Below are 72,089 nucleotides of genomic sequence, written 5' to 3'. Positions count from 1 at the left end.
TATGAAACTTAATCCTTTTAGACAAGTATTCTCAACCGAGAATAATTTTGACCCCATGGGACAGTTGGTGACATCTGGAGAAATTTTTGGTTATCACAGAAGGATATTGCTGACATCTAGTGGGTTCAGGCCAGAGATTCTGCCAAGCATACTGCAATACCCCCCCCCCGAAAAACCTACCACAATAAATAACTATTTAGACCATAATGTCAATAGTGCCAAGTTGAGAAAACTTGCTTTAAATAAAGACTTTTGATATCTGCGTGAAATATCAAAGTCTAGCAGTCATTTATATGGTGACAAATTCAGTCTTTCCTGGAAACTGGTTTTCATAGAAAATGGTGGGTAGAGAAGAGTGCGAGTCCCTTCAGTACTTTCAATAAATGAGAGAGAAACTGCTCAGAAATGAGAATGGAGGGATATCAAATGACAAATACACAGTCTTACAGATGTACACCTTACTTTGGAGGAAAGCATGCCCTTTAGTTCAGAACCTTCAAGAAACTATGTTGAATGCATTTCTTATAGGTTAGGGGGCTATTATTTCTTGTATAAAACTAATGCTAATTCCAAAGAATTAATTAGTTCTTTTCTGGGAAAATTAGGCAGAAAACTAAAAAAAGATTTTAAAAAATAAAAACAGGTTGTGCTTCTAGAACAGTTCTTTAAACCCTGGGCCAAACCCCAGACCTTGAAACCTCCAGAGAACACTGCTAACCCATCTTTTAGAACTTGACAGCCAGTTTAACCTAAAGCCTCAAGGATGACTGCCACAGTCCGGCTGCAGCAAAATAGCGGGGGGTGGGGGTGGGGGGGTGACGAACAACTTGTGTAGATTGATACAGCAGGAGTGTGAGCCATTTATTGTAGGACAGAAGGGGTATATATACATTCCACACAGCTTATCTTAATTAACATAAACTAGATACAGAAGTCAACCAATAAGGAATCTCTACACTTAATGGCTCGCTGGCGTTACTGCACAAACCACTCCCTCTGGCAAAATGCCAGGTGCCATCTTGACTTGTTTACAGACTCTAACAGATGACCAGTATCCTGGCAGAAACCGCTGGTACCTTCAACTGGGAAATTTGAAGAAATTTAAACAAAAGGATAATTTCCAAAAGTATGGTCATGATATAGGGAAACCACAGGAGATAATACATACCTAGGACTTGTAACAGTATGGTGCCATTACTAACCCTATTTCTGAAAGTGTGATGGGAGGGAACATTTCTTTAGTCACTGGATTCAGATTCAGGGAAATGCTTAGGGAGGACTGTGAATATTGGTCAAGAAATGCAGTCACACACATGCAAACACACACACACACACACACACACAATGCAGTCAGCCCATGAAGAGCCTATTAGAATGAATTGGGTAAATAAATATCTCCATCTAACTCTCCTTATACCTTCTGACCTCAAGTGGTCATTGGACGAATCTAATGAGCATTGAGCGGACAAGAGGATCATATGATGCCTCTGAGTCTGACTCAGGGAAAAGTGGAGAGAGGATCTAAAGGAAAAAATCCAAACTCCCCTAACACAGCCCATCCATTCTGACTCTCAGCATGCATTCACATCCTTAATGCAAGTGAAAACTTCACGTCATCAACACATATCAATCACTTTATTCTGGTTGATATCTACTCATGTATCCACTTGTAAACTAATGTTAGATAGTATCAGAATCCTCTGTATAAAGGAAAGAAGGAGAGAAAGAATAACATAACTGCTACCATCTCCACTGCAATAGCTATTCTCTGTCTTTATGCTGGCAATCATATCTCTGTTCTTCCCACACCCATTTCAAATTAACTTTACCATCTGACATGATCTCAGATGAATTCCAGTAAGAGGATCCAAAATACTTATTCCCTTGGGATATGAGGTTTTTTTTTCTGGTTTTGTCTTTATTGGACTGCTATGGTTTTATATTGAACAGGGCTATGGGTATGGGAGTGTTATGAGGTACTCTAATTATGAGGTGTGTAATCCACACTCATTGAAGAATGTAAATTCAATTTTCCACTCATTAACAGGATTAAATATCCTGGGTAGTACAATAGTGTAAGAGATGGAGAAAGTGTAAGGAGATAAGCTAGATCCCAAATAAAGAAAACCACACCTCTAATCCTCCAACTCACACAGCTACAGTTCATCCTATACAGTATAAAATGCCATTCCTAAATAAGTTCAATAGATCACATCCCTTCTTACAGTTTTTCATTGATCCAAGAAAGAGGTAGAGAGAGAGAGAGAGAGAGAACAGTCTAAACACATCTGCCATCGTCTCTAAGCCTTGCCTCTCTGTCCAACACTTTATTTTCCTGCTACCCCATTTCTGTGTGGCCCTTTATAGACACACAATCTTAAACATTTTTTTTTGTGTGTGTTGTTCTGTTTTGTTTTATTTTGCAGTACCAGAAATTAAACTCAGGGCCTTACATATGCTAGGGTAAATGCTCTACCATTGATCTACATTCCAGGTCTCTTTTTAAATTTTCATTTTGTGGTAGAGTCTCACTAAGTTTCCCAGGCTGGCCTCGAGCTTGTGATCCTCCAGCCTCAGCCTCCCAAGTCACTGGGATCCCAGGCATGTGCCAACACACTAGGCTGTTTCTGTTTTGTTTTGTTGTTTTTCAGGTGCTGTGTTTACTCTTCACTTGCAGGACTTTCATTCAGGTAAGAAAAAAATTGAATTATGATCCTAGATCCAGGATACAGTAGTCCTCCCTTATCCAAAAGGGATATGTTCCAAGACCCTCAGTGGCTGCTTAAAACGCAGATAGTACTAAATCATACACACACACACACACACACACAAACACACACGCACACAAATGTCTTCCCTAATAATATACATACTCGTGTTAAAGTTTAATTAAAAAATCAGGGCTGGGGATGTGGCTCAAGCGGTAACGTGCTCACCTGACATGCACGGGGTGCTGGGTTCGATCCTCAGAACCACATTAAAAAAAACAAACAAAAATAAAGATGTTGTGTCCACTGAAAACTAAAAAATAAATATTAAAAAATTCTCTCTCTGAATTACGGTTAATTTCTGTACATAAAAAATAAAAGAGAGAAGATAATTGTTTTAGTCAGCTTTTTCACTGTTGTGACTAAAGGACCCAATCAGCACAATTGTAAAGGAAGAAAAGTTTATTTGGGGGCTCAGAGGTCTCAGTCCAGAGACGGGAGACTTCATTCCTTGGGGCTCAAGGTAAGGCTGAACATATGGCAGAAAAGTGTGGTATGAAGAAGCACCTTAATGATGATCAGAAAGCAGAGGGAGAGGTCACCATTTGTGGGATACAAATATATGCCCCAAAGCCACTCCCCCAATGAAACACTTCCTCTAGCCACACCACAGCTGCCTCCAGTTACACTGCTTAGGTTAAGGCTACAACCCAATCATTTCTCCTCCAAACCTTCTTGCATAGTGTTACACGTGAGATTTGGAGGAACAAATCACATCCAGACTATAACATTCTGCCCCTGGACCCAAAAAGCTAACAACCATCTCACAATGCAAAATACATTTAGTCCATTCCCAAGAGTCCCTATGATCTCAATAGTTCCAAGATTGCTCAAAGTTCAAGTCCAAAGTCTTCTCTGAGGCTCCAGGCAATCTTTCATCCTGAGTTCCTGTAAAATTAAAAGCAATTTACAAGTGTCCAATATATAATGATACAGAGTAAACATTTCCATTCACAAAATTAGGGGCATAGAAAGAGGGGATAGGACAAAAGCAAGATCAGAATCCAGCTGAGTAAACAAGTCCATGTCTGGCATCTGGGGCACATGGCATCATGATATTCCCTCCAAAGGGCTTGTGTAGCTCAGATGCAAGCTTTATTCTCCTTGAACAGGTTCTTATTTTAAAAAAAAAATTATTTATTGAGCTGGGGTTGTGGCTCAGCGGCATAGCACTCGCCTCACACGTGCCAGACCCTGGGTTCTATCCTCAGCACCACATAAAAATAAATAAGTAAAATAAAGATATTGTGTCCAATTACAACTGAAAAATAAATATTTAAAAAATTTATTTATTTATTGTAGTTTGTTATACATGACAGCAGAATGCATTTAAATTCATAGTACACATATAGAGCAAAATTTTTCAAGTCTCTGGTTGTTCACAAAATATAGTCACACCGTTCATGTCTTCATACATGTACTTAGGGTAATGATGTCCATCTCATTCTACCATCCTTTCTACCCATGCCCCCTTCCTTCCCCTCCCTCCCTTTTGACCTATCTAAAGTTCCTCCATTCCTCCCATGCTCCCCACCCCTCAGCATCCATATATCAGATAAAACATTCAGCCTTTGGTTTTTTGAGATTGGCTTACTTCACTTAGTTCAATATTCTCCAGCTCCATCCATTTACCTGAAAATTCCATAATTTTATTATCTTTTATTGCTGAGTAATATTCCATTGTGTATATATACCACATTTTCTTTATCCATTCATCTTCTGAAGGGCATCTAGGTTGGTTCCACAATTTAGCTATTGTGAACTGTGCTGCTGTAAACATTGATGTGGCTGTGTCATTGTAGTATGCTGTTTTAAGTCCTTTGGGTCTTGAACTGGTTCTTGATTGCTGCTGTGATCACCTGAGGACATCAGACTCTCCTTCACTCTTCCAAAGCAGACTCTGCCAGTGATTCTCCAGGGAGTTTCTAGAAGCCTTCAGTCTTGAGCTGGTGTAGCTCTGTTGATTCCCCTTGTACTAAAGCTTCAACTTCTTGGACCATGCAGCTACTGGTTCCTCCAGCTCTCCAGCCTGCAGATGGCCATTGTGCCCAGCTTCTGGTCTTATATGCCAATCTAATAAAGTCCCTTTTATAATCATACTTCCTATTGATTCTGTTCCTCTGGAGAACCCTAAAACAATAATATATTCACTCTGAAAAATCAATCTGGAACCATTAACTAATAATTATATATAGTAAATATAAGCTATATTAAATCCTTGGCGAAGGTGCAATGATTAATAGTATGTTATATAAAACAAGGTTTCTGTCTTCAGTTAAAAATACATAGGCAAGCCGGGCACGGCGGCATACGCCTATAATCTCAGTGGCTCAGGAGGCTAAGGCAGGATGATTACAAGTTCAAAGCCAGCCTCAGCAAAAGTGAAGCAGTGAGCAACTCAGTGAGACCCTGTCTCTAAACAAAATACAAAATAGGGCTGGGGATGTAACTCAGTGACCAAGTGCCCCTGACTTCAATCTCTGTCACCTCCCCCCACAAAAAAATACATAGGTAATATTTTTAAACACATAAAGAATTAAAATCAGGGCTGGGGCTGTAGCTCAGTGGTAGAACACTTGTCTAGCATGTGTGAGGCACAGGGTTTGATCCTCAGCACAACATAAAAATAAATAAAATAAAGGTATTGTGTTCATCTACAACTAAAAATGTTTTTAAAAGAATTTTAGGACATATTATTAAGGACACATATTATTATGGTCAAAATAACAATAGGAGTGCCTTCATATAATAGTTTGATTGCTAGAAAACAACCTCATGTTGAATAACACGGTTTGGAAGAATAGAAGAAACATAAATTTCAGAGACTAAGAAACCTATGCCACATTCCACACCCTGTTTTACTAACTGCATGACTTTGGCCAAACCACTTAACCTCCTGAAATCTGTTTAGTCAACAGTGTGGTAACATGCAGAATAGTTATGAGGACTAAATTAGTGGTTCAAAAGTTATAATTGTCATTAAGAAAAAATTTCCACCTACAATGCTGGGTGTTTAAATGAGAGGCAGCTATTCTGGAGTTCCTTGAAGTAACAATGACCCTCACGTGCAAAGAGAATCCCCAACTAGTGAGGGACAAAAACCGTGCTTCCTGAGCACCAAGCTGAGAGATAAAGGAATAAAGCACAAAGGATCTACAATATAGGTGCAGGATGGAGACTATTAGACTATTGCAAATTCATCAAGCCTCCTCTTATTTGGAAGTCCTGTTAGTTCCATCTGCTCTCTACAAAGGCAAATTCAAATGCCTAAACTAGGAAACATCATGGACTTCATTTCAGGGACATATGGGAACAGAGTAGGTGAGAAGTCCCATCAAGGAAGGTGAAAATCTCTAGAAAGAAAGTGGCTACTTACAAGGACAGGGAAGTAGACTAAGTCCTGAAACCCTGCAGAGAAAATGAATGAGTTGAGAAACTTTGAAAATGGGGCTCTTAGGGCTGGGATTGTGGTTCAGTGGTAGAGCGCTCTCCTCCCACGAGTGGGACCTGGGTTCGATCCTCAGCACCACATAAAAAAAAGAAAATGGAGCTCTTAACTGCCATGGGACATATCTAAAGTCTCAACATTCGATTAATTTTCAAAGGAAGCATATACCTAGTATGTGCTCTAGTACAAATAATGACTTGGGATTTGCTAAGGTCTTATGCTGGCATTGAGAGACAGAAGATGAAGACGGGCCTGAAGGGTAAATATAGGGGATAACATGACCAAGTGAGCAAGGGCCGAGGGACATCTCATGGGGTAAATCTGTTTGGATGGAATTCATGAGAGAGGAGAAGAAAAAACTGAAAGTGATAAGATCTAAGCTGTGAAGGTCTTTTAAAAATTTTTTTAATATGGCAGCGGACTGCATTACAATTCATATTACACATATAGAGCAAAATTTTTCATATCTCTGGTTGTTTACAAAGTATATTCATGGGCTGGGGCTGTAGCTTAGTGGCAGAGCACTTGCCTAGTATGTGTGAGGCACTGGGTTCCATCCTCAGCATCACATAAAAAGAAATAAACAAAATAAAGGCATTCTGTCCATACACAACTACAAAAAATTTAAGTATATTCACACCAATTTGTGTCTTCATACATGTACATTGAATAATTATGTCCATTACATTCCACCATCATTTCTAACCCCATACCCTTCCTTTCCCTTCCCACCCCTCTCCCTATCTGGAGTTCATCTATTCCTCCCATGCTCCCACTCCCTACCTCACTATGAATCAGCCTCCTTATATCAGAGAAAACATTCAGCATTTTGGGGAGGGGGTTGGCTAACTTCACTTAGCATTATCTTCTCCAAATCCATACATTTACCTGCAAATGCCAGGATTTTATTTTCTTTTATTGCTGAGTAATATTCCATTATGTATATATGCCACATTTTTTTTATCCATTCATCTACTGAAGGGCATCTAAGTTGGTTCCACAGTTAAGCTATTGTGAATTGTGCTGCTCTAAACATTGATGTGGCTGTGTCCCTGTTTTTAAGTCCTTTGGGTATAGATCAAGGAGGGGGAAGGCTAGATCAAATGGTGGTTCCATTCCAAGTTTTCCAAGGAATCTCCATACTGCTTTCCATATTGGCTGCGCCAATTTGCAGTTCCACCAGCAATGCATGAGTGTGCCTTTTCCCCCACATCCTTGTCAACACTTATTGTTGTTTGTATTCATAATAGTTGTCATTCTGACCAGAGTGAGATGAAATCTTAGAGTAGTTTTGATTTGCATTTCTCTAATTGATAGAGATGATGAACACTTTTTCATGTATTTGTTGATTGATTGTATATCCTCTTCTGAGAAATGTCTGTTCAGGCATTTGGCCCATTTATTGATTGGGTTATTTGGTTTTTTTGGTGCTTAGTTTTTTGAGTTCTTTATATACCCTAGAGATTAGTGCTCTATCTGATGTGTGAGAGGTAAAAATTGGCTCCCATGATGAAGATTAGGACCTACTTTTTCTTCTATTAGACACCAGGGTCTCTGGTTTAATCCTAGGTCCTTGATCCACTTTGAGTGGCTGTGTCCCTGTAGTATCCTGTTTTTAAGTCCTTTGGGTATAGACCAAGGAGGGGGAAAGCTGGTGAGAAATAGGGCTTAATTTCATTTTGTTGCATATGGATTTCCAGTTTTCTCAGCACCATTTGTTGAAGAGGCTACCTTTTCTCCAATGTATATTTTTGGCATCTTTGTCTAATATAAGATAATTGTGGTTTTGTGGGTTAGTCTCTGTGTCCTCTATTCTGTACCATTGGTCTACCAATATGTTTTGGTGCCAATACCATGCTGTTTTTGTTACTATTGCTCGTAGTATAGTTTAAGTTCTGGTATAGTGATGTCACCTGCTTCACTCTTCCTGCTAAGGATTGCTTTAGCTTTAGGGTCTCTTATTTTTACAGATGAATTTCATGATTGCGTTTTCTATTCCTATGAGGAATGTCATTGGGATTTTGATCAGAATTGCATTAAATCTGTATAGTTTAACCGTGAAGGTTTTTAACGTTAGAATAATGTTAACCTTTGTTCTATGCAATGAAAGGCCATTGATAAGTTTTCCCCAAAGAAGAGATAAAACAAAAGTAAAGATTAATTCTGAGAGTTTATTCAGGGTGGGTCCTAATGAACTAGAGTATATTTAGAGGGGGTAACTGGCCAAAACATTAATTTCTCCAAACACAATTAACTTTATAGTTCTTTGGAGTTTGCAAAGTACTTTTTGTATATGTACTTTTGTACATACATATTCTCTCAACAATCTCCAGAAGCATGTATTGTTCTTATTCCCATTTTACAGCTGAGAAACGGGAGCATATCACACAGTGCCCCAACAGGAAGCAGATGGCACATTTCAACTAGGATAATTTAAAGAGGGTTTATTTACAGGGAGTGGTGTAGGGAGTCAGGAACCTTGGACTAGTAATAGTGGGACGTCTGTAACCACTCCTATGCTAGGAAGGGTGTGGGGTGCTTGTGTTTATTGAAACCTAGAAAGAAAGAGTTGTGTAGAGAATTGACAAAAGAAAGCAGCAACCTTTGGTTGTGAAGCATTAACAATCAAAGGCAAAGAGACACGGGAATATTCTTATTTTGTTCTCTTTCCTCCATTCTCCTGCTGAGGGTCCTACTGGTTGGGAGTAACTGTAAGCCAGTGACACAAGATTTCATGATACAGATGACAACTTTGCCCCCTCAACATTCTTTCTTGTCTTTCACCCATGTGTAAAGTTTACATCCCCGACACAAGAAACACATCAAGTCCCTTAAGACAGTGCATCATCAGCTGGCCATAGTGGCACACACCTATAATCCCAGTGACTTGGGAGGGTTAGGCAAGAAAATCACAAGTTCAAGGCCAGCCTGGGTAATTTAGTGAGACTCTGCCTCAAAATTTTTAAAAGTTAAAAAGGTTTGGGGATTTGGCTCAATGGTGAGTACCATGTGGTCCAATCCCCCAATAAAACACCCTCTCCCTCCCGCCCCATCTCCAGGAATTCTAACTGTCTGTGGAATATGAACAAGGGTTCTCAGCTGATAAGGCACAAACATATTGAGCGCTGATCTGTTCAAATCTCTATTCCTTTATACTTTCTTTCTAAAGCTACCTACCCCCTTTAACTCACCCTGAACTGAATACTTTGTTTCATTCTTCATTAATAAATTTGAGGCAATAATATAGGAATCATTTACTCCCTCATTCTTTGCTAAAGAGAAGAAATGAGATCCCTGACCGGTGGGTGATATCTATTGGGTCACATTTTTACCCTACAATGGGTTTTTTCTTTTTTTTTTTTAAGAGTTGATTAAAAATTTATTTTTTATTTTTTTTTTATCTCAACCATTTTATTTTATTTATTTATTTTTTATTATTAGTTGTTCAAAACATTACAAAGCTCTTGACATATCATATTTCATACATTTGATTCAAGCAGATTATGAACTCCCATTTTTACCCCGTATACATATTGCAGATTCACATCGGTTCCACATCAACTTTTTTACATACTGCCATACTAGTGTCTGTTGTAATGGTTTGTTAATCTAAGATTTAGACTGCGGGCCTACAGTCATATTATTCAATTGAGGATAATAAAACTAATATTTTGAATTTGCCTTGTGTCTTTTCCTCAGTTAATCAGGAAAGAAAGGGTGTTATGTATTGAAACTAAAATCCCAACATTTTTGTGCATGAGTCAGAAATCTTGGAAAATACAGATGTATTTGGGGGCTAAAATAGCATATGATGTGACTAAGCGGTAATCACCAAACACAACTCTATGTTTTAGTATTTAGCAAACTGGGTCTGCGTGGGTTTGCTTCCTTTGGAGGTTTCAGAGCTGTTTATGTTGTAACTAGCAGCTGACTTGCAAATGGCATTTAACTGGAGCAGCCCAGCACCTATCCTAGTAGGTAGACTGTGTGGGCCTGAGAGAGTGTCTGCTGCAGGTTTTCCCTGAATTGAACATTAGGCTTCAGCAATGTGTTAAGCATCATGAGAAGAAATGAGATTTTTCTCCTTTACAGTGTTTTTTAGCCAATGTATAATAAATCACTTCTACTAGGACTAATACTAGTTTTTGTACCTGGCCTGGGCAATCTAACTAGATCAGTTACCCCAAATTCCATACCCCTCTGTGTGGTTATTGAATTATAATTAAAGACCAAGGAGGAAGCCTGAAGGGACCAAACTTTTTCATTTTCATGCTTTTACCAAATATGTGGTCTTAAGTACCATCAAGATACACCAAGAAGTACCTTTTTCAGAGTCAATAAAATAGTTTTTAAAAGTCTTATTGACAACAAAAATATAGGTCTTTATTATAAAGGAAATATAATCTTTGGAGGGGGTTGAAGTAGAGACATATTGCAATTAAATTATTGCAAAGCCCAAGGTGAAGTTTATTACATTTTTAAAAAGACCTGTGTCTTAATCTATGAGAATTAAGTATTCTTAGGTGATACAAGATAAACTAGAGTTGTTTGAGAAATATGCTTCCATTTACCATTAGAAAGGAACTGTGGATGACCGAAAGCAAAAATCAAAGAAGACAGGATGCTAAAGGTAAAGAAAGAGAGATGCTCTATTTTATATATAGATGGACACAATATCTTATTTATTTTTATGAGGTGCTGAAGATCAAACCCAGTGCCTCACATGTGCAAGGCAGGCACTCTACCTCTGAGCTACAGCCTTAGCTCTAAGAGAGGCCCTCCTAAGAAAAAATATTACACTGTTAGACTAGGAAGGAAATAAAAATTATTTAAGGAAAGGATAGACAGATATAAAAGGTAATAATTCCAAGTACAGATGAATATTCTTCAAAGAGGTGGTAGAAAATGAGAAATATGTTAGATGTTATTAGTCCACTTCTCAAGGCAGAATTATTGCCACTGTCCCTAAAAAAGTATGTAGAGAAGTGAACATAAATTCTAACACTGGAAGTCATCCAACTGTGATTTTGATTGTTAGTGAACACACAAAACTTACATTAACAGCATGTTGTGCTCTGGACCTGAGATCTGAAGTTTTTCTGATCTTTGCTTAGCCCTTAATGCAGGCAGAATGAAAAAGAATCTTTCCTAACACTAGAGGGCACTATGATGATAGGGCTATTTACCTGAGGGGTTCCCACCCTAGCAAGTGCTAGTAACTGATTTTTTTTAATTAAAATTTTTTTCTATTGGTGAATTGTACATAATAGTGGGCTTCATTATTAACACGTTTGTGCATGGATATAATTGGTCAACTTAATTTCCCAGTACTTACATTTCCCTCTCCTCCTCCCTACCCCTGGACCCTTTCCTCTACTGCACTAGTCTCCCATTTTCGTGAGAATTTTTTACCTCCATTTTTTTCCCTTTTTTCTCTCTATCCCCCACTTATACAAAACATAGGACCCTTGACTTTCTAAGTTTTATGGCTTCCATATTCCTGCACCAATTCAATCTTTCAGGAAAGTCTTCTGCTTTTTCTCTTTGCTATCCTATGACCAGAACTGGTTCTGTGGTTGAAAAAGAACAAGGGATTGGAAGAAACTGCTTATAAACCATGTATAACAGAACAATCCTGTTAGCCTTCTTTGTTCTGCCTCTAACAAATTTAGTTATCTTGATCTCTCTAGTCCACATTATCCTTATTTAAAATTAAGATACAATTCTGGCAAACATGTCTAACGAGTAAAATTAAATGGTGTCACATTGGAAGGAAAGACTAGATCCTGTTGATTCTCATTCTAACTTAAATGTGAGAGGTCTGATTGGTCTACTTGAACTTATTACGATTGTATGTAACTCCTGGAACTTTCTAAAACAAACAGCCACCAGGTACTATAAATAATCTACTTTTATTATAAACTTCCCCTAGATCTATTTAGCAAATCTTCTTTCCATACAAATCAGAAGGTAATTTTTCTAGCAAGGTTTGTTTTGACATTCATTGTCAAAATTTTAACATCCGTTGTGTGCTTGACTTATATCTTCTAGGCTGTTAAAATACACAAGCTGTCTTTAGCTTTTTCAATTTAAAAAGATGATAAATATTTAAAAAAAAATTACAAAGCCAACTGACAGGTGTGACCAAGAAATCTACATGAAGCCACAGGCCGATGTAACAGGGAGGCTTGCTCTATCAGTAAGGGTGGACAAAAATAGCTGCCCTAAGAAAATGATTCTTGAGTCTGACGAAAGTGTAAAAAGGGCAAAACGCGTGGGGCATACAGGTGTAATGGTGTAATGATGGCTGAGACAATCCTAGTACTTAAAAAAAAAAAAATCCGTGGTAAAGAACCTGACAGGGGGCAGGCGGGGACCACCAAGGTTAGAATTCAGCGCTGTGGCGGGGGAATGAAGAGGGAGACCTCGATGCCATAGAGCCTGAGTAGTTTTATTCTAAGAGCAATGGAAAACCATTAAAGAGTTTTAAGCAAGAAAGTGCCATAATCATATTAATATTTGAACATGACTCTGGTGCCATGTGAAAACATGAATGCAGAAAGTCGGATTAGGAGGCTGTTATTCTTTGTGAAAGGAATGATCCTGAAGATGGCAAGTTGTGAGAACACCGACGTTTAGAACGTAAAATGAATAAAACGTGACGAGACTAACGTATGCACCTGGCGCTGCTGATTCGAAATAAGCAGCTGCTTTAAAACAGCAAGTAAAATAGGAAAAGGCACATTGGGTGGTGTCAATGTGGTTGTTTCCTTAAGTAAACGTTAGAGTGGATTCTAGCCGGTGCCCCAGTTGCCATTGCATGGGTCTCGGGAAGCCTGGGTTGCCTGGAGGAGGGTCCATTCACCGCTGCACACTGGCGGAACTTGGCAGTCTGGCAGGTCAGGCCGCCTCGGACTCAACCAAGTAATCCAGAGGATTTACAGGGCGCCCAGGACTTCCCGGATGCTGGGACCAAGTTCCGCCCCGCCGTCATTCGCTACGGTGACCGGAACGGTCCTTGACTAGTCTTCAGAAAAGCAGAGGATCCGAAGAGCGCATGTGCGTGGTGCACTTGGCGACTCTCAAGCTTCTAGCTCTGGGAGGGACGGAAGTACTATTTAGAGTTTTCAGGTCATTTTACAGCCGCGCCTTGATTTCCTAGAATTGCTCTGTCACTCAACAAGCTTTTCCATTGGTGCAAACAAGAGAGGGCCCGCCTCCCCTCGTTGTCAATTGGCTGTCCGTTCTGCCGGCAGGCTGAGGGCGGGGTTTGGGCGCCTTCAGATTGCATCAGCTGGTGCTTTCAGGGCCACGAGGTGCCAACGCTGGAGACCCCAAGGTCCCGGTCCACGTCTGCCCCGCCTGCTTTCTCCTCCAGGCCGTCGCTTTCGGGTTCTGTTGCCTCCTCGTGGTTCTTTGATGTCTGAGGAGGCCAGGGGCCCTTCAGGGAAGATGGGCAGCGAAGAGAAGCCGGTGAGTTGTCTGAAAGGGGCGGGGAGGCCGGGCTGGGGTTTTCGGTGTCCTTGCTGCCCGGTGGGCCTGGGAAGCCTAGCAGGAAGCGGCCGTCGAGCTGGCGGGGGGGCGTTAGAACCCACGAGCGAGGTCGAGTAACTTCAGCAGGAATCGTCCATACTTAAAGCAGGGTGGGACCGTGCAGTGCACCTCCAGGGCCATCCTCATTCTTGCGGATGAGGAAACAAGAATTTGAGGGAGTGACTTATTCAGAGCCACACATCGAATTAGCAGCCCAGATTTAGAATCTAGGACTCAGGACTCCCAGATTTGCGTTTTCCCCCAGCTTTAGGCGGGAAGAACATTGCACAACCTTTCTATGACCCCTTGAAGGTAAGGGGCGCTAGTTTAGGGAGGGAAAGCTGAGTCCCCGAAATTTGATCCAACTTGTCCACGTTTGGTTGATGGTTTAAAGAAAATGATGGAAACCGGATGATTCCATCTAACAAACTTGCTAGGACTTGCACCGTTCCTTTTGCCAGGGCTGATCACTTTACCTTTAAGCCCCGTTCCGCTTCAGTGTCATCCACTTCTTAGGAACATCTCCCAACTCACTTTCACACTGTCAGGTCATATTTTTATGATCATCAAGCAGGGCAATGCAGGTTATAAGATGAATTGGGCCAAATCCTTCTTTTGAAGGCCTCAAACAGCCTGTTGTGTAAACAGGAAAACAGTCAATAGTGCGGTGCAGTCAGTCCACCGTATGGGATTTCTGAGGAAGCACTTAACTTGGTTTGGCAAACTCTTGGTTTTGAGTGTGGAATAAAGTGTTCATCCGGTAAATCAGGGAGTGTTTCCAGGAAAAGGTGAAGATGGACAGAGGATGAATTGTGACTGCAGGATAGCTTGTAAGAGAAAAACCAAGAAAGAGGTACAGAAGAATATTTGTATCCTCCATACAAAGTATTTCCTGTGGGTTGCATTTGTAAAAACCTCTCAGGCGTGTGGGTAGAAGGTGCACTGGAAAGAGGTGAGGCTGTTTGAAGGAGGGTGTTGCACTAGCCCAGGTGAGAAGTGGTAAGGTCTAGTAAGAGCTTCCACTCCACTCTGACAGGACAAATCACTTAAAAGTCACAATTTTCTGTGTTGTTCCTTCAGGGAATGAAAAGGGAGAAAACGCATATGTGCATATTCTAGACTATGTAAATTTAAGATGATAAATTGTCTATACAAAATGTTTTCAATCTGTTTATTTTTTCACTTAAAAATGGCATCTTTATTGTTTATTGACTTGTTTACTGTTTTTGTTTAATAATATGTGGTCAGCAGCTTTCCATATCCATGAACATCCCCCAAACCATTCTTAATTATAAGTGATATATGACTAACAAATATAATTTTTCCCCTCACTGTACCACTGAACTGCACTCCAACCCCCTTCTAAACAATTATTACACAAGAGCTAATATTTATTGAGTACTAACTATGGTCCTGGCACTGTGTTACAGTGTGTTACCTGTGTTATCTCCTTTAGCCCTCATAACAACTCCATGACCTGGGTTCTTTTTTTTGTCCCAATCATGCAAATGAGGATACAGGAATAGAAACAGTAAATAATTTTCTCAAAAATAATATGTAGCCATTTCTTGTAAGCCTCCTTCTCATTATCTTCTTGGAAATGAGTCTTGGATAGATACTTCACCAAATTATTGAAATTCCACATACTTGTCTTAGCTGTCAGTCTCTGGGATTGAATTTACTTAAACAACACACTTTGTATACTTTTCTTTCAAGGCCTAAACATAGCTGAGGAAGGTAATTTTGTAGCTTCCTTTATTGCCAAGTTCTCTGTTCTGATTTTGGGGTTGAAATTCATTACCTTTTCTGTTTTAAACCTGCAAATACATCTGCAATTAGTTAACTAATTACATCAATTCTGTGGTATAGTGAAGACATATGGGGAGTCCTACAAATCTTTGTTACTACTACTTCATTTGATTAGATAGATTTAAATTATGTTATTTATCTATTGAATGTGAATGGACCTTAAAAGGACTGGGGCTGTAGCTCAGTGGCAGAGTGCTTGCCTACTGTGTGTGAGGGTTTGATCCTGAGCACCACATAAAAATAAACAAGTAAAATAAAGGCATGCTGTCCAACTACAAAAAAAAAAAAAAAAAAAAAAACTTAAAATAAACAAAGTATATTAAATCCATATCCCTGGAGTGGGGGAAGTTTTAGCTCAACATAAAATTAGGAGATATTTTTTAAAAATTCAGATTTTTTTCTAAATTGAATAAGCAGTGTGTTATGTAATATTAACTGAAATGTCATAGTTGATAAGTGGACAAATAAACAGTAGAGACTTGGAGTGTAGCTCAGAGGTGAAGCCCATTGCAAGAACCTGGGTTTAATCCCCAGCACCAAAAAAGAAAAAAGTGAGAGAAAAATCCAGAACAAACAAAACCCAGGAATATTATATAGTAATAACAAGGAGCAAAGTAGTAATACAGGTTCCAACATTATAATCTTAAAATGATTATGTTAATTGAAAGAAGCCAGTCACAAAAGATCCCATATTGTATAATTCCAATTATATAAAGTACCCAGAAGAGGAAAATCCACAGAGATTAAAAAAAAAAAAATGGGGACTGGACATAAACCTCAATGGAGATAGAGTATATAAGGCTTTGAGTTTGATTTCCTGCACTGCAAAGGCAACAACAAAAAATCCTTTATAAATAGTAGTTGCCAAGAGTTAGGGGAAACAAGGAGTGACTACTACTGAGTACAGTGGGGTTTTTTGTTTGTTTGTTTTGTTGTTGTTGTTTGTTTGTTTAGGAAGAAGTCATGAAAATGCTCTAAAATTGATTGTGGTGATAGTTGCACAACTGTGAATCTAGTAAAAACTGTTGAACTGTATACTTTATATGAGTGCATTGTATGGCATATGAATTATATCTCAATAACACTGTTAAAAAATCAAAAGCACAAATACATAAAAAAATAAAATTCTTCCTTCTCATCTCCCTTATAGGACTTTCTGATTTCACTTACTTCTAATTGAAGTTCACATTCCTCCTGGTAACTTTTTGACTCCTGGTCTGTCTTAACTTGAATTATGTCTGAAAGCAGTCCTTCTGCTTTAGTCGCCCTGGTTTAGTCATTTTTCTTTCTCTCATTTTTAATTTTAGCATTTTGACAAGCCTTTGTGCATACTTAGAACACATCGCTTCCATTCTCACAATCCAACCTATTGAAATTCTTCCCTCCTTTACAGCACCAGTGCCTACGGTGGTCCTAGCTTGTTAGACATCTAATCATAGTGCCGCTGCTATGGTCTTTTCTCTTCTGGGAGTTTCTCACACATGGATGGTGTAGTTTCTCAGGAGAGACTAAGTTTGCACCTGGTAGGGACTGGGTCTTATTTTTGCTTTTTCCACTGTGTAACAAAATAATATGAGCCTAAACATTAATACTTGAGGAAAGGATAAATATATAGCATATTCAGTCCCCACACCCCCCATCAATGCTTACTAAATAAAACTATTTAATGCAGGTCTGAAAAACCTGAATGAGAGTCATCGGAATAGTTAAAATAAATGAAATTTGAAAAATTGTGCATTAAGTAACTCCCCTCTACCCTTTTTTAAGACTTCCTTATTTTAAGTTGTTAACTTTTCTTTACCAGTAGTGAAATTTTTGAATCTTTCAGAATCAGGTTTCCTTTTTTTAAGCAGATGATAAAGTAACATTCTCAAAACTTCTGGGGACATCATAAGGGAAATGTGTCAAATTAGATTAAAATATAAAACCTTTTTTTTTTGTTGTTGTTGTTAGGTAGATGCTGTTGAAGAGAAGCGAAAAGAAGGAGGCAAGAAGAAGAACAAAGAAGGATCTGGAGATGGAGGTCGAGCAGAGGTAAAAGTTGTCAAAGGCTCTGCTATCAAAGGTTGGCAAGTAGCGAACACTTTCCCAGGCTTATCTTGTATGTAAGAATTCGAATAGTTTATGTGTCATTATAAAAAGACCCTTCATTGGAAAGAAGAATTAGGAAAAATTAGTCTGAGAGGAGAAAAAGATTTGCAATTATTTATTATTGCAAAAGGAAAACATTGATTGTAAGATGATCTCATTCTGGGGTTATGAGAGAGAGAGAGAGCACAAAAGTTGGAGAGAATGAGGTTATGGTAGTTTGCCAGATTGGATGCTGGCTTTCTAATCATTTCATTAAATGAGATGTTAAGAGATGGAGACTTAGTATTTGAGTTTTCACTAAATATAACAGAAACCAAAGGAAACCTAATTCCTTGATCTCTTCACTTTTTTCATGTGGACCTACTCCTGAGGCTGTTTGTTTGTTTTGGGGTCTTTTTTGTGGTACTGGGGATTGGATCCAGGGATTCATGCATGCTAGGCCACTGCTCTTCTACTGAGCTACATCTCCCAGATCTTTTTGAAACTTTAATTTGAGATAGGGTCTCTCTAGTTTGCCCAGGCTGGCTTTGGACTTCAAATCCTCCTGCTTCAACCTCCTGAATAGCCAGGATATGAGGTGTGTGTTACCCCTTCTGGCTTTAAGACAGGACAAAATCTTTTTGATTTCTCTCAGATCTAGAGAATGCACTTTCTCTTCCCTGGGCTCAAACTAATTGGCATTTCAAAAGCCACCCCAGAACCTACCTGGTTCCTGTATGTTTTATTTTAGGAGGCAGTTAAGCTTGTCTTTCTACTTTATTTTTGAACTTGAATTGCTATAAACTATGCTTTGCTTTTTGCTTTAGTCATTGCAGCTGTTTTATTGGAGACTTTAGAAAATGACCAAAATATAGAAGCACAAAGGAATAGGATTTTTTAAAGTAGCACAATAAACTGACTTTAAAGAGCTTTTTCTACTTTTATAAGTGATCAAGTGTTGTGTTATTTAGAACCCTGCCTAACCATTTCTTCAGTTAATTGTATACTGAATTTTAAGATTTGCAAGTACATAGTAAAATGAATATTTCCTAATTCTTCTTTATACTTTCAAGTATTTGGACATGCTGTCTTGTCATTGTTTAAGAATTAGCTTAGAAATAGGAAATAAAGAGTATAATTACAGGACATGTATGAATAGAGAATTTTAAGTGGACATGTGTCTTTATGTTTTAAATGGTCTTGGATAAAAATGTACAGTGATATGTCCAAGACCTTGTCTTCTCCTCTGTGCTCCCCTCATTTATGTACTTGTCTTATTTCTCTTCTGAGGGCAACATTCAGGTCTTATTATTCATCTCTGCAGCCCCAGAACCTATCACAGAATATGTCTGCTCAATGAATGTTGAGTAACTTAAGTTTGACATTAAGTTCTTTTGATTAGCAAGTGAGTGCCAAGTGTATACAGAGACAGACAGCAGTTAAGAAAGAGGGTCATATGGGTAGGGAGGACCAAGAAATGTGCATTGGATTGAGGGGTTCAGATTATGGTTGTACAATGGGTTCAGATTATGGTTGTACAATGATAGGCTCTGAACTATTAGTTAATTCATTGTTTTCATTGTTTCTTCACTATTAAGAGGTATGAATCCCTGGAATAATTAGATGAAAATCTCCCAAAGAACAACTAAATGACTCAAGAATGGAACTGCAGTAGGAGGGAATTATAAAGATGCTAGGGCTTTGTCTGTTGGAGGAGCACTAGGGATTAATCCCAGGGGTGTTTTACCACTAAGCTACATCTAGGTCCTTTTATTTTGAGCCAGGGTCTTGCTTAGTTGCTGAGGGTCTCACTAAATTACGGAGGCTGCCTTGAACTTAGGATCCTCCTGCCTTAGCCTCCCAAATTGCTGAGATTGTAGGTATGGACCACCATGCCTGGCTCATTTCAAAAGACGAAGGTACAAAAAAGATTATTTAATGAGATGTATATTTTATATCTGGGGAAAAATAAAAGTGCTATTTTGCAATGAAACTAATTGTTTAAGAAGTTGAAAATATAAATATTTTTTAATGTTGTGACGGCTCTCTTTTTTTGCTGTGATACTTAGGTAAATGTTATTAGCCTTTGAGATAGACATAATGGATAATGAATAATTATGACCACCAGGAACCGTAATGTCTAAGCTATACAGTGAGTCTGTAGAGCCAGATTGGTTTAAGTCAATCTGTCACAGATGTATTTGCATATAAATAGCATATATTTGAATGTTGTAGCTGATTGATCTAAATACATATGAAGATAGAAAGTAAAATTGAGCCATCTCTTTGCTTTGATATACACCTATTAATCTCCATGTAAACATCATTTGAAAATGATAAATTCTGTAGGTGTTAATGGTTTGACTCTTTCATGGCCGCAGATTCACTACTTGAGTGAAGTCTCAGACAATAAAGGAAGTCAAATCTTTGATCATCATGTTTTTCTTTCTTTGCCAAACTTTTTGAAACTTCACTGGCTGTTCTATATACAATATTTTGGTTAATTTTATCAATTATATAGACAGTAGTGTTGTTTTATTTTCTTTAAATATTATAGGATGGAGTGTTGTGTTCTTTTCTTTAAATACTATAGGATGGTCGTAGCTTCTTTGAACTTGATAAATTTTTCCTTAAATGGAATCCCCTAAGTCTAATAAATTTATAGTTGGTTTTGAGTGGACATACAGGCTGACCAACTGTATTGAATGTCCTCTGAACAAGATTGAAACAAAACTGAAAAGCCACTTTGTTTTTATTTCCATTATTGCTTATAGTTATAATTTAAAGATAATTTAGTTAAGACCTTGATAGCTGGGCACAGTGGTGCATGCCTGTGATCCCAGCAACTCCAGAGACTAAGGCAGGAGAATTGCAAGTTTGAGGCCAGCCTGCGCAACTTGGCAAGGCCCTAAGCAACTTAGCTTACTAAAATTAAAACAAATAAAAGGGTATGTAGAATCAGTGGAAAAGCACCCTGAGTTCAATTCCAAGTGTCAAAACCAATAAAACCAAAGGCAAAACCAAAAAAAACCTTAAGAGGACATCTTAAAACAATACTGATGCAAGTAATAATATTTTGAAAAATGGTTAATAGTTGTCAATGTTTGCAGACCAGGTTTATTACGTTATTTATGTTTTTCTATTATTTAGAAGTATAAGTTATAAGAAGAGGACACTTAGTTCCTTCTTTTATTCTTATTTAGGACCAGATCAGAGTAATGCCCAGTAATTGTTGCAATCTGTTTACCATACTGATGAGTAATAATGCGTTTTGTTTTGTCTGATTATTTCATTTGTTGTCTTGCAGTTGAATCCTTGGCCTGAATATATTAACACACGTCTTGAGATGTATAATAAACTAAAAGCAGAGCATGATTCCATTCTAGCAGAAAAGGCAGAAAAAGATAGCAAGCCGATTAAAGTCACTCTACCCGATGGTAAACAGGTCAATGCAGAATCCTGGAAAACTACACCTTATCAAATTGCTTGTGGAATTAGGTAAAAGCTACAGTTCTATAGTTTCTAACCTAACCAAATTTTGTTTTATTATCTCGGCAGGTTAATATTTTTATGTTACTTTTTGGTTTTGATGTTTTTAATTTACCCTAATTGAAAAAAAATTTTTTTAAATCAAAGTGATGTGGAATTTTATAATCAAGATTCAAGGTTAATTTCTGAAGGAGTCTACTTAAATCTTTTCATATGAAGCTTGTGTTAGTCTTTCTACATTGATCATAAATGTCACAAAGCCAAGTAGACAGTGTATCACCAATTTTGACTTAAATATCTGAGTTTTTAAATTAAAAATGAAGGTAGATCTTCTCACATGTGAAAGATTGGCATTTGAAAAAAGCATACTATATTTATAAATCCAAAGAAGGACCAGACCTTATCTTAAGACTTAGTGGATTAGGAAGAAATTATTTCAAGTAATTGAGAATTGCATGCATACTTTATAATAGATCAGTGTGATAGATCATAATCTAATATGGGAATCAATATTTGATCAATTTATCAGAACTTGATTAAGTTGGAAAAGCAACTTAAACCAGGTGTCAGCAAACTGGTCACAGCCTGTTTTTGTACAGCCTGAAATCTAAGAATGTTTGTTCATTTTTAAATGTTCGAAGAAAAATATAAAAAAAAAAAAACTTAGAAAAAAATATGCAACAGAAATTTTGTATGCCTTTTATAGAAAAAGTTTGCCAGCCTGCCTTAAGATTTACATATTTTAAATGTATAAGACCAATGTTTTTCAGGATAGCAAGTGCTAGTTCTTAATCATAACGTACTAGAGAAGCAGTCCTGATTGCAGAATTCTTCTAGCTTTCTATGTAGTTGTTTCATCCACAACTAGCTTGACAATACTTTTTTTTCATGACTTTCCAACTCTCAATCCTCTCATTGTATTATTTATTCATATTATATTTATATATTTTTAAGTTTATTGATAATAATTATGTATTGAATTGAACCATGTGAAATTGTTGTATGAATTATCAAAAATGGGCATCAATTTCATATTGAAATTTCATAGCATTAAGCCTAAGACATAAAGTAAATAGCATTTAAACAGGTCTGGAAACCAACTCACCTGATTCTATGTAGGCCCATTATGCAACTGGTGAGTAGAAGCACTTATGCCTGCCTGCCTATGAGCCATTAGCCTTCACTGGGCCGTGGACATTGCTTAGTACATTTTACAGAGTAAATGGGAGTGTTCAGTTAATTTGACAAGTACTACTACTGTACTCCAAAGGAAGTTGTGATATCAAGTATGCTTCTGTGTGAACTCATAAAGAATTAGATGAACCATTAAAATATCAGGTTGCTCTTTGGTTTTAGAGATAATTTTGGAGCTCCAGTTGGTGTAGACATTCCTTCTGTCACACATTGAGATTGTAACTGTGTATTAAAATTTGGGCTTGTCTTAGTCTTGAATTTTTTCTTGTACATTCAACAATGTTGTCCTCTAGATTGCATTGTGATTTATTAAGTGATCAACTGGAAAATATTATTGCTAGAACTGTAAAATTCAAAGTTGAATTACCTTAAACAATGATGGGCTTTAGCAGATCTGGAGTTAAGTGTGATTTGCAGAGAAATTTTTATAAAATTTCAATAACTTTGTTGTTCTGTGAAAAACTATAGCATGAATATGAATTACTTACAGATTTAGATGATTAGTGGTGAATATGACAGGACTTGTTTCATATGCTTAAAAGTATTTCTTTGAAATTCTCTTTTGTTCTTTCATTGAAAAACTGAAATGATCCAGTATGGTTCATGTGTAATCTCCATTTTCTGAGTGACTATTATTTTCATCTCAGGATAACATTTGAACTATAAAATGATGGTCATTTTCTTCCCAAATAATATAGAAAATATTTATCACCTTTTTATCAGTTAGTTCTATAATCTTTTGGAAACTGTTTTACGCCATTAGAAGAAAGTATGCTTCTCACTGCCAAATCCATGTTAGACTTTGTGAAATGCTTTTACTTAACTCATTTTATTGGCCCCATCTGATCTTAGCAAGAAAGAAAACATTGGATATAATCTATAGGAAAGCCAATGGGAGCATTGAAACTGAAATAGGAATTTCATGGTTTATTTTGTCATTGTTTTCTCCTGAACCCTATGTGGGGTAGTTGTGTATATTAGGTTATAACCTTTAAACAGAGTAAGGAGAGAAGCATCAACACAGGGAGCCCAACTACTTTAATGCCTGGAGGTGATAAATTTATTTGAGAGTAAGGGTATAAAGGATGCTAACTTTTCCTTTGAATGTTGCGTTTTGTCTGCTTTTGTGGAGATGCATTGATTATGATGGACTGTCATTTTGCTAACTGTGTGTTCCCCTTTGTAATTGGGCAGACCTTACTCAACTCTGCTGTGGTCATGCAGCTTTCTGAAACTCTTCAGTTACATCTTCACCTGGATCTGTACCCATTCCCTCATCTAGATAGCCATCTCCTCCTTTTCTAAGTGTCCAGACTTTTTGATCCTTCAGCCCCTTGCTGCTTTAGTCTCAGAGCCTTTCCAGAGTAGTCTGACCATGTTGTTTTATCCTCCCCATAAATCCTATGGCTTTTACACCTGGTATAATGGGAAATTTCATCATTTGATGTTAGTTTTATGTTCTGTACTGTGTAGTGAGTATCTGACATTTTAAACTGTAATATACGAAGTTTTATTAAACAGTTTTTTATTTTACCTCCGTATTTGTTATAAATGCTGATATCACCTTATGTGTTTGTAGAATTTATTCTGAGGTTAGCATTGCCTCTTAAAGAAATGATCTAGTACACAATTTAAGCAGAAAAGTTTCTTAGTGCCTTTATTTTTTCCTTTGGAATCTAAGTTTCTTGGCTTTGTAGAAAATTTACTTGTGGAAAAGTTAAACCACTGGAAATTATTATTCTTATAAGAAGCATTAAGTGTCAAATAATGGTGTTTTGGAGCTTCAGGGTCTTCCAGTTATATTATATTCTTGGGTATATTTTTGAAATTTGTTGCTTTTCCCGTATATTTCAGAAGATACAAAAATGTATAGAGTATTAATATTAATACAAATAAATTTAGTGTTTATTTTTCTCTTCTTAAATGTTGTGTGAGAAGGAATTATATTTCAGATTCTTGTGTTTTTATGTATATTTTTTCAAGTCAAGGCCTGGCTGACAACACTGTTATTGCTAAAGTGAACAAAGTTGTTTGGGACCTAGACCGCCCACTGGAGGGAGATTGTACTTTGGAGCTTCTCAAATTTGAGGATGAGGAAGCACAAGCAGTAAGTTTATATTTCAGTGTTCATTGAATTTAAGGTGAAGATATGACCATATGCCATTAAAAGGGAAATAAAGCATTTTATTTTATTGACTTATCTGTGTAGGTCAGTGGTTTTCAGGTATATCCTGGAGCCTATAGATTGTTTGTGAGACTTTTAAAATATCATTTTGGTACTTTAATCATAAATCCTGAAAACAATACTCATCCAAATGACTATCTTAAAACCACATATTGCCATTTGGTTTGAGTGTCTACATGTTAGTCCTTATGTTTTATCATTGGTTGTAGAATCAAGTTGTACCACCTTGTTTTGGGCCAGTGGTATCAGCAGATGTAATGCTTTTCAAAGTAGTCCCTCACAATCCACTGTAATATCTGTGGTGATTTCTCCTTTTGCATCTCTAATTTTATTTAATTGGGTCTTCTCTCGTTTTGATATTTGGTTAAGGGCTTATAAATCCAATTTCTTTTTAAAGAACCAACTCTTTGCTTCATTGATCCTTTGTGGGGTTTTTTTTTTCCTTAAGTTTATTAATTGTGGCTCAGAGCTTAATTATTATCCTTCTTTCTACTGGTTTTGGAATTGGTTTGTTCTTTTTCAAGGTCTCTTTTTCAAGAGACTCTGCAGAGAATTTATGTCATTTCATTTCTGATCTCAAAATGTTGAAAGAATGGGCCTTGAGATACATTGTTAGGTTGTTTATTTGAGGTATTTCTGATTAGCTATAAACTTTCTTCTAAAAACTGCCTCCCAGAGATTCTGGTATGTTTTATCACTATTCTCATTTGAATTTAAGAACTTTTTAATTTCCCACTTGATTGTCTTCTGTCACCCATTCATCATTCAAAAGTGTATTGTTCAATCTCTACATGTCTATATAGTTTCTGAAGGGTTTTATTGTGTTAACTTCTAATTTCATTCTATTAAGATCTGATAAGACACAAGGAATTATATCATTTTTTTTTAATTTGTTCAGAGTTGTTTTGTGGCCTGCTGACAGATGTAATTATTAAGTGATGTTCTATAGCCAGCTAAAGGCCATATTATAGCATCTGGGACGTGAGGCTATGGGCAGAGTGACTCAAAAGAACCTGGGCCATTAAACTCAATCAGATAGTCTGCACTGTGAGTGGCAATTTGCTTTAGGAAACAAACTTCATCCTATTTAATGGTGCTAAATTGAATTTGTTTTAAAACAACTAAACCACAGGTTTTCTTCAGTACAAATACAGTATCATAATTAGAAGCCTTTTAATTTTGGCTGTGGATAGAATCACACTGTACTTTATAGATATTTAAATTTGCTTTTATGTTTCAGGATATTTTATAGTAAACTGTATCTGTCTCTTTCTATGTATTAACAATATTAATTTGCAACTTATATTCAAGATTGAAGCCATCTTATTTTTCATTAAACTTCAGGTATATTGGCATTCAAGTGCTCACATCATGGGTGAGGCCATGGAAAGAGTCTATGGTGGATGTTTATGTTATGGTCCACCAATAGAGAATGGGTTCTATTATGACATGTACCTCGAAGAGGGGTAAGTTATGTCACTGAATAAAGAAAACTAAAATCGGAATGATTGTGGGTCTATACATTATTTTTAAAGCGTTTCCAGTGAAGGGGAAAGAAGGATATAAAGCCCATTGCTCCATAGTCATCATGTATTCCTATTGGCAATCCCTGAATATTGCAATTTATTTGAATAGATTCTTTAATAAGATCTGTTCTAGACTAATGGAGGTAGGGTCCTAAAGTATGTTAGTAAGTAAGATAAAACTGGTCTTCTGGTCTCCTTTAAGCCTGGTGATAGAGGTGGGGGAAGAGGTCACTAAGGGAAAAGATCTTCATGTTGATCCAGGTATAAGCCACTGAAAATATAAAAGTGATTTATGAAAAATGCTTATTTTAAAATTCTAATATATGATTCAAGGGTCTAATTTGTTATGTTAAAATGCTTAAAGTATTCCTAAGAAACACTTTTCTAATGGTGTGAATACAATGGAATGTAGAAAGATTATATTCTCTTTTTCAGGGGTGTATCCAGCAATGATTTCTCTTCTTTGGAGACTTTGTGTAAGAAAATCATTAAAGAAAAACAAGCTTTTGAAAGATTGGAAGTTAAAAAGGAAACCTTATTGGAAATGTTTAAGGTAAATGGAACTGTAACATGGGGCCTCCACTTTTATTTCACTCACAGATATCGCTTGAAGTTGTAACACTTGGGCTTAATGCTTCAAGTTGAAGCCATTTTTTGTTCTTTAGAAGAAATGAAAAGTGTTTGTAAAACAAAATATTGGCATATTTATATTCATACATTGCTCTAATAAGATGTACTTTGAGTTCTATTTTAGCTGAAGTATTTAGATGTAAAAATTAAGTTTTGTTTTTTTAATCCTTTTTAAAATTTTTAGTACAACAAGTTCAAGTGCCGGATATTGAATGAAAAAGTAAATACTCCAACTACAACGGTCTATAGGTGAGAATATCAAATATCATGAAAAGCAACTGGTGTATATGTCAGTTTGTTAAAATTGCTTTCATTTTATTGTAGGTGTGGTCCTTTGATAGATCTCTGCCGGGGTCCTCATGTCAGACACACTGGCAAAATTAAGGCTTTAAAAATACACAAAGTAAGCAATGTAACTTTAAACACTGTGTGGGAATTGGGAATGTATTTGTCTATTATAGATATATGTTTAAACTTTTATCGATTTTTCTACCATTGTTTTCTTGGATACAATGAAGATTATTATTTTTTTTCATGCTACCTACTAACTGGGTGCTAACATCAGTTTTTTAAAAACTCACCATTCATCACTGGAGCCAACATTTTGGAATGGAGGTTTGAGGGATTCACAAGATCATGCAGTTATGGGCCATTGTGGCTCTGAAAGCTTTTGAGACTCACTGAAGGAGTTTGTGTTTTATTCCTTTGTCTAAATTAATAATTGCCAAGTGTTTCTTTTAATGTAACGAATCCTGTCAGTTTTAAATGTACTTTAAAGCATCAGAATAATTGGGTTATTTCAAAACTTTTTTGTTAGTTCATTTCCGTTTTTGCTTAATTATTTTGTGAGAGATGCCTTTGCAGTAAGAGTAATGTTCATGAAATTGTGTTTTGAACAAGTATTCAAGGGTATTTTTCCCCCACTTTTTTTTATTGGTGCATCATAGTTGTACATTATGATGGAATTTGTTGCATATTTATACATGCATACAAAGTAATTTGGCCAGTATCACTTCCAAACACTTCCCCTTCCATCTCTGCCTCCAGAGTGGGCATATTTGAGGGGAGAAGAAAAGCCAACTTTGGGCTACAGAATAAGTCCAGCCTCAAAGCAATGGGAGACATTTACTAGGTGTGTACATTTTATGTCATTTTTCTTGTCAAAAGGATTGCTGTGACTTTGACTCAAAGTGATTATGAGAAATAATATCCAACTCCTAAAATAAGTGAGATGTTTATATATTTAAATGTTGTATCATGGTTTATCCTTATTTTCAGAATTCTTCCACATACTGGGAAGGCAAAGCCGATATGGAGACCCTCCAGAGAATTTATGGCATTTCATTCCCTGATCCCAAAATGTTGAAAGAATGGGAGAAGTTCCAAGAGGAGGCTAAAAACCGAGATCATAGAAAAATTGGGAGGGTATGTTAAAGAACAAAGATGTCTCTAGGTTGAGTGTTCTAAAATTTTATTTAAAATTCAGCTGTATTGAGTGCTAGAAATTCCATTTTGAAGACGTGCTTTAGATTTCAGTTACCTGTCATGCCATGTCCTATCGGAATTGTGAATACTTACTGATTGTTCACATTATCTTTCTATGAAAATCCATTTTAATTACCACTTTGAGAACAATGTTGCTGACCTACATTTTTCTGTAAAAAAAAAAAAATGTATAACACTCTTTCATAGATCTGGGAGAACTAGTCTCACTAATTCATAAAAATATGGAAACCATCCCAGAAAAATTAATCAATTTGTTGCCTGAGGTCACCCATGGATTCTGTAGTTTTTTTTTCTTCTACCCATCATCCCTCTACCTCTAAACTGCAAGTTAGGTTTCATAAAAACATTTCTCTGTAAATTAGGGCTCATTGCCAGATGTCTTTGGCTATTAGATTATGAAGCTTAAGCTAGAGAGAGCATCTACTGCTGTGCTCCCTTGACTGCTGAAATGAATCCCAGCAGTAGTGGGCTCTCCCCAAAGGCTTTGGGCATTTGGTGGTGGATGAGGGAGGCAAGGAGATGAGAGTGAAAGAGTTAACCAGTTTCATCTATTATCGTCTGTTTGATCGTCACTGCCTTTTTCCCAGTTTAAGAGAAAGAGAAAAATAATGAAAAAACACCCAGACCTTAAAACTTTGAGAAATTGGAAATATAAGAACTGTAAAATTGAGAGCCCTGTTCAGTGTCACTATTGGTTACACGTGCCTGAATTGAGGACTATAGCAAGCAGGGAACAGACTTGTGCTAAGTTGTCAATTAAATTATACACCAGAAAAGTTGACTTGTTTATTTAGGATTGGCATTAATTGACATATGGAACATCATGACCGAATTTTGAGCTGAGGAACATTGACTATGTCAAAGTTGTGTACATATATAAACAATCTTGCTTTTCTTTTACTCAGGATCAAGAACTATATTTCTTCCATGAGCTCAGCCCTGGAAGTTGCTTTTTCCTGCCCAAGGGAGCTTACATTTATAATACACTTGTGGAGTTCATCAGGGTAAATCACATTTGTTTTTGTATTCTGAAGATTTAGAACGTGAAATGATTTTGTTAAATAAGGTCTGCTGAAAGTAAAGATTTATATTTGGAAAGAAACACATAAAATGATTAAAAATAATGAAAGTTTGGAGGTCTCATCAATTGTTGAAAAATTCTAATACATGATTTTGTTCGTATACATGAGTATGTACACAGAAGCAGGTGAGCTTGAAGTTGTAACTATAGCCATTTACAGAATAGTAATGAATAACCAGGTGTACTTGCCACCCAAATTTAACATTTGCATTGGGTATATCTGTTCCAAATTTTTTGTTCAAGATGTTAAAAAAACTACAAATATAGCTAAGTAAGCAAACAAAAAATAACCCTCTTTGAGACCCCTTTTTGATCCATTTCCCTCATTTTTTAGAAGAAGCTATTATTTTGGAGTTGGCGTGGATTTGTTTTGTCTGTTATTTATATATATATATATCCCAAATATGTGTGCCTTTGAATTATTTGTTTGTAATTTATATACATAGTTGTCATTTTGTATCAGTCTGCAATATATACCTCATTAATATGCTTATTCCTTTATTAATTCACACTGATGTGAATTCTGATTTTTTCCATCTTACTAACAATGCTAAAATAGCATTGTTTACATAAGCATCCTTATGTACCTGTGTGAAAGTTTTCTCTTTGGTATATGCCTACAGGTGGAATTCTGGGTCATGGCATATGTGTTTCTTGAACTTTATTAAAGAGAGTATAAAATTGCTGTTTAAAATTTTACTCCTTCCAGAAAGGTGAGCTTTGATTTGCCTACATGTGTGTTCTGTTTATTCTCTAACAGAGTGAATATAGGAAAAGAGGATTCCAGGAGGTAGTCACTCCAAACATCTACAATAGCCGACTCTGGATGACCTCAGGCCACTGGCAACACTACAGTGAGAACATGTTCTCCTTTGAGGTGGAGAAGGAGCAATTTGCTCTTAAACCCATGAACTGCCCAGGACACTGGTATTCAGCAGCTTAAGATTTTCATGTGCTCCAATTAGTCCTATGTTGTTTTACCTTCTTTGAAAGAATTTTTGTTAAAAACATTATGTAATAAGAATAATATTTCAGTACAACATTTTTGTTGTATTATCTATGCAGTTAGATTCTCAGATATGTTGACACTCAGGAATAATACTGGTGTTAATAGCAGCTAACAAGGCAGAATATGAACCAAGGAGACTGAATGTGTGGTGTAGCAAATACTCCAAGTTTCCCTTCTTTCTTGCCTTTGTTGCCCCTTTCCCTTGCTTTCATGTTCTATCAAAACCTACTGCTAATGAATTAATGTCCTTGGAAAACTTCTCTTGCCCTAAGGCTGCTCCACTTTCTGTTCATGAAAGACAAATGAAGAACAAATATTGGGAAGACTTGTGAGAACTGTGGATACAGGTAGCTTAGTGTCCACAGCTCGTGGTAGGCAGGGCTCATAGTACAGGAGGCAGGAGAGGAAATGAGAAAGGAAACTCCATAAAGAAGTTGGTGTTTTTGTCAGCTTTTTCACCACAGTGACCAAAATGACCCGAAAAGAACAGTTTTAGAGGAGGAAAAGTTTATTTGGGGCTTACAGTTTCAGAGGTCTTTGTCCAAAAATGGCTGACTTCATTCCTTAGGGCCTGAGGTAAGACAGAACATCATAATGGAAGAGTAAGACAGAGGAAATTAGCTCAAGACACAGCACCAGAAAATAGATAGACTTCTTTCTCCAGGCACAAAATATGTGCCCCAAAGCATGTTACCCCCTCCCCCATTGACCCAGTCATACCTGTCTACAGTTACTTCTCAGTTAATCCCTATCAGGGGATTAGTGCGCTGATTAAGTTAACTCCTAACGCAATCATTTCACCTCTGAAATTTCTTACATTGTATCACATAGGAGCTTTGGGGGGATGCCTCATATCTAAGCTATAACACTGGGTTAAACATGTCAGGGAGCCAATGAGATATACTTAAGTTTTTCCAGATTCTTCACCTTCTAACAAGGAAACTGAGGCACTTTGGTACCTGACAAGAACAAGTTTAACTTTAGTTTCAGTGTTTCAAATGGTTTATATCTATGTATTTTTTTTTTAAGAGAGAGAGAATTTTAATATTTATTTTTCAGTTATTGGTGGGCACAACATCTTTGTTTGTATGTGGTGCTGAGGATCGAACCCCAGCCGCACGCATGCCAGGCGAGCGCGCTACCGCTTGAGCCACATCCCCAGCCCTCTATTTTTTTTTTAATATGTATTTTTTAATATGAGCCTTAAGGGCAGTTCTCATATTAACTAATGGAAATATTGAGCTCGTGTACTTTAATCCAGGCTTATGGGAATACACATTTCATTTTCTCAGCAGTGGATAGTTGTATTTTAGTTCATGCTATTTTATTGATTCAAGTGCTTTTATTGCTGTGTGAAACATTATTTGAGAAATGTTGCTTATATGAACAATTAGAAACAAGCTTTTTTTCTTCTCTTGTTTTTATAGTACTAGGGATTAAACGCAGGGATGTGCATGCTAAGCAAGAATTCCACCACTACATACATCCTGTTTTGAAACAGGATCACACTAAATTGTCCAGGCAAACTGCAAACTTTCGTTCTGCCTCAGCCTCTTGAGTAGCTGAGATTGCAGGAACATGCCACTATGCCCAGCTAGATCAGTGACTTTTTGACAGCACTTCATGTAATTAAATATATTAGAGAAGCAGTTTTATTCACATGGAATAAACAGTCAATTTTTCTTTCTTCTTTAGCCTCATGTTTGATCATCGTCCAAGATCCTGGCGAGAGCTGCCTCTGCGGGTAGCTGATTTTGGGGTACTTCATAGGAACGAGCTATCAGGAGCACTCACAGGACTCACCCGGGTACGAAGATTCCAACAGGATGATGCACACATATTCTGTGCCATGGAGCAGGTAGGCAACCTTCTGGGATAAAAATACTTTGAAAGAAGTGTCAGGAAAGCAAAGGAAAATAACTACTATTTTCTTTCTTCTCTCTCTTTCTCTCTCTTTTTTTTTTTTTTTGTTAATTTGAAGATTGAGGATGAAATAAAAGGTTGTTTGGATTTTCTGCGTACAGTATATAATGTATTTGGATTTTCTTTTAAATTGAACCTTTCTACTCGCCCAGAAAAATTCCTTGGAGATATTGAAGTTTGGAATCAAGCTGAGAAGGTCGGTGGTGTTTTTTAAGTGTGCTCGAATACCATTTGGCTGAAATTGGCTTGTTCTATACTGAAAGAAAGCCTTTATAAATGGATAAAAGAAAAGGAAATTAGAAATGGTTCCTCTATTTGAGTAAGCCTTTTTTTCTGTATGATTTTAAAGTATTTTAGAGTTGCTTGAATGTTTATTTTCAGTTATTAAGCTGAATGCTTTAAAAGGAGGTATGAGTGTATATTGAGGTGTACAAACTTATAAAACAGGGAATTTTATTTCCAGTCTCAGAAGAAGGGAAGTGTCAGATGAACAAAAATGCAAATCATTTTGCTTTATCCTCAGCAACTTGAAAACAGCCTGAATGAATTTGGTGAAAAGTGGGAGTTAAATCCTGGTGATGGAGCTTTCTATGGTCCAAAGGTAAGTACCAAAGTTTATTAGAATAATGTAGTTTTCTTTTCTGAAAGAAGACAGTTTGCTGTTAAGTAGTTTGAATAAAAAGAAAAAGGAAAATCAGCACTAATCCAGAGATTGAGCTCAGCTTTAATATCTGTACCATCTAAATAATAACCTAGTTTTTGCTTTGCAGATTGACATACAGATAAAAGATGCAATTGGTCGCTACCACCAGTGTGCAACAATTCAGCTAGATTTTCAGTTGCCCATCAGATTTAATCTTACTTTTGTAAGGTAAGTTTCTAGTAACTGCTCTGAATAGTCTTCTCCAGGGACCTACAAGGAGAAGTATATATAAAAAAGCAAAATAAATAAATTCTTTTTCTTTATAGCCATGATGGTGATGACAAAAAAAGGCCAGTGATTATTCATCGAGCCATCTTGGGGTCAGTGGAAAGAATGATTGCTATCCTCACTGAAAACTATGGGGGCAAATGGTAATTTTTGTCTGTTTTCTTTTGTTTTTGCTAATTAATGTAAATTGCCTAGAAATAATCTACTTTTCAGTATAGGTATGAAATGGGAAGGGAGAATGATTTGTTTGATCATTTGTAGTATAATGACAAGTGTTCACTAAAAGTAAGAAATTATAATCATAACTCAAACTTTTTATCATGAAGAATATTTGTTAGGTCTGGAGGTATAGTAGCTTGGTGGAAAATCTCCAGTTCAAATCCCACCATAAAAAAACAACAACAACAACAAAAACCTTGTTATTAGTATTTATTTTTCAGAACTTGATATGTTTAAATGTTTCTAATTAGCAGTTATTCAGTAAAAAGCACACATAGGGATTAGGGATAGAGCTCAGTGGTAGAAAACTTGTCTCATGCTCAAGGACTGGGTTTGATTCACTGGCACTTGGAGGAAGAAAAGGAGCAGTGGCAGCATACAGAATTTGGTCTTAATTGTTTTTTGAGTAATGTAACTTTGTTTGGGATTTATATGGTTTTACTTTTTTGCCTGAGTAAACAGAGGCTTTTGGCTTACCTTATTCAGCTTTGTAGATCAGAGTAAGCATGTGTTTTTAACATCTTTTAGAAACCAAACAGTTTTTAATTAAAAATTATTATGCATGCTAAATGGAACAATGTGTTATGACTCCTTACTATGAGGGATTATTTTCATTGGCAAGATATGAGCACTTGACCTACATTTTATTTTATCTGGCCCACAGTGCAGTTGGAAGTAGTACAGAGTTATCAGACACCCATTTATAGGACCTGCAGAATTAGATGTCTTGATTTAAAACTTTTGTATGATGTTATAAATTGGTTTAATCTTATATATTGCTGTCATTTCAATATAAATTAAATTTGATTAGTTCAGACATTAAGAGGAATTTTTCATACTTGTCAATGATGTAAGATAATTTCTTTTCACTTATATTTCATAAAATATGGGTAACATTTCTCCATATGACATCTAGAGAATTAAGGGGTATTCAGCCAATTTCTCTGTCAAACCTTTAGTGGATTGGGAAGAGCCTAATGGGTAGGATTTAATGCCTCTTCTAGCCTTTTACCTGATATAAGAAGATGGCTGAAATGGAAGAATGATGGAGAAAACATGGGCCTATTTTGCAGCTGCGGGAGGATTTGATACCTGAAGTGTTCTGATGGGAGAATTGCAGATAGTTGGGTTTTGTTTTTCTTTGTTTTTTAGTGTGTATATGGGGAGAATATGTATAAATTTAAATAATACCGAAATGACTAATGCATAGGAATAAAAGAATTTATAGCATCTTACAAAAATTGTAAATCAGTACAACTAATATATACTGTATATATATGTGTGTGTATTACTATACTGTGTATTATTATATATGTGTGTGAATGTACACATATATAGTAATATACATATTTTATAAAATATATATTATATATATGAATATGTGTGTGTTCGTGTGTGTGTGTGGTGTGTGTGTGTGTGTGTGTATATATATAAAACTCTGCTGGGGATGGAACCCAGGGATGCTATATCATTGAGCTACATTCCCAGCCCTTTTAATTTTTTTATTTTGAGACAGGATCTTGCTAAGTTTGCTGAGGCTGGCCTCAAATTGTGACCTTCTGTCTCAGTCTGCCAATTCTCTAGGATTTATAGGCATGCACCTCACTCCCAACAGCACGAAATCATCTTTTAGCCAAGTGCCATTATCACTCCTTCTTATCAGTTATATTATGAATCCTGCAAAAGAATCTTAAATAAACTAGGGTGCTATCTATATCCCCCATGGAAAATAAGTAGTAAGATAATCTGAACAATTAATCTCTCTACACTTATTTTAACATTTTGTTAACCCCTCTCACAGCCAGTATATGGTGCTTTGTTTTGTGATGTATTAAAGTGTGTGGCCCACTCCCTATCAGTTTTCTTTGTTATCTGCTTAACAATGCAAGTCACAGTTACAGCTTTTCCTTATTGAGTGTTCATTTTCTTTTCTCAAGTCTCCTCCCCTTAGTCTTTAGTAAAAAACTTAAAAAAGAAAAAGCCAAGTTTTTAAAGTTTTGAAAGTAGACCTTTCATATTTCAAGAAGACATACTAAAGAGTAGACTATTAGAAATATGCCATCCTTGTATAGTGAAATGTGCTGAAATCCACATTAAATATTTTTATTTTCTTCTTCTTCTTCAAGGCCTTTCTGGCTATCTCCTCGCCAGGTAATGGTAGTTCCAGTGGGGCCAACATGTGATGAATACGCTCAACAGGTAATCCTTAAGTATGACTTCTCTTTAAATTTGTTAAGCTTTTCAGATCTCATAAGCCGTGTACTTTTTTTTTTTAAGTTGGTGCATTATAGTTCTTTATAATAGTGGGATTCATTATTCCATATTTTTATGTGCACATAGTTTTATCAACCTTATTCAGTACCCAGTACCTTCCTTTCCCTGCCTTCTTTCTTCTCCATGATCCTCTTGCTCTAATCTCCTGATCTCCCTTCTATCACTATTATTATTGTTATTATTATTATTTTAATAATGCATTATGATTTTATGGTATTTATGTGGGATATTGTAATTCTGTGTGTGTGTGTGTGTGTGTGTGTGTGTGTGTGTGTGTGTAGGATTCATTGTGGCATTTTCTGCATGGACATAGCATAATTTGGTAGGTTTTGTTCCACAGTACTTCCTCATGCCCTCCCTTCCTCTTCCCTCTTGATCCCCTTCCTTGACTCTATTGGTCTCCCTTCTATTTTCATAATACCCCTTTTTTAATTTCTTTTTTCGTATAAGCCATAACATTCTTGGTAAATCAAGATATGAGTACAGTTTCTGTTACTTAAGGAAGATGTTGCTATTTTCCACTGTGATAAACTGAATATGTTATATCATCTCTGAATATGTTATATCATCATGAAGCTTTTCTCAGCTTCATGATCAGAAGACATTCAAGTGTTTTATGTACACTTGTGTATTTCAGTGTTTAATATTTAAAAACAAAAGTGAAATCAAGTACCTTAGCATATATAAGTTCAAAAGCAAAATACAGTTATACAGTTTAAGCTGTGTTTTGACTCAAAAAGTAATTATTTTCATTTTAATGCAAATTTTAATTATTTGAAAGTTCTTTTCAGCTTAGTGTCATTTGATGAATATACCCCCAGTATCAAATGTATAAACAGCCATTTGTACTTCACTTAAAGATTAGAACAATCTGTTTTGCTATAGTAATAATTTCATACTAAAGAATTTCAAATGATTAACAGTTGATCAGTGAACAATACTATAACATCAAAGTCATCCTGATTCTAGATTTTCAAAATAAATTGCATTCAATTTTTTTAAAATACTTTTTTAGTCGTAGATGGACATAATACCTTTATTTGTTTATCTTTATGTAGTGCTGAGGATGGAACCCAGTGCCTCACCTGTGCTAGGCAAGTGCTCTACCACTGAGCCACAACCCCAGCTCTCACATATTATTTTCAAGAAATTAATAAAGTTACCAGTTGACACAAACCATTCAGGCAAACTGTTTTTACCCCTACACATGGTATTTTTATATGGAGGCTGTTAAATAATTTATTGCCCAGAAACTACATTAGAATCTTGACGTATATTTTATGAAAGGATTTCTTTCCCTTTGTAATGTACCTTTCATGAAATTTGATTGTCTTCTGATGTTTAAGGATCTTCTAAAACATCTCAAGAGCAAAATGATTTTTTAAAATGTACACCCAAGTCGTGGTAGTATGTACTTCATTATACCTATTAGCATCCTTTTTATTTTTAATGCTTTCATGACTATCTATCTTATGTTAAATAAATTCACTTAAAGGTCCAAATAAAAAATTTCTAATTTTAGATCTGATGCAATCTGTGTTCGTTTAACAGGTACGACAACAATTCCATGATGCTAAGTTCATGGCAGACATTGATCTGGATCCAGGCTGTACCTTGAATAAGAAGATCAGAAATGCACAATTAGCACAGTATAACTTCATCCTAGGTAAGAAAGAGAATTTGCCAAACCTTTAGGAAAACCTACACAAATCTTGAGACTTAGACTTAAATGAATTGTGGTTAAACATATTTAGTTCCTTCCAGTCTTTTTTTCTTGTGGTCCTGGGGATTGAACTCACAGCTTTGTGCATGCTGGTCTCCTACTTCTGACAAATAATTCAGTACCTTCAATTGGTAACAAAGGGAAATTTTGGTATGAGGAGAAAAAGGTTTGTCTAAAATTTCTTCTCCTTCATGTCATGCTGCTTTTATCTGGTATTTTTAAGTTGACTGACTGGATTAAGGGATTCAGTCAGTGTAGAAGTTACACGTACTGCAAATTTATTGGTTTTTTTAAGTCAGTTGCCCAGCTATATACATGGTTACCTGTATGTTTTGATACGAAGTTTCAGTGTGGCTTTTGGGTGCTTGGATCATTTCTGTTCATACATTCAAATTTAATCCTTCCAAAGTCTCATGAATCTTTGTTTCTTCTCTTTTAGTTGTTGGTGAAAAAGAGAAAACCAGTGGCACTGTTAATATCCGTACAAGAGACAATAAGGTCCACGGTGAACGTACTGTTTCTGAAACCATTGAACGGCTGCAGCAACTCAAGCAATCTCGCAGCAAACAGGCAGAAGAAGAATTTTAACATAGAACTTTGTCCACACTGGCTAAGTGGAAATGGAGTCCATCTGGAACACATTAATTCACACTTAGTCTTGGTAGCTGAGCAGAGTCTGCCTAGATGATTGCAGGATCAACCTTTTTTGACCTAGATAGGTTTTTGACAATGAGTATTTGATAGAGTTAATTAAGAGACCCATTAAATTATTTTTATTCATTAAATATCTGAGCAATGGTAGAACATGAAGAATCCTTTAGTATAACATGGGAAGATTTTTTGTAAATTTAATACATTGGAAATTTTTTTTCGGATTCAATTAAGATAAAAGAAAGCCTAGGTAGGATTGGATTATGATGTAAAAATAAAAATTATTAACAAACTTCAAGATGGATTGTCTTTCACGTACATACACATACACCTGAAACGATTTGTATAATTCAGGCCAGGTGCAGTGGCATACATCTGTAATCTCAGCAGCTCAGGTGGCTGAGGCAGGAAAATCAAAAGTTCAAAGCCAGCCTCAGCAACTTACTAAGATCTTATCTCTAAATAAAATATTTTTAAAAGGCCTGGAGATGTAGCTCAGTGGTTGAGCACCCCTAGGTTCAATCTCCGGTACCAAAAAAAAAAAAAAAAGATCTTTTGTGTGGAATTCAGTATTTATTTTGAAAATTCTATAACAAATATGATGCAGAGTGGGTAGAGGAGGCAAATTTACAGTATATGCTTTTTTCAAATGGTTGTGAGTTAGGTGCTACCTTCTTATATGTACAGTAAATATCTTGTTTTGGAATGTAGCTTTTGTTTGTCTTTTAGTGGGCATCTTTTAAAAGAACTAAAAATCACCACTAATCTAATAGAGTAGATTTACACAAATATTTAAGGTAAAGGATATATCTATGGATATTCTGTTTTAGGTCATAGAATCTTGTTAAACAAATTCCCTATTCTCTCAAAAGAGGTAATTTTTTGAAATTTTTACTGGTAAATGGGAATTATGAGAATCCCACAAAATAGGAATTTCTTTGTGGATATATATGAATTTCTCTTTACTAGAATCATTTTTAGAAGTCAACATCTTGTATGATATCTCCAAATTGCATGTTTCCAAGGGTCACTTCAAAGAGATTAATTTGCATAGATTAATCCTCACTTTAATAAAGGAGATAAGATCTTTAATCATAGGGGTTTGGGGGAACCTTCTTAATTAAACTTTTGAGTGCCTTAAGATTTAGCCTTTGAAAGGGTTGCTGTATGTTAAGAAAAAATGAACCCCATTTTGCATTTCGTGATACCAGTTTTCTGATTCATTTTGAAAGTGTATTGATTTTTCTTTCTTTAAAATTCACAATATCCTTGTTTGAATTTTTCTTCAGTATTCAAAAAAAAAAGATTACAGGGCCCCATACATGCTGCTTTACTACTGAGCTACATCACCAAGCCTACAGGATCATTTTGAATGGTTTTCACATTATGTGGTCAGAAGACCAAATACTGTTTAGCTGGGTTTTGTTTTCAGTGCGTATTTCACACTTGAAGCAGAAAATACCTTATGTGAGTAATAATTTCCCTTGAAACATTTAGAGACGTTTTAGAAATCTTTTAAGACAAGAAAAAAAAAGCCTAGTAAGGCAGGTTGGCAAATTCCTCTTTGTCTCATTACCTCTTTGGCTTAGCCCTCACCTCCAGTGGGATCATAGAGGAACACTCTAAGGAAGATCTCTTAATTGTGGGTTTTCCCCTTCAAGAACTCTCTCTGTTGTTTTCTTTTCTCCTGGGAGGCAGAGACTTGTTTTTACTGTTGTATGCATCTGTTCTGTTGTGGTACATAACAAAGAACTGAAGGAAAGAATTGCTGAGCTTTTGTTGAGCATGTGGCCCATTGAGAGTTGTATGGCTTCTTAATCAAATAGGAGCGATTTGAAAATAATAGCAGGTGTTTATGTCATGTGACAATTTGTAAAAAAGATTTTATGAAGCAACTCAGAAAGCTAAAACTCAAAGTGAATCATGAAGAAAGTGATGACTAGGGCAGGAAATTTGGAAAATAATTTGAAACACCAGGAAGATTCATTCAGCCTTGTTAGGAGTGCTGAGCAGTGACGGTAAGTTCTGAGTAGTTGAAAAGAGTCATTTACCTGCAACATGAGTGTAGACAGACTGCCCATCAACTTGGTGTGCCATTCCTCTTACTTCCCTTCCTTCCTTTGTGGCAGCGATGCACAGCTGCTGGACAAGTGCTTCTGGAGATGGGCACAGGAAACAGTGTTAAAATGCAGACTCTGGTTCATAGTTCTGGGCTGTGTCTCGAAATATTGCACTGCATCTAACAAGCAGAAGAGTCGTTTTCCACTCTGACTAGCCTTGTGCTCTTCTGCCTTAAAAAGACAAAAATTAATCTGGGTGTCATCTTAGGTAGTGCCTGGGCTTTTACCCAGTACTGTGCAAGAAAAAAAGTCAAATAGTGATTAAAAAGGCTCAGAAAGAATCCAGCCTCCTGTCCTTTTGACCCTCACTCCCAACATGATAAATGTCAGTCATGCTGCTATGTATCTGTTTCAGATTCTGAATATTATCTCTTAAGTCCTCACTCTTAGAATTCCTCTATAAGCTTCCTGTTTCAGAGAATGAGGTCTTTTCGTATCCTTCCATTTCCTCCAACCTTCTAATGTCATATCTCAAATTTTTATTAAATCCATATTAAATGTCTTATTATGTCCATAACTATGTTCTAATAAATCAGAGTGTTCTATAATTACATTTTTTAGAACAACTTTGTGATTGTAGTTAATGATTATCTTCCTTTTAAAGTATTTTCTTTGATCCTATGGCTTCAACCTTTTATACCTTTTGCTACAGGTTGCCCTAGTTCCACTTTCCTTCCAAGACAAATCCTTCCTAGAATCCTCTAGACTCCTGCTTCAATCTGGGCTCACGGCAGCCCTCAGCTCAGCTCACCTTTGTTATTAGGCCTTGCCTCTTCCTTTCTTGGGCCTCTTTCCTGGATCTGTGTCTTCTTTTTATTTTATTTTATTTTTTTTCCTTTCTTGACCAGTAGCTTCTCAAAGGAGTAATTTTTGACACTTAGCTCATATAAATCTATCTTGTTGGGTATAGAATTTCTCTGAGCCTCTTTCCTTACCCATAAAATGTGGGTACTACTCTTCTGTGGAGTTATGAGAAGTCAACTGGTGTAATGTGAGGAAAGTAATGCTGTTTTTCTCATTGGCTCCTGTCTCTTGCAGGAATTATCCCCTTTACATCCACTTCTCCCCTAATTGCCTTCAACTTCGCAACCTAAAAGTATCAGTGTCTTTTCTGTTCTATTCCGTGTCTCTATTCCAACTCCCACCAAACCAAGTAAGTGTTTGCCAAAGACCACATAGATCCTCTGTGCCTATTTTGCATTTGCAAACCCTCTGGGAAGGAATTCACATACTCAAGAAAACAAAACCAAACTAGACCTTAGGATCCAGCAAGAGAACCGGTGCTTAACCCCACCCTGACTCTGCTTCTAGTTCAACCTCCTGGCTACTGTCCCTTCATAAATGTTAAAACCTCAGATCAAGATGAGGCAACAGTTTCTGAGGTCGTCCATATTCTCAATCTCAAATCTATACTTTTTCTTCATAAGTGATCTCTTCCTTTGCAACTTTACTGTTAATATGCACTCTAATTATTTTTTGTAACATGGTCAAGAGAACTTGAGGTTGCCACTGCTCCTGGAAACCTCCTTGTGTGATAACAGAAGCACATAAGAGTCTGAAGGATCATGAATGAAGGGCTGTGGAAAATAAAAGGAGTGGCCTAGAAAGAAGTGCTGAGTTGGGATTGGTGCCACAGGGAAGGTAGTGAGCAGGAGAAGCAGGCGTTAAGTGGAATGACCATGACTGAGGGAAAGAACAAAGGGCTGAATGGATGAAGGAAGGGGAACACTAGATCAGATTTGCAATGGCATGTGAGACATGTGAGAAATGACATCTATGTATTTTCCTTGAAAATATGAAGGCATGTGGCTTCTTCCTGTGTGAGTGTGTGAATGTTACAGGAGAGTGAATGCAGGACCTCATGATGCTAAGCAAGTGCTCTACCACTGAGTTACATCCTCAGTCCAAGTGATGTGCTTCCTGAGAAGTCAAGCCATTTTTTTCAGGATTTGACTTCTTGGGGATTCCAACATCTCAAAGTGCAGTATGGCTGTCTTGTGACACTAGAACTTATCCAGTGAGGCTTTCCTTTGGCTGCTATTATAAGGAATTTACTCTTGGTAATAATTATGAAAAATTAAAGGCTATTTTATCTCCAGGCAGCAGAGGGCAGTCCTGCCCTCCTTATCCAGATTGATACTAATGTCAGACGTTGAAGTGAATTGGTTTAGTGTTAGCTTAAAATTTAAGGGGAGTTTTCTGTTTCCATAAGAATTCACCCAAGTTTATCTTCCTTATTGCATAAAATTAGCCTTTATAGTGTGTCCAGTGTGGTGCCCACTGATGCTAAAACAAACTCATGGAAACATCCTCCGGAGTTGTCCCTCACTGGGGAAGGGCAATAGAATCCAATAGAATTATTATTTTTTTACGTTAATGTCATGAAACAGGGCTGTATATTGATCATTCTCAGCTGTCATTAAAACTAATAATGGAAAGTGCAGGATAAGAAGCTGGAAAGAGACTAGTAAGGGCAATGGTGTTGCCCCAGCTACCTCTGTTGCAGTGAGAAGAAAGAGCGAGAAGTGGATGTGTTGCAGAGGTCTGGGGGGACAGTGAGGAGGCTTCTGGTCTGTAACCAGGGAGAAGCAAACTCATGTGGAAGAAAGACCTGCAAGTGTGGGGCAAGGAGCAAAGCTTTAACAGAATATGGGGAAATATCTACCAACAGTGAGACCTGTCAAGAGACTGGATCCCCCACATGAATGTTCTGTCACTTGAAGGTGTTTCAGCAGAGATGTAGGCGGGGTCTCCTGTGGTGTGCTCTTAGGATCACTTGGCCTACAGGTCAGTGTGAAATGCAGATGCCAACAGAATGAGAAAGTTTTGTTGCAAGCCCAGAGGTCTCCATTGGAATGAGTTGCTCATGTCCATCTTTGGCACACTGAACTTTGAGAACCACTTTATCACTGAACTACACCCCCAGTCCTTTTTACTTTATTCTAATTTGTAATCCTAATTTCTTGGAAGGTCAGATGAACAGGTTGGTCCCAGTTTGGTGAGGAAGAACTTTGATGTGAGTGACTGCATTTTGATCTCTAGCCTGATCTAATAGAGCCTAGTAAAGGAGTTTAGTCCAAAACAGTGTCATTTTTTCTTAACACTTGAAATTTGACGACAAGAGATGGCAGACGCATGGATGTGCCTGGATGATGAGTTTGCTATCACGGAGGGTGGCAGTAGATAGTGATGCAGTGTCCCCATCCTTCCTGTCTGGCTGTGATCCCAACAGAGGGAAGTTATCTGCTGGTTTCCCTGTTGGTATGAAGCCAGATTTAAAGATAGGTAGTGAGTGTAGTTAGGTAAATCGGCTCTAATATTGAGTAAAATCCAATATGAAGGCCATGCTGAGAATGAAGTCCAGGAAAAGCAGAACAACTCTTGGAATGTTAATGTCCCCAAGGCCCAGAGCCCATCCCAAAGAAATGTTAATGAAACAGCTCCCAGCAAACTTGAAGATGCTGACCCAAAAGTCCTTCCTGCCCAGATTATTCCTTTGGTCCACCTGCGCCCCACCCTTTGGGGCCTTCCCACCTACATTCCATCACTGAAAGATAACAAAGGACAGGAATGGGGGAAAAACTAGATGAAGACCTTAGCTATAAAAGGGGAATACATTCGCCCTTCCACAGATTCCACCTCTTGGGTACCCTTCTTCCTCCGGGAGAAGTCTTTTCTGCTGTCCTTTAATAAAGCCTCTACTTTCCACTCTAAACTTGCCTCGGCGTGCTTCTCTGGTGTTATACTTCAACATTGGGGAAGCAAGGACTCGTCACCGGTAAATACGGTAACAGGTATGTGCACTTCCATTCAGTCACCCTGCACATCCAGCTTCACCTTGAGGCCCCTCCATCATGTGGAAATGTGCCAGGAAAAGGAGCAGTCCCCCTTTTCACCTGTGGCCAGAAAATGAAAAGTGTCACAAAAAATGTTTATGATACATGGAATTACTGTTAAAATAACTGATTGGGAGGAAGAAATTTTTTAAAAAATGGCATTATTAACTCTTTAGGGAAAGAGTTGCTGTTGTCCCTGTTGCTAGGAGAACTTCTAGAGATATCTTAATGTGTTCACTTTAGTAAAGATGGAATTAGCGATTGGGGCTTATATGGAGGTGAAGCTATAAAGGGAGTACATAAAGATATAAGGACTTTCCTGAGTGTTAAACTAATATATGTACACTCTGGATCCAACTGAGGATCAAAACTATTTGAAAAAAATTGCATCTGGACTGAACATGTACAGACCTTTTTATCTTGTCTTTGATCCTTAAACAGTACAATAACTTCTTACATACCATTTACTTTATATTAGGTATATTAAGTAATCTAGAGATGATTTAAACTGTGCAGTAGGATGTGCATAGATTATATGCAAATACTATGCCATCTTATGTAAGGGACTTGGACATCCTTAAAGTTTAGTATCTGCAGGGATTCTAGAGCCAATCCCCACATATCCTTAAGGTAGGGCTGGTGGGGTGGGGATGGGGTGGGGAGGGAGAAAGATAAGGGAAGGGAAAGGAGAAAGAACAGGAGTCCTGTAGCTGAAGAACCAATCATTTCCTTTATTGCTAATACAGCCTTTCAGGGCACACAGCTCTACATCTGTGATGACAGCAGGCTAGCTGTCACTTTCCTGCACAAGTAGAAGTAAATTCCTCCTCCCAGTCTGTAGTGGCACCCCCTTTCTCCACAAAAAAAGTCTTAACTGGGCTTCTCCAGAAATCTTCACCATGGCTGATTTTAGGACTGTCAGCAAAAGGGTCTCTACAAAAGAGTTCAATGTAGATAAACTTCCTATTTTCATGTTGCCCAATTTTACTTTGCCGCTAGCTTGGAAGAAATCAACACTCCAGTTGCTGGACACCCCCTTACTAGCTTTTCACAAACATGTATCCAGTCATAATAGTAGAAATGTGCAAACAAGGCCTCTGGCCTCCAGCTGGGGCTTCACAGAGATGTCTACATTTCTAAGATAAGAGAAGTTACCAATTGGGCTTTGTGGTAACAGCTGGCAGGGAGAGGAAAGAAAGGGAGAAGGTCTCCCCTTCTCAGGTGCTGTCCTTGAAGGGTTAACTTGCCTAAAACAGTGAAAGAAAAGGCTGCTTTTATGTGAACTTCTGCAGACGGTGAACTTCTGAGCCCCTCCCTTACATGCTGGGTATAAAATTCTAAAACTACCTGAACTTGGGGTTTAAGGGATTAATTGATTACAGCAAAAGCTGTGCCCTCTGAACCTGACTGCAGCCAAATAAAACTGTTTACTGCTATCTTCGGTGCCTTGCCTCATCTGTCCCTACAACAAGTCCAAACAGCTGCAAAACTTTACTGATGAAACATGGAACAGAGACTCCTGCTTCCTGGGCAGACTGGTTCCCAAAAAGAAGGCAGGAGGACCTGGGCAGGGCTGGCTCTTTCTCCTATTCTTCCAATCAGATATCTTGTCCCCCTCTATTTAGGGATAGGGGAGGGACTGGTGAAGGGAGGAGCCGTGGGCTGAGAAGCTAAGGACCTGGGAACTGGTAGGTAGTTCTTTCTGTTGTTTCAACTTTCATTTCTATTTAATGACGTTTCTGCCAGTCAGAAGGCCCACACAAATATTGCAGCTACCAAAGTCAAAGCTTCATCCTAGGTCTTTACTCTGTGAAGTACAAGTGAAAATTCTTTGAATTTTTCTATAGCTGCTATTTTCCAAATTTTCTACCGTTTGGGACTCTTAATACTCACAATTGACCACATAAACAGAAGCCCAAGGACTTTGTTCACGTAATATAGGATGAATAAATTCAAACAAGTCTTGGCATCTGCTCATGCAGTAATGGAAGAAGACAGCACTTGTGTGACACCAAATTCTTAACAATGTCACCTGGACCAGGGCAGGCCAGTGAGCACCAAAATAGAAAGCCGGGGATCCAGCTTCCCAAACCAAGTAGAAGTAGTTGGATCCCTTCCCTTTATTGGACTTCAGTTCCACTTTCTGTACAAAATAGGGAATTTGCCTATGGTGGCATCCCCTCCACCTGAACACTGGTTTTACCTTAAATATGCAATAGAAATACTTTTACTAATGATACATTCGTGTTCAAAGTAAACCTCAGCAAAGTGGATATGTGGACATTTCCGGTAAAGAATAGATGTTTGTTGATGTGTAAGGGTCAGGCGAAGCGTCGGAGAAAGAGACCACCAAGTGACCACTCATGCAATTGGCAGAAGGGGATTTATTGAACCAGCATGCTGGGGCTCCGTGCCCACTCAAGAAGGGAAAGCAGCCCAGAGCCCCAAGCAGGGGCTGAGCACTGCTTAAGTACACTTTTGGGGGAGGGCGGAGGGCTTTGTATACATCAGAACAAATCATCATGAGGCGCGGGAAAATTGAACAACAACTCCTAAACATGATTAGTTCATTCATTGGCGGGAACAGGTCAGGCTGGAATGATAGGTCATTCCTAAGGAGGGGGTTACATTTAAACTGATTGGTCCAGGCCCTGCAATGCCTACGTGCGACCACACAGAGCCCTTATTAAACAACCAAATAGTCAGGGGAAATATTTACTGGGCAGTTCCAAGCATTGTCTTAACAGCTACAGAAATTTCAGGTTTTGCAGGTAGCATAGAAACCTAACAATACCTAATCCTTTACATTTTAACTCAGACCTTGCAGCTTAGAAACTTTACAACACCTGGTCTTTTACCCTTTAACTTTTACGCTTTAACTTCAATTTCTTTTACCCTTACAGATGGTGAGATGAACAATGGTCGTTCTCTATCAGTATTCTGGGTAGATAACAGACTGTTTCATCCAGTTTTAGGTGGAAAGGAGATTACCAAAGGATACCAAGAGCTCACAGAATCTCTAGAAAGTGCTTGGAGTCGGAATGTCTGCAGATGGGAACAGCCCCCATGGAGCAGACCAGACCCTCAGCTCATAGGACCTGCTGGATGCCGAGGCTGCCTCGAAAGCTAGCATGTCTCTGCCATGATCCATTGCCTCTCTTTGCTGGCTGGATTCTCCTGCTGCCTCCTATTCACTCTGAAAATCTCACCCCTGTGCTCTGGTTTCAAGGGAAGCTGATGGAGGCTGTCACCTTGAGGACATGTGTAGCATATGTAAGTGGTGAAGTGCTCCAGCTCTAGCAACAGGGCTCAAAAAGTACAGAGTGACAGAAAGCACCATAAGGATCCATGCTCACTTTTATTTATGTCTCTCTGTCTATCCATCTAACTATTCATTTATTTTGTAGTACTGGGGATTAAACCTAGGGGCACTCTACTATTGAGCTACATCCTCAGTCCTTCTTTTATATTTTATTTTGAGACAGTGTCTCACTAAGTTGATGAGGCTGTCTTCAAAGTTGTGATTCTTCTCTCACCTCCAGAATAGCTGGGGTTACAGGCATGTGCCACTGCACCTGGCCATGCCCACTTTTATTATGCTGTCCCATAGGCAACACCAGGAGATTGAAATTCAACGCACCACTCAATGCATTTGCTTTGCATATATGTGCCTATGTGTCATGGGACCAGAGAGCCACTCCGTGCTAATGTACCATCACAGATCATCTTACAATAAATAATTGCTTTCCAAAAATTCATTTCTGGGAAGTGCAAATTATTGCCATAATCATGGCTCTAGAAATAGACATGTCACATTAGTCATTGAATATTAATTCAATTGTAAATATTGTTTGAAGGAATTATTTTTAAAAGTTTTTTTTAAAGGGAATGGTTGGGAAGAGGTCAATCTAATTATTATTTATTTATTGTGGTACTGGGGATAGAACTCAGGGCCTCTTACATATTAGGCAAATGTTCTACTACCGAGTTGCATCCTGAGCCCTTTTTACTTTATTTTGATACAGGGTCTTGCTTATATTGCCCAGACTGACCTCAAACCTGGGATCCACCTGCCTCAGCTTCCTGAATTTCTGGGGTTATGGGTATGCACCCTTGCTCCCAGCTCTAACTATTTTTCAAAGGCTAACCCTTCTATATCACCATTTCTAAATCATCTGGGTTCTTATTAAGTTTCTGATTCTTAACATAATAAGTCAGTCCCTGAAAGAAAAGTCTGGAGTATATATTTTAACAAGTTCCTTACATGACTTCTTTCACCCACCAAAGCGACAAAACTATTGCTTTACGTGGGAAATCCCGATAGTTGAGGGAATGTTAGTTTAAAAATATTGAATTAATTAATATAGGAACATGCTGTTTACCTTTACATTATTTACTATAGTCTCTGTTGATTTGTAGCAATGTCTGCTACCTACATGCTAGTCCTCAGATTATAAAGGGAAAGCATTTTACTTTCATGAGTACATTTGAAATTCATATGCCTAACACTTCCTAGAGTGATTAGTTCTCATTTTTCCAAGCCGATGGTTACAATCAGGGCTCATCTTCTTGCCTAAGCCATTAAATCATTGCCTTTGATAGTAGAACTGGAAATAAGACTTGTTTTCCCTCCTTTTGAGCTTTGGACTCTAATTGGCATTTATTTCTTGAAATTTAGAAATCATCCTCCTTCAAGGAAAATATTCCACTAACTTTCCCCACTACATAATCTTTTGAAACTAGTGTTTCACAAACTTTAGTGTGTATCCAGAAAATTTTGCATCTGCAAGGTCTCTGATTCAGTGGCCTTGGATAGGGGTAGAAATCTCTTCTTTGTACACTTGTTCCAGTGGATACCACAGCAGGGACCACCCTTCACACTCTGCTTGGACAGTCCTTGCTCTTCAAGTTGTGATTACCCATCTACCATCAGCATGATAAGGATAATTTAATTGTGTAGGAAAGATTGGAACAAATTAGTCTCAGGCTCATGAAGAATGCAAACAAGTTGGGGTAATCAAAGTGTTGCATCCAGATGCAAAGAAATTTCAGAGTGTGTAGCTGTCTCAGCTGAGCCTTTTTAAATGAGGCAATGACCCATGAAGGGGTAGGAAGTGCTTTCCCATCGTCCAGGTGCCTGCCATCATTTCTTAATCTGCAGAGAGTGACTGCTGAGAACGATGAAATAGGCCTGAGTTTTACATCAGGCTTTAGAGTTAACTAATGGTGCTTATTCCTGACAATGACATGTGAGGAAGTCATTATTCTCAGCTGCATTTAAAGAAATTGAAAGTCAAAGAGGCTGGTCTGCCCAAGATCGTGACATGAAGAAGTTGCTGACTCCATCACATAGTGGTCACCCTCTTTCTCTGAGAAAGGTCTTTGAAAGTGAGCAAACTTCATCCAATAACCAGTACAGACCACAGGATGCTCTGGGGCAGTTTCTGGAGGGAAGACCCACCCTACACATAAAACCTTGAGTCTTCCAATAGGGCAAGCAAAGTACCCTGGAAGCTGTCCAGTCCAGGGGTGCAGGCTCTGGTGAGGATTGCTCTGCGACTGATGGAACCTCTGAGGCTCTGGTCAGACAGGATGAGACTTAGACCCCAGAGGTCTCATGAGTGGCCCAGAATGGACTGACTCTGAAGCTAAGGAGGACTAAGCTTCAGGACTGCTTCCCTGGGAGCATCCCAGCAATGCATTCTTGTGCTCCAACCTCAGCTTATACTTAACAATTCTGCATGGTATTTTCCTTGAAGAGTTCACCACAAAGTGTCCATGCCCTGCAACCTGGATTTATCTGAGGAGAACTCCAGGGGACATTTTAAATAAATGCTGTGTATATCAACATTCAAAGTTTTTAATATGACAAATGAACTTTCTTCTTGTTTTATAAAAACATCAATCCAATGAGATTTGATTGACAAGTTTCTAAACAGTAACTATACCCTCCCCACCACCTCGGTTCTAGGGTCTGAACCCAAGACCTCACACATGCTAAGAAAGTACTCTACCACTTGGCCACCTCCCCAGTCCCATGATTATATTTTCATGTTTCTCTAGTTGCAGACTGATCACTAGCCATTTATGGATTACATTGGTCCAAAAAATGTACTTTGAATGGAACTATTCTATATACTTTACATGTGTTCACTAATTAAAAATAACAATAATTCTATGAGGATGGTATTATTATTACACAATTAGTGAAGGCAACCAAGAATGTCAGAGTTTGAGATCCAGATTTTTGGGGACCCCCAAGGCCCATTCAGAGCATGTTGTGGAGGAAAAGAGATAAGTGCTAGATAGAATTCTTTCCTCCTGTGAAGACCTAGGGTGGATCTGGAGGGAACCAAGGAGCAGTCGGCAACAGACAGCAGCAGAGGGCAAATGAGAGGATGAAGTCAAAGGCATGGATGGAATCCGAGGTGAACTGGAGCGGTCTGTCACTCAGGACCAGTGAACGCTATGGGTAAACTCAGAACCAGAGGTGGGGTCTCAGCCCCTAACCTGGGGATGAGTGGAGGTGTAAGACTGAAAGACCCATGTTGTTTAATATTAACCTTATAGCCTTTAGCCAGAAGAAAGGGAGGAAAACATTTAAAAGACACTGTTACAAAGGGGCTGGTATGGACAGTTAATTGTAGCTAGCAGAATAATGGAGCTAATTAACCAAAGCAGTTAAAAGAGATGATTTCAACTCTTCAGCTTCATGAATATATCATTTAGAAGAGAAATCTGACTACTAATAAGTCTTTATTTATAGAAAGTTCCTCTTTTGTTATTTTTACTCTTTGGTACCAGGGATTAAACCCAGGGGTACTTAACCACTAAGCCATTTTCCAGTCCTTTTTATTTTTCATTTTGAGAAAGGGTCTCATTAAGTTGCTTAGGGCCTCACTAAATTGCTGTGGCTGGCCTCAAACCTGTGGTCCTTTTGTCTCAGCCTCCCAAACCACTGGGATTACAGGTATGCACCATTATGCCCAGATATATATATTTTTTCAGTACCAGAGATGAACCAGGGGCACTTCCCCAGCCCTTTTTATTTTGAGAAAGGGTCTCATTAAGTTGCTGAGGCTGGCTTTGAACTTGTAATCCTCCTGCTCAGCCTCCCTACTCGCTTGTATTTCAGATGTTTGCCACCACCATGATGGGCAAACATTGCCCTTTTTAACTTAAGAGAATAAAATGTTTCCAACACAATTTTATTTTTGTGACTTAAATAAGACCTTACGGATTTGGAAAGTATCTTCTCTATGATAAACAGATAAAGAAATGAGCCAGTTTATTTCCCAAACTGGCTCATCAAAAACAGCCTGGGCTATAAACAGGAGGTTTATAAGGTTATTAAGTTGGGGAGATGGAAGACCAGGTTGAGTGTGTGTGTTCCCACTGGGGAGTGCTATAGTTTGGATCTAGAATGTTCTCTTCAGGGCCACTTGTTCCTCAGCAGGGTACTATTGAGAGGTGGTGCCAATGTTTTAGAGGTGAGGCCAAGAGGAGCTCTTCTGCCTTTGGGGACACATCCCCTTGAAGGGAACTGTGGGACTTTGGGGTCTCTTCTGCTCTCTCTTTGCTTTCCGGCCACTATGGGCTGAGCAGTTTGCTCCACTACCCACTCCTGACATGATGGATGGCCTTGCTACTGGCCCCAAAGCAACAAGGTCAACTGGCCATGGACTAAAATCTCCAAAACTGTGAGTCAAAATAAACCCTTCCTCTTTTAAAGTTGATCATTTGATGTATTCAGTACAGAAATAGAAAGCTAACACAGGGAGGAAGTTCTCAGACTTCCTCACAAACTTTCCTAATGAAATCGGACTTCACCGTGAGGTAGAGGTGTCTGAGGCTTAGCTGTAGGTAGCTGGACTATCTCACCCATGGTAGACTCTCAACTTAGCAGAGAGAAGTCTGGGAACTGTGTTACAGGCATCAGCCTTTAGTAGGGCACCTACAATTTCTCCTGTTCTCTGCTCTATGCAGGCCTTTCTGCAGGACCTAGATCAGGCCCAGGCTTGAGTTTCTATTGGCTAGCACCCAGTCTTTAAACTAGAGAAAAAAGAATACCAACATTTATCATGAAAAGCAGCCTTTTAGTGCAATCATATCATTCACTTGCTTAAAGCCCTTTAATGTCCCCCTGTTCTCCTTAGGCTAAAGTAAAACTCTTTAAGAAGGGTGGTGAAACCATTTGCAACTTCATCTTTTCTGATAGGCAGAATAATGGCCCCTTAAAAATACTTGTGTCCTATCACTGATCACAACCTGTGACTATGTTAGACTGCATGAGGAATTAAGGTTGGGATTAAGACTGTAAATCAGGCTGCATTAAGGGAGATTATCTTGGATCTTCCAGATGGGCCCATTGTGATCCGGAAGGTCATTACATCAAAAATCCAAGAGAGAGGCGAAAGAAGAGGACCAAGCGACACACTGTGAGAAGAACCTGGCCAAGTCTTGTTGGCTTTGAAGATGGAGAAAGTTCTGCTTCCTCACAAGTTGAAATAGAGCATTAGAGAAGCACACAGAGGGAAGCGTCTAAAGCAGGGTTCATTTAAAAAGGAGTAACATAGACTTCTCCCAGGAGGGAGAAGGGGGCTGTAAGGTCCTTGCTTAACATCTGGATAGCCATCTTAAGTGACAGCTGCCATTTTAAGGAAAAAGTTTTGCTTTCCTGCCCACTGGCGTTTCTGAGAAAAGCTCAGCACTCCCTCACACCAACCCAACCCCTAACTGCCTGTGTTGGGACCCGCTCAACTCTGATTCCTGAGCCAGCCCTTCCTGGAACTCCAGCCTGTTTTGCCTCTCTGTGCTATAGAGAGAGGGCCTTTATTTGTCAGCTCTGACAAATAAACTCTCGTGGGTATCTCTGCCTGGTCTCCGTCTTTCATTTCTGGCTTACTGTCTCTGGCTGCTTGCTTTCCCTTCAGGGGCCACAGCTGGCGTCCTGGTATCCCAGGAAGTGAGGCTGTTCTGCCTTTCATATATCCTAGGTTTTCTTTGTTCTTCTGACTTCTTCCTTACCTCCCTCCTTCCTGCATATGTGACTAGGCCCAGGAGATGCTGGGTGGCATGGACAAAAGGTGAGAAGCAGATGGGCTGGAGGGGCCAAGGTGGAGTGATCTGGGTAGGGAGTGGGCACAGGACACATTAATTAGCAACTTTTATAACTCCCTGCAGCTCCCTGGGACAGGTTACCCTAGCAACAGGTTGGAGCAGGGCCAGATTCTTGATAAGGGTGGAGGAAGGTCTCTGAAGGCATTAACGTTTCAATCTCTCATTCTCTCACCTATCTATACTAAATGCCTGTCTTTAATTCTGGTTTCATTTGTTTTTATTTCCACAGAAGGAAGACTGAAGCAGAAGCAAAAGGCCTTGATGAACATGGTGGTGGTGGTGGTGTGTGTGTGTGTGTGTGTGTGTGTGTGTGTGTGTGAGCAATAAGGAATAGAAGAGGGTGTTAGATAGACTTCATGACTCCCAAGGAAGCAGTCTCTCTGACAGACAGCTGAGTGACAATGCATGTTTCTTGGACCCACCATCTTTTCCAGGTTCTTTCCAAGTTATCAGTTTATATTGCAAAGTAGGAAGTTCTCAGGTAGGCCAAATATCATCAACCCCATCTTTCCAATGAAGACAGAGCTAACAGATGTCCTGTGTCTTGGTTCTGATCCTGAGCGCTCTCCTTGGCATCTGGTAATTCCTGGTAATCCTCAGATGGAAAGAGCAGATAGCAAATTCCCTCATGGTTTACTCATATTTTAATGTCCAAATCTGGACATCATGCCTGATGTCTTGGTAAGCAGCTACTGATCGAATTTGTGTTCCTAGAGTGAAATGTGAAAGCTATTTGTGAAATCCAGCAGTTTGTGAATGATTCAGGATGACCTGTAATCAGGATGAGAATTAGCTTCTTTGTCTGAGAGCAGAGGAAAGATAATTGGTGCATTGAAATAGGCCTTGCCCCCATAGTCCCCACTGCCCACTTCTTTCCTTCTTGGACTCCTGTGAGTCACATCCTGGGCAGTGGCAGAGTTGGTAGGCAGGAGTGGAGGCTGAGGGACCCAGAGTTGATTAGGAACACAAGGCAAAGTTTGAACTTTAACTTGCTGCTTGCATTCTGACCAGTCACAAGCATGACTTAGCGGTCTGTCTACCTGGGTAGACTTTTTAAACTCAAGCTTCTAGGCTGAAGCATGCCTACCTTGTTGGGGTATCATTTTCCAGTTATTTATCTATTCCATTGTCCAAGATAATCCTGGACCCTGCTTGGCTACAAGTTTTCTCTCCTGTGAAAATCTATGCTCACAGTTGGGAGTTCTCATGAGCTATGCTGGAATGGGCCGTGGTGCCACAGCGTCCCCTGCTCTGGCTTGCTTTAGAAGGATCAGCATGTGAGAAACAACGAAACGCAAACACTCTGCCTTTGTGGTCTAGTAAGAATTCTGTAACTAACTGAGCAAATAAAAATGACCAGAGTTGGGTAAACACACTGGGTTCTCTAGGCCAGAGAAGATTGCAGGCCTGAAAGCCTCTAGTATATGCTGGAAAGTAAAAATTCAGAGTCTGGATCCAAGGAAACCAGAGAAAGAATTGCTTTTCTCACTTAAAGGTGGCCACACCACAGCACCCAAAGTATCTGGGGGCCCTGGCCAGACCAGGTTCCCAGGTAACTCTGTCTCTTTCTCTTTCTCAGTTCATGTGATACGGTTCTAGAGAGTTTGAGAATGGTGGTAAGATTATGAATTAGATAGATGAGACAGAGAGGTGAGGAACCCATCTGTATAGTCTCCCTAGGGAGGTTGGCCAGGTAAGTTTCCATTATGGATTTGGTCATGGGCGTTCATTTAGTCATCACCCAAAAGTCCTGATTCTGGACCATCAGGTTCTCTGGGGGACAGGGCTGGCTTGTTCAGCCTCCTGATCACAAGGGCAATCTTTGGGGAGATAGCTATGGGATGCCAGAATGGGAACAATCCTGGATCTGGGACATACCTTTTTTTATGGCTTTTAAACTATTGGATATTTGATACCTTCCTTTGTCCTTTTACCCCAGGCCCCACAAATGCTAAGGGACAGGTCTGGAGCAAGAATCTTTCAGGGCCCAGAACAGGCAGGAGGACACTAGCCTCCTGTATAATGGAGAAACTGCAAATAGCTTTAAAGAAGACTAGCAGAGGCCTTACTCTACTCTCTGGGCTGCAATAGGCTGGGATTAGCAGAAGCAGGAGGAGGGTTCACATTGGTGCAATCGCAGGGAAGAAGGCCCTATGCTGGTCTGCCTGGAGAGGGTCCATCCTCGTCTCCAGCCATGGTGGGTACCCAGCGTGGGTCCCTCTGTCTCTGCAGGTTCACAGGGTGGGTCCCTCTATTGCTGCACTTGCACATCTTGGGCATTGTGCTCCTCAACTTCACCCTTTAACCTTTGCAAAGGAAGGTCAGCAGAATCCAAAACAAATTAATACAGTTGTCTATCCCTTGGTACCTAAGGGTATTAGGTCCAGGACTGCCCCAGTCATATGAAAACCTGTGGATGCTCATGTCTCTTATATAAAATGATGTTGTATTTGCATGTAACCTAGGTACATCTTTTTGAGTACTTTAAATCATCTCCAGATTACTTGCAATACACAATACAATGTAAATGCTAGGCAGATAGTTCTTATGCTGTGTGTAGGGAATGATGACAAGGGAAAAATAGTCTGTCAGTTTCAGCAACTTTTCCATTCATGGTTTGATACAGAGGCCAACTGTATGGGGCAACCATATATTAACTTGGAATTCAGAAGCACATGATTCTTCTGCTCAGACACTTGTACACATGGTTATACTCTTAGAGCATGTGTTCTAAGTAATCATCTATTTGATTAACATCCTAAGCCATTAAATAAAGTATAAGTAAATTTATGATCATTTTGCTAAATGATCATTCAAATTGAAAATAAATATGAATATTTTGTGATGTTTTTCTGAGAGTGAAACAGATTGGGCCCCCTCCCCCATCTTAAGACAAATTTCTTTTGAGAGAAAAAGCTACAGGAGCTGCAATCCCCACCCCATCACCACCATCCCAAAGAAGATGTGAGCAAAGATTCCCCTCTGCCTTGGCCTAACACAAGCTAACTCGCTCTACATATGTACAATTCTTGCTATGTGTTTCACTAAGCTGCTCTCTCCTCTCCCTAGCATCCTCTCCTTTAAAGTTCTGCTCCTTTTTAGGGATGTCAGAGAAGGAAATTTTGATACAATTATGTTTCTGCCATCTTTCCTACCAATTCGACTCTGAATATTTCTGGAGCAGCTAGCGTTATGAGTTAGACTCTTTCCTCCCTGGGTGGGTTCTTGTGCAACCGCACAACAAGAGGCCATTATTGCTTCTGCCTTGGCTCCTTGACTGCTACAGAGCCAAGGCAGCTGCAGAAGTCCTGGGTTACGGGTTTTTGCAATCATGCTGCTAGGGAGCTGGGGCCTTCAGAGAAACTGAGGCAGTGTGAAGATCCCCCTCTTCAAACCCTGATTCTTTCAAACAAGTCAGAATGTTTTTAGATACGTTGCTCAGAGTAACAGGAATTTTATTGAAGGGCTAGGAAAAGGGAGAGGGGAGATACTCTCAAGGGAGAGAGTGTGTCCTCTCAGAAAGGAGAGGGACAATGTGCCTCTCCTGCACTTATTTTATTGAAAATCCCAGAGAAGTTTCCAGAGAGTCCTGCCCAGGTCTGCCACATCTTGACTTTTGACAGCAGGGTGACATTAGACTTTCAAGTCCCCACTGTAATGGCAACTCTAAGTCACCTTGGCTTGTGCTGACCTGTTCTAATTGGATTCTTACTCATACATTCTTATAGATTTTATGGTTAGGAGGAACTGTCCTTATCTCCCCGAGTTTCATGATCTGGTCACAAAAGTCTCCCCCTTCAGGGTAAGTTGGGTTTTTCTTAACATTATTTTGGGCCTACATTTCTCCTGCAGTGAACAAGTAGTTTGCTGGGGAATGTGATGTATTGTGTTCACTTCGGCCAGGCAGGACTGCAGGTAAATTGCTCCTTGAGAAACAAAGCATGTGGGGGTCAGCACAGTGGGCCCATTTTATAGAATTATTCTCTTAACCTTGTGTTCCCACCATCCTCATCTGCCTGACCCATAACAACACAAGAAAGATCTCAGATGTGTTGCTCAAGAGTGTAACCAAAAGCTCAGTCCTTGCCCCAGAGGCTAATCTAATAACAAGGACATGGTTTTGAGAAAAAGGAAAAAGTTTTATTGCTTTGCTAGCAAAGGAGAAACACAGGGGACTTCTGTCCCAGAGGCTGTGATTCTATCCATCAGGGGGAACAGAGGATTTTTAAAGAGGGGATTCAAAGGCTACATTCCTCGTGCTCAGTGTCAGAGTTTTAATTCACTGGTTAATTTGGGAGATAGTCATTTCTGATATCTTTGGATGCCATCCCCAAAGTCTGAATTACTATATTCCTGTGGTGGGTGTGTGCTCAAGAACAGATAACTGCCTAAGATGGGAAGAAAGGTAATCCTTTTTCCCTAAATGGGGGTGGGAGTGGGGGCAGAGAGATTAGGGAGGAGGAAGGAGAGAGGAAGAAAAATGTCCGTTTTAGAAATAAGTAGCCATGGCAGAGCATCAAGAGCTATATTAAAAGTATAAAGGGGATAATTTACAAGAGTAGAAGACATGAATTTACTAGAAGGGACAGGAAAAGGGAAAAGGGGACCCTCTCAAGGGAGAGAGTTAGCCTCTCAGAGAGGTCCCCTCCTGCCCTCCAATTTTATTGGTAGTCCCAAGGAAGTTTCCAGAGAGTCCCACCCAGGTCCACCTCTTGACTCTTGACTGACAGTCAGATTGCATCAGACTTCCAAGTCCCCACTGCATGTGGTAAGGATCCAAGGCAGCCGGTGCACGCCTGTAATTTCAAGTGGCTCCGAAGGCAGGAGGATTGCAAGTTCAAAGCCAGCCTCAGCAAAAAGTAAGGTGCTAAGTAACTCAGTGAGACCCTGTCTCTAAATAAAATACAAAATAGGGCTGGGGATGTGGCTCAGTGGTTGAGTTCGATCCCTAGTACCAAAAAAAAAAAAAAGAAAAGAAAAGAAAGAAAGAGAAGATCTAAGGCAACTCTGGGTCACTTTGGCCTGTGCTGATTAGTACTAATTATCATCTCCCTGAATTCTGGAATCTGGTCTGTTTAAAGGCCACAAAAATCTTCCTGCCCCTGCCTGAGCCCCACTTCAGGGTAATGAGGAGCCTTTCTCAGGGCCTGCATTTCTCCTGCAGATAACAAGTTGTTTACTAAGGAATGTAGCATGTCTCATTGATGTAAGCCAGGCAGGTCTGCAGCTAAATGACTTTTAAAAGAAAGCATGTAGGGGTTGACACTGGGCCCGACTTGGAGTGTGCCTTCCACCTGAGCCATCTCATTCCAAATGAAACACGGCCCAGAGGTCATTGTCAAAAACTTGCTAAAGTCCCCAGATGCTCTTTTTTATTTGGCTTTAGTGAATATTTTCTTTTCCTACCTGGAACCAAAGAGGCCATGATGAGTTTTATAGTAAATGCATCCTGGGAGAAACTGATCCTTGGAATTGTGTTACAAAAAAAAAAGAGCATCTGGGGACTTNCAAATAAACAGGCAACTGACAAAAAACAAAAAAATTATATATATATATATATATATATATATATATATATATATATATATATATATATATATATACATACACACACACACACATACACACACACATTTTTTACACATATATATTTGTATGTATATATGTCTAAGAATTCTATAGTACAAATTAATAGCAAGATTTTAGCTTGACTTTTATCTAAAAAATTTCCTATGAGGAAAGTACAACACTGTACTACCTTTATTTCTGATTTCCCTTCTCCCAATAATCTGAAAATTTAGTTTAAAAATCTTCTTGCTTCCAGATTTGTATCTTCCTCAGTAAGAAGGAGAGAGGAGGCTGGGAAAGTTGCTCAGGGGTAAAGCCTGTGCTGAGCATGATCCAGACCCTGGGTGGGATCCACAGCACTATGAGGGAGACAGAGACAGAGAGAGAAGAAATGCTCGTATGTTTGTGACCTTGTACCCCTGCCATCTCTCTCTCTGACACTCAAATGTCTGTTCAGGTAAGGTGTCTGTCCCCAACCATCACACAACTGAAGGAGAGTTCTCTTATGTTTAGTTCTTTGGCGGGTCATAAAGGCAACGAAAGGGCTACTGATTCCTTAAACTTTCATCCATGTCCAATCCACAAGGGCCAAGTCAAGCTAATTTAATCTCATGATTCATTAGTTCATCCATTGTGTGAAATTGAAAACAGATACAAGGCAATCACCTGAACACAAATTGCCATTGTGTGCAGCCTTAGCTTTACTGCAGTTCCCCACGGCTCTAGCCACTGGACTCCATTTGCAAATTCGAGAAAAGTGTTTCTGCTTATTAGCTCATCAGCACTGCCATTGTCTCCAACTCTTAATTTCTCCTCAAAGGGGCTTCTTTCATACTGAGACTTGGTGCTGATTTTAAGTGAGAAATACCAGCTCTGATTTGACAGAGTACAGTAGCTTGTCTCTTCCTGAAGGCAGCCACCAAGGGGTAATCTGTGCATGGCCGGGTCCATGTTTTTTACTAAGGCTGTGGCTATGACCTGGGACCTTATGCAACCAAGTGGTTTGGCCATGAATGTTCAGATCTGGATGAGGCAAAATTGGAAAAGTTTTGGGAAATAGGGACAACTTAACAGAACAGGAGAAATACCCTTTTCTGGGATTATTCCCTGAAATCAGATGCCAGACATGTATCATGAATAGACCATGATGGAAAGGTGACAGCTTGCAGGCTGGCCTCTTGGGATGTGAGATGATGAAGGACACTCAAGCCTGGGCTCCCTGCCTCCCAGAACCTCTCACTGTGGGTGGACAATTCTTCATTCCTGATTCCAGAGCCACTATTTGTGTTCCTGTGAGTACTGATGGTGTATGTTTACTATTTGGGGATAAGGGTGTATCGTAAGGCTGCCTGGCACTGAGAAGGGAGATAAGACAGAGGAGACCACCTATTACTTAGGTCAGACCTGGAAGGCATCAAACTGGACAACTCAAGGCAGGAAAGATTCACAGTCAAAACCAAAGGATTATGTAAACTCTAATCTTCCAAACTGGTATGGTGAGAATGGGTTACGGGTGACCCACATTCAAAGTCAATGTGCATCATCTTTCTCTTCCATGGTAATATCAGATGCTCCCCCTGGTAATTATGCTCTGTGTCCTTTCATCTCCCAATAGCCACCCAATTTTCCTACTTGGGTTCTTCAAAAGCAGAGCCTTAGATGAGGACTTGAATACAAATCATTTATTTGGGAGGTGATTTCAGAAAAAAAAAAAAAAAGCAAGAGAGCATGAAGAGTGAGATGTAGAAGAAGAAAAACCTCACCTCGGGATAGAGGTTGCTGCTTTATGGACTGAGGCTCAACACATTGAGACCCCTACAAGATGTGCAGAATCCCTCACATTCATGCAACTAAGGATGGGAGACCACTGCTCCATCCCCCTTTACCCACAATTTCATCGTCCATTAGCTGGAGTTGTCCCCAGTGTTTTTATCTATCTCATGTTCAGAGATGAACATATATGAGTGTGTTTTGAAAGAGAAAGAATACAGATACATGGCATGTGCATGGAGCATGGGGTCTCTGAGCTCACATGGAGCTAAAAAGGGCTCTTGGCAATGTGACATGTCTGCTTCATCAAAGATAGGTTTGAGCAATGGTTCTCAAAGTATACTTCTCCAGAACAGTTATATCACGGTTAGCTGAGACATTAGAAATGCAAATTCTTTGTCCTGAAATTTTGGGAGTGAAACCCCCAAAAGTCCCTTGTGTCCATTCCTCCTAGTCCTACATAAATCCTGGAGATAACCACTGGTTTAGATTTTTTTTTTTTCACTGTATGTTTGTTTTGCCAGTTCTCAAAAAAAATAATTTTTTTAAAGAATTACATATTATCTACTTTTTGGGGGGTAAAGCTTCTTGCACTCAGTATAATGTTTTGAGATCCTTCATGTTGTTACATTATCATCAGTTCATTCCTTTTTATTGCTGAGCAGTATTCCATGGTATGATTATATGACAGTTTATTGTTTTACTGATGGACATCAGAGATGCATATAGCTCTTTGTCATTTTAAATAAAGCTGTTATACACCTTCTTTTTGGTATTTTATTGGTGTATTATGATTATACGTCATAGTGGGGTTCATTGTTACACATTTTCATATGGCATAACACAACTTGGCCAGTTTTATTCCCTAGTACATTCCCTTTTCTCTCCCCTGGTCCTCCTCCTCTACTCTGCTGGTCACCCTCCTGTTTTCATGAGATTCTCTCTCCTCTCGGTTTTCCTTTTTTCTTTCTAGAAACACACAATCCACAGCTTTCTGAGCCTGGCTTATGTTGCTTAACATAATTATGAGCATTCTTACAAAAACATTTGGACAGGTGCCACAGGTTTTTCAGGCTAATGATTGTAGAGCATTCTGAATGCTTCAGCCCTAACCCCTGTGGTTGCTTAATGCTGTATACTGTGGAGATCATGCTAATCTAATGGCTCTCAAACTTTGGCAAGCACATCGTAGACTTCTTGTGCTTAGGAACACACCAGACACCTCTTTAGCACTACGTTTGGAGATAATTTGAAATAGAAAAATCAGTGGCCAAAATGCCAGAAACATGGCCCTAAATAGATCTTGAAAAGGACGTTTGTTTACAGCATGGAACTGAAGCAAAAAGGCAGGGTATCACATAGTTGGAATTCAGCTGACGTTATGACAGGGGTGACTCAAAGCCTTCACCACTCTGCACATGTCTGTGAACCAAAGCTATTATTTATCTTAGGGTTCAAATGAATTTTAGCAAGAAAGTTAATTTCCAAATATGGAATCTGCCAACAACGAGGATCTACTCACTTTTTCCATTGAAAGGTGATGTCTATGGCTGGGGAGACTTTTGAATGCTTTGACCATTGAAATGTGGTAGAAGTGATACTCTGTGACTTCTGAGGTCAGATCATGAAGAGCCCTGCAGCTTCCATCTGGTTCCTGTGTTCTCCAAGAACACTTGTTTTTGAGAAGCTTTCTCTTGGGCCCCGATTGCTCCGCTGAAAAGTCCAAGCCCCATGGAGAAGTCGTGTGTGAGCCATCTAGCTGACAGGCACAAGCCCATGTGAGTAAAGGAAACTCCAGACAATTCTGGCTCCCAGCAGCTTATGTAGACCCCAACCATTTGAGTCTTCCCAGCTGAGAATCAATCACACATAGTCAAAGATAACAAAGTTGGTCACTAAAAAAGAGTGCAAAAACATTTTATTCAAGACTCTTGTGATGGAGGAGAGATCCCGGTGAAATGTGAGTGCAGCTTTGATTTGTGCAGAGCTCACTGGATATTTTAAAGTGAAAATAAGGGAACGAGTGAGGGTTTGAGCAGAGTCAGGAAATGAAAAAGTTACAAAAGGCAGGTGGAGAGTTGGTCCATGTGAAGAGGCCCTCTGTGACTGGCATTTATCAAAGGTAGACTTCTACCCTCCGGTGGAGACTGGGAGCTGTGGGCCCTGTCCTTCCTGATGATCACATTTCAAAGGAATGGCTTTCTGGTCCCCAAGAAAGACACTTCTGGGTTGGAGGACATATGCATTCTCATGCACACAGCACACACACGCACACACACACATTTTATACCACACAGACGGCATATACCACATGTACCTCTCCAAGGGTCAGAGAAAAGATCCACAATTATAAGGTTTTAATGAATGCCCCTAAGAAAAGGGAGATCAGGGGCCCCTGTCAGGCATTGGCTGGAATAGACAGTAAATTCTCGGGCAGTCTTGAGCTTTTCCAAATGGGAACATGGGAGAAGGAGTGGGGTTGGGTCATCAAAGGGGCTCTGCCCTAGGCTGTTAGACATCATGCTAGCGTTCAGCCTGGTCTCTTAGTGCGAGGGTTTGGATGGAATTGTCTGTGCTGAGAATTTTCAGTCCTCAATATCGACAAGCTGTCCTTCTGTGCTCTGTCGGAATCACTGCTCCACAGATGTGAGTTCATGATGACACGGTGACTGTTTTTGCCACAGTAGTGTGGGAGTAATTGGAATTGGAAGAGTGCCGTTCTTCTGATCCAACAGGAGGAGCCCCTTCGCTTCCTGCCACTGCCCAGTGTAAACCAAGCAGCCTGTTTAAGGGCCTCCTTGGAGTCAGGGTCTGAAGAACACTCAGCAGTCGGTTACCACGGGCTGAAACTGGAAAAGTGCCTTGTTATTCTTGGCATTCTGCCCATGGAAGAGCTCCAGAGTGCTGTGGAGTGGTGGTGAGGGATAAGTCGCCAGTCTTCAAAGCTTTATCCACTATTACAGGAAAAATTGGACCAGCAACCCTCTAATGAAGGGGTTGTGGTAAGGAACTGTATAGGAAAGGAGGGCCAGGGGGTGTATAGTCGGGTTTTCACTATGGATATATTCTAAGAAGTTATTGTGTCACAGATTCTCAGCCGATCAGACCTCAGAGAACACTGAATTCGGTCTTAATCATTGCCACTAAAGTTTACCTAAGGCAGAGGAGATACCTGGGGGCTAGACCTGAGTGGCCCCCACAGTTGATGAAATACCTTTGAAGTCTCCTATTCTATTTAAAAAATTTATACTTCACACCCTATAATATGTATTTTATTTTAAAACTGCTTCCATTCCCCCAACACTGGATCCAGAAGTTGCATTCTGTTTTCCTATAGTTTTAACATCCCTTGGACACCTGGACTTTGCTCAACACCCTCCTTCACAAGGACAGCCATCCACAGCTCCATTTATTCATCTTTATCCGGCATTTACTAAGAACTATGGATATAAACTGGGTGCAGTGGCATGTGCCTATAATCCCTGCAGCTCGGGAGGCTGAGACAGGAGAACTGTAAGTTCAAGTCAGCCTCAGGAACTTAGGAGGCCCTAAATAAATTAACAAAAAAGTAAAAAAAGGGCTGGGATGTGGCTCAGTGGTTAAGCACCCCTGGGTTCAATCCCTAGTATCAAAAAAAAAAAAAAACAAGCAAAAAACTAAGGGTATAATGATGGATTAAGAAGTGCTCTTGCCATCAGGGAGGCTGATGGTTCACTGCAAGAGACATAAATGTAAATAAATTGTTCTTAAGACTTTCCCACAGTCCATAGCTCATTGGTGGTGGGACTGAGACTTAGCATCCAGTTTTTGTGCCTGTAGTTTAGTCTGATTCATTCCCCACCATACCACCTCTCCGTCAAACACTGGAAAGGCCTTGGGAATGGATTAACAGCTCACATTAGTGAAGTAGAAACACTGAGCTCTTGAGTTTGTACCCTGGAACCTGCATGGGTGAGTATTTCACAGGGGTACGTTGTATTTCCAGACACGGTTGATTCCGGAAGGTTGCTTGAATGTTTCTGGTACCTGTAATTAATTGTTCATGACTGGCTAGGATGGTTACCTTTGGTCTCTGTGTTGGGTCTGAATGGCTTACAAACTTCAACTTCTAAAATAATCTTCTATCTCTCAGTTGCTAAAATTATGCCACTTGTTCCTCCAACCTCCTTAACTTGCCATCAGTTAATTTAATCAACATATTTTTATTGAGCACACATTATGTGCCAGGCAGTGGACTAGGTTTACACATAGAAATACGAAACCATGTTTTCCCTTTCTTGAGAGGACCGAGTCCAGAGGTGGACCTAGGAGTGGCACCTAGGCAAAAGTCTTGTTAGCAGGACTTCTGGTCCTTGCCAGCCTGGAGGGCAAGTCACAGTAAAGGGTTAACATTTCACTGGTTCTATGCCCACTTCTGAGGGATAGGATTCCAGTCCTTGTAAACTTCTGATAATTCTGGGTGCAATGAGAGCACGTCTTCTGTGGACTAGTCTCTGCGTGTCTTTCTCTTCTGCAGCATTGTCTTCCTGTCTTGCTGCAACTAGCTGTGGGGATGTCTCCCACTTGCTCCCACAGCCAAAGAAGCTCTGCAGTCATGGTGCCAGAGGAGCCACCATCTCTACTGGCTTTTGGGCAGGAGAGCTCCCAGCTGGCTGATGTCGGAGGTCACGCTCCAGATGGACTGTCCTGCTGTCCAGGAATCCCTTGATACTGCCTCAGCCCAGGAACCACCTCTCATCACTGCAGAGGCTGCAGCACTGTCCCTGAAGACCCTGCACTTGGCAACATGAAGTTATAGCGCCCCCTAGGCATGAAGTGATAGCTGCTCTACCACTAAAGGGAGGGAGCCTGGCCACTGACCAGGGGGAGTGAACATAGAGGAAATGGCCGCCTTGTTGATGTCTGTGTTTGCTTCCATAGTACTTCCAAGTCTTTTCATTAGGAACTTAAAAAAAAAAATTCACATCATTCTTTAAGAGTTTGTGAGAAAGGAGCCATATTTAGATAAGACATCTCCTTCCCCATTCCTTCCTTTCATTCTAAATTTACCTCCCTTCCATACAGGCAAAAAGACTGCATTCCCAGGGGGAATATTTGGATATCCCTTTGGGGTCTTTACGCCCCTGTCACATGCTCTTCCCAGCGCAGGAAGAGTTGTTGATATAGATGGCCATGATAACCTAAATGATTAGGATAGGGGGAGGGGTCCATCTCCCCCCCACGCCCCCCCTCCCCCATAGGCCTACAGTCTCCCTGCTGCCTGCCATGGTGGAGGTGGGGGGATAAGACATAAAGGTAGGAAACCTCTTCCATTTACACCCAAGACATACTCCCCAAGCCTGTGTCACCATTAGTAAAGCTGATATTTTTTTAAAAATATTTTTTTAGTTGCAGATGAACACAATACCTTTATTTTGTTTATTTTTATGTGGTGCTGAGGATCGAACCCAGTGCCTCACACATGTTAGGTGAGTGCTCTACCACTGAGCCCTAGCCCCAGCCCAGTAAAGTTGATATTTTGATCAACTTTATGTCTACTCTTAGTCTAATTTGAAACCTCAGTTGGAAGTGAATGATGAAACCAAACCTATAACATATTACATTTCCATTTTTCTTGCTTTTCATTTATTGCCCTAAATCTAAGGATGGGAATACCGGAGTCCCCAGCAGCCAGCCTAAGACTTGGGAGCCATGTCATTATCATGCCTCCCCTCAAGGAGGCTTTTACTGAGCCAGTAGGTCTTGAATTCTGTGCATTTCCCCCCTTCTCTTGAGCTTTTCTGACTATATCTCAAGTTCTTTTTTGAGGTTTAAATTTTTAAGTTAAGCTCAGTTACTCAACCCAGTACCCCTGCTACTTGTAGTGATAATTTTTTTTAGGACGGGGTTTTTCAGTTTCAGAACCACTGATATTCTGAGCCAGGTAACAGTCTGGATGTTGTCCTGTAGAACACACAGTGGCATCCTTGGCCTCTGTACTCACTAGAGGCCAGTAGCACTCTCTCCCCCATCTCCAGTTGTGAGAATTCAAAGCATTCCAGACTTTGTCAAATATCTTCTGAAGAACAAATTCACCCCTGATTAATGGTCATAGAATCATTTTTACGGTGCAAACAGGAGGTACTCATAACCTTCTGTGATGCCTGCTTGACTTAAAATAGATTTCCTACCACCCCATTCATATTCTCAAGCATCCTATGAATCAGCTATATGATCCAGCCAGCACCTCTCTCCCTCAATTCTATTACTTAATTCTATATGCCGAGGGGATTCCATCTCTGTACTTACAAATTCTACCTTTACTGGTGTACTGTGTTTGAAAAATGATCAGGCTCCCAAAGCAAATTTCTCTAGAGGTGAGTTATTTTCTCTTAAACATTATGTCTATACTTAGGATAGATGGGAGAATAGGTTATTCTAGGAACTGCATGTCTGAAAACTTAGATTCAGTATTATGGGGAATTGTAGGCATTGCTTCAGATTGTCATATAAAAGACTGTCAGTTGTTGCATATTCATGAGAGGAGACCTAAGTCCTACTTCATCTGGGATATGACTCATCTGGGCTGTGGTAGAAGAAATTCTGAAAGGAGCGTGGAAGGGAGAAATTGATAGCATCCTTCTCTGGGTTGCCAAGCTCCAAGGTGAGTGATGAGAGTCTTGCAGTAGGGGGAAATGAATCACATGGAAACACCAATGAGTTTGATCATTTATTGATGCCACACAAAGGCAGGCTATGATTACAGTCTGACTTTAAGTACTGAAGCACCCACCAAAGTACCCCTCAGGGAGGCCAAGACAGAGGGCTGGTGAGGCAGATTAGAGACACAGGGAGAGCAACAGGTTGGGTCATGGGTGTCAGGCAACTACTTTGAAGGAAAATGATAAGTAGAAATGTGCTTTCCCACCATGTTATTTTTAATGACATAACTTAATAATACTCAAAGTAGCAATATAAACAGCAAGAAATATGCTGGCTAGGTTATAGCACCAGGAAGTTCATGTCATGTGGTCTCTCCTGGGAAAGTGGATCACTGTGGATTGAGCACCAGATAAGCTTTCTCAGAGCTTCATCGTCAAGTCACAAAGGATAAAGCCGAGACCTATACTCTCTGGGGTAGCAATGTGTAACTTTCAGAGTTTGGAGGATTAAAATCAATTCCATGGTCTAAAATAATATAATCCCTCAGACTGTGTTACTTAATGGAGGGTATCAAAAACATCCCCTTGACTGTCAGAGAGCATCTCACTGGATGCTAGTATAGACTTGGGCTGTCTCTGGAAATGGGATGATAATGCACTCTTGTTTAAGAAAAGCTTTCAAAAACAGAGCATCCCTTCACGAGGAGGGAAATCCTTGTACCATGAAGTGATTTTCTGGCTTTAAGAAAATACTATTAAGTTTCTTAGAATATTGTTCTTTCATGGTGTACTTATATTTTGGTGTTCAAGAATTAAATTAATCCACAACTTTTTAGTGAAGAACTAACTCTATCACTATGAAAGGCAATGTAAACCAAACTGTATTTTAGAATCTAATGTATTTATGCACCACGCCCTGTAGTAGCCCTCTTGGGTTATATAATGTTTCCAGTGTCTCTTGGCATACTTCTCACCTGCTCGTCCAAGGTGGGGAGAAAGGAGGATCTGGATGAAGTAAAACAATAATTCTGCTTTGTGTTGGCCCCTGTGGGCATCAAAGAAACAGAGACACCATCCAGATTCTTGCCTTCAGAGTCTTCCAGTTGATCTAAGGCCCCTTTACTACTGCAAGCAAGGGGATCTGCCTGCAGAACGCTCATCGCTGGCCACCTGTAGCTGAGTGACTGAGAATAACTCATGGCAAGGACACATGATGCATGACAGACAACTGTTCCACAATGTAGCCTCAGTACAGGAAGTGAATGTCCAAGACTCAGGACCAGGGGCCAAATTTCTGCCCTTGAGAAACTGAAGAAAGATCTAGAAGAGAGCACCTGGCCAGACCCCCTACCCATGCACATGTCTACCATCTTGTTTACACATGGGTCATAAATGACATGGTCCTTTTTGTGTTTGGGGAAATCTGACCTCGTTTGATTTGATGAAGTCAGTAGGAATCTGGGTTTGTTCCTGAGGTTTACAAACTTGGTCATACCCAGGTCTCTGATGACATGTATCTGATGCTATGATATTACAGTATCAGATTGAGTTAAATCAATATGGCTTACTAAATTAATTCTCTTAAAAACCTATAATACACTTCAGGGACAGTTTTCGTGAATTGCCTCATTAGGAAAAATCAGATTATCCTCCACTCATATCATTAACAAGTTAAGTGTCTTCTCTCAAAACTCTTATTTCACCAGAGACAGTCATCGACCAGCAATGTTTAAAAGACAGAGAATACAAGAACATAGTATTTACCTAGAAATAAATTCCTTGGCTTTAGGTAAACACTTTTACTTTCCTCCTGGTTCTGTTCTATCCTGAATTTCATCCCAAGTATAGTGTTTTATTTTCCACAGGAGTTTATCAGAATAATATACACTAATGGCTTGAAGAAAAGTAAAAAGCAAATAGTATAAACTGAAGTTCATGGTATCTAAGCAATAGAATTGGCATTGACCAGCAACACCCATTCCACACTTATCAGAAGATGTCCTTGTGGAAGTCTCACATACTCCTATCCATTTGTACGACTGTTTATTTATATTAGTTCTGCCACCATCTAGATATTAGCACCATTTTTCAATAGCACCATTCTGCTGAATGGACAGATAACTAAAGAGAGATAGGGGACTCTGTGTCTCATGATTAAGTGTATCTGTGCATGAGTCTGAAAATATACTGCCCTTTACATGAAGGCCACCCCCTCCCCATATCAAGAATTAGTTCTGAGGTCTTCTTCTCTTGGGGCTTATACTCCTCCTTCCACCTTCTTTCTCTCCAAGTTCCTGAAATTGGTTTATGCTCTGGATTCAAGATCACAGCCTATTGTCTTGATCACCTGATGGGAGGTAGGAACATCCAGAATAAGAACTTTAACTTTCATTTCAGTTTTTTTGACTCTCCTGACTTGCCCCTACCCACAAGGTAAATATCGGTATTTTCAATTCTATCTTTTTTTGGGAATTGCTGAGGATCAAACTCAGGACCTCCTGTGTGCTAAGTCCTCTGAGCTACATCCCTAGCAGTAAAAGACCTTTAAAAATAAACTTATGGGTACACTGAGGCACAGATAATCATTACATCACTTTGAATAGTTTTCCCCCCTTTCAACTTAAGGGGGGGGAAGTTTGCACTAATTTCTTGTACTTAATATGATTTACTTGGTTTTTTGAAATACTGTCATGCAGGATTCTTTTTCCTGCCCTAGGGGAGGTGAGGGTAAGTGGCAGCCTCATGTTGGTTGTAGTGATCTTTGTACACCAAGACAATATTGGGACCTGAGCTTGTGACACAGGCAGGCATCAGGAAGAACAAATGAGGCAGGGAACCTCACTTGCTGTTCTGTGAAGGAATGGGTACATGCCAGGAGAGTGGGAGGAACAAAGGGCTCACATTTCCTGTCTTTTGCTAGAAAGACGGACATCAGTTCATTGGCTTTTCAAGATTTCGCATAGAAATTGTCCTCAAGTTGGGAATGTGTTCTGTGTAACCAGCCTAAATTCCTTAGGCTGAAGCTGATATCTGTGTCCTAGTAGTCTAGGGTCTTAGGGCTGGCACAGGACACTAAACAGTCCAGCTATGGAGTCCAACAGGGATTGAGGGGTAGATTGAGGGATGCTGTCAGCACACTCTCCTCCTGTCCTCAGGAACACTGGGCAAAGAAAGCTGTTCTCTCCTGGACGGATGCATGAAAGGAATGTTCCTAAAAGCTCCCCATGACCTTTTAAACAGCAGCTGCCCCAGGCAGGTGTGGGGAAGAGAATGTATTCTTCAAGGTGAATTTAAAAGATCATTTGTTCCCTGGGTAATTATGGCTCTTTATCCTGACACTTTTGAGGTAGACTGGGAAAAACCTGGTCTGTTTTCATCTTTAAGGGGGAAAAAAAAACATCATTTCACACACCTGCCTAATCTTTCACCTTTTGTAGGAGCTGATCCCAGGTGATGTGGGGTTCTCCTAGATATTTTACCTTCCTATCAGGGAACACCAAGGGTGAAAGTCCCAGGCTTCCTGTGAGGGACATTCTGTGGCTAGAAGAACGCAGTTGTTTTGTTTTGTTATGACCCAAAGTTGAACCTGAAATGTGTAAAGCAAAACTTCAATGACGTGGCCCCCAGGACCCAAATATGTTCTGGTCAGCAAGTTGCTGCAGTCTAGGGTGGAGGATGGCTTCCTTCTGGACTTAGAAGGGCTTTTTGAGTGACTGTTGCCTTCTTTGTCTCTGGGTCTGGACGTGTGCCTGGGGGCATGAGACGCAGCACTGAGCCCTGATGGTGGGCACAGAACATTTCTTCATGCCCTTCAGTGTCTGGCAGAAGCTGGCTGACAGCCTGTCATTGGTGCAAAGTAAATCTGTGGGCAAAGAAAAAAAAAGAGAGAGAGAGGTTGGGGCAGGGGTAGGGAGAAAAATTAGAAGATTATCCTTTGTAAGTAAATGAGCACAACTTCTATTCATGTCAAACTTTATATAACAGAGGTGAGGCAAAGAACCTCCCCCCCCCCCCCCCACAAAGACCTCTCCACAGGTGTGGCTGTATACTGGACCCGTAGTCAATGACGGGTAAGATCCAATTGCAATGGTACCAACCTAACGGGTAAGGACCATATGTACTATTGGACAACCTAAGGCAGGCACGGTCCCTAAGCCACATGCTTTTTGTTTAAACAGAGAGGGGGAGATGTTGAGAGCCACAGCCGAAGGGGTCCCAGCAAACTTCCAGCTGCCGGCTGATGATTGGCTCACAGCGGCCCCAGCAACATCTAGCTGATTGGCTCCTCTGCGGTGATGCTCATTGGGCTGTTTCCCTGCCCTTTCAGACCACGGAGCTGCTCATTGGGGGACTTTTTTGGCTCCGCCCATGTGACCCAGCCAATCGGCCTCAAGAGCAGGAGGATTGTGGGAGGTGGAGAGAAGCTTGTGTTGGAGGGAGAGGCTTGTGGAAAGCCGGTGGTGGCAGTTGAGGCTCTGAGGGTTTTTCCTGAGAGGCTGTTTTGTTTGGTGTGTCTTTCCCACCTTTCTTTCCCTTATCCTGTCTAGCTTCCACCTATGAGAGAAAACATACAACCTTTGACTTTCTTTATTTTCTTGCAAATTACTGAATAATGGCTGAATAAAACTTTGCTGTGTTTATATAACACATTTTCTTTATCTTTTCATCCATTGACAGACACTTAGGCTGGTTCCATAGTTTGATTATTGTGAATTGTACCCCTATACACATGGGTGTGCATGTATCACTCTCGCATGATGACTTTAGAGTAAATGTTGAGGAGTGGTAAAGCTGGGTCACCAGGAATGATTGCTCCATTCTTAATTTTTTTAGGTAACTCCATACTGATTTCCACAGTGGTTGTACTAATTAAGAATCCCACCAACTTTTCTCCTACATCCTCTCCAGCATTTATTATTTTTTAAAATTCTAACTTGTTATATATGACAGCAGGATGTATCACAATTCATATTACACATATAGAACACAATTTCATATCTCTGGTTGTATACAAAGTACATTCACACCATTCATGTATTCATACATGTACTTAGGGTAATGATGT

The 72,089-nt window shown here is 39.3% G+C and overlaps 2 protein-coding genes across 7 annotated transcripts in view; one reads left to right on the top strand and one right to left on the bottom strand.

Annotated features, from left to right (window-relative positions):
* The first annotated feature begins 13,474 nt into the window (after window positions 1-13,474).
* On the top strand, window positions 13,475-38,267 carry Tars1 (threonyl-tRNA synthetase 1). Of its 3 annotated transcripts, XM_015496383.2 has the most exons (19): window positions 13,475-13,689; window positions 17,512-17,592; window positions 20,936-21,126; window positions 24,295-24,418; window positions 25,841-25,962; window positions 26,458-26,575; window positions 26,837-26,901; window positions 26,977-27,055; window positions 27,931-28,077; window positions 29,064-29,162; window positions 30,000-30,166; window positions 31,944-32,106; window positions 32,230-32,367; window positions 32,695-32,772; window positions 32,942-33,042; window positions 33,141-33,245; window positions 35,448-35,520; window positions 37,147-37,261; window positions 37,758-38,267. In XM_015496383.2, the coding sequence occupies exons 1-19, from the start codon at window positions 13,636-13,638 to the stop codon at window positions 37,904-37,906; spliced, it is 2,169 nt and encodes a 722-aa protein (XP_015351869.1). In that variant the 5' UTR covers window positions 13,475-13,635; the 3' UTR covers window positions 37,907-38,267. The 3 variants fall into 3 exon arrangements, with proteins under 3 accessions (XP_015351869.1, XP_048658886.1, XP_015351870.1); XM_048802929.1 differs by lacking the exon at window positions 13,475-13,689 and having other exon boundaries at window positions 17,540-17,623; XM_015496384.2 differs by lacking the exons at window positions 13,475-13,689; window positions 17,512-17,592 and adding an exon at window positions 19,620-19,780.
* Window positions 38,268-67,079: 28,812 nt separating this feature from the next.
* Adamts12 (ADAM metallopeptidase with thrombospondin type 1 motif 12) overlaps window positions 67,080-72,089 on the bottom strand; it is a 299,094-nt gene continuing 294,084 nt past the window's right edge. For all 4 annotated transcript variants that reach the window (XM_048802926.1, XM_015496380.2, XM_048802927.1 and 1 more), the window contains one exon: window positions 67,080-70,886. In XM_048802926.1, the coding sequence (XP_048658883.1) occupies window positions 70,717-70,886 (170 nt within the window). In that variant the 3' untranslated portion in view covers window positions 67,080-70,716. The remainder of the gene's footprint in view (window positions 70,887-72,089) is intronic.

The sequence above is a fragment of the Marmota marmota genome, unplaced genomic scaffold (genome assembly GCF_001458135.2).
Source record: "Marmota marmota marmota unplaced genomic scaffold, marMar, whole genome shotgun sequence".
Classification (NCBI taxonomy): Eukaryota; Metazoa; Chordata; class Mammalia; order Rodentia; family Sciuridae; genus Marmota; species Marmota marmota.
This window is presented reverse-complemented; position numbering and strand designations above follow the sequence as displayed.

What these genes read in the sequence shown, in the direction of transcription:
- Tars1 (XM_015496383.2), top strand. Translation starts at nt 13,636, where the DNA reads ATGTCTGAGGAGGCCAGGGGCCCTTCAGGGAAGATGGGCAGCGAAGAG. An exon ending in CAAATTGCTTGTGGAATTAG is followed by an intron (nt 21,127 to 24,294) that starts GTAAAAGCTACA and finishes TATTTTTTCAAG; the next exon opens with TCAAGGCCTGGCTGACAACA. An exon ending in TTTAATCTTACTTTTGTAAG is followed by an intron (nt 33,043 to 33,140) that starts GTAAGTTTCTAG and finishes TTTTCTTTATAG; the next exon opens with CCATGATGGTGATGACAAAA.